We start from the raw sequence: 72,089 nt of genomic DNA on the forward strand, positions 1-72,089 counted from the left end.
GGAAGAAAAGCTTTGTGCTCTACTGATGAATAATCACCCCCTAAACCCTTACGAAGCAGAGTTCTGTTCTGACACATGTGGTCAACATGATTGGAAGTTGCCATGGCAAAGGTAGGTATACAAATAAGTGTGTGTTTCTTTTATCTGAAATTGACTTTTTCGAGCTCCTAATTTCCCTTTTTGTTGATTCAGTACAGTCTTAAATCATACATATATATGTATATATAAGTCATATAAAATATGTAAACTACATTATACTCAATAATACTTCAAATTGAAATACGTAAACCTGTAATTGTATTAATAAATAGGGTGTTATGATTACTTATATAATTTTCTGTTTACCTTTTTTACCAGAGTAGATTTCCTGACATAAATTGTTGTTGTGATTTCTTGAACAGTTTACATTCTTACCAAACTATGCAATCATTCTGCATTTCTGACGAGGTTTCTCTTTTAGCTCAGTATTGAGTTTTATGCATATTTTCTAGCTCTGTCACATATGATTAGATTTCCAAGAAAATACATAAAATATGTACTTTAGGTATGATGTATTAAAGTTTGTACTTCTCTGGATTAGTGGAACACATCATTGTGGAGACCAGAATAAACCAAAGCGGGGTAAGGAATGTTGATATTATGAACGAAGATGAAGACAACATGGAAGACAGGAAGATATTTTGTTAGAAGGGAGGAAAGTTTGAAAAGTTATAAATATTTGTTCCCAAAGCCTTCTTGAGAATAAATAGAAATTAATGGTGAAAGTAACTACTACTTCGGTAGAGTATCTATTCATTCATCAGAATTTAGCTAACCTTCCTTTATATATCCTCTACAGATAAAGAGAACAATATCCACATTTTGCCTTTAGTAAAATATGTGGGTGTTCAGCAATAAAATTGTTCCACTGTAGTATAACATGCCCTATTGATACATTGTTCTTCCTCCTGCACACATATAATATTCTCTGACACAGTGAAAATATGAATTAGAAAGTACGTCAATACTTTCTCTTGGTTTTGCAATACTTTTTTAATCATCATAATCTCTATCAATTATTATCTTTAATAAATACTTTAGTCCTTCACAACAGGCATCCTTAATATCTTTTTTTTCACTTCCTCCTATTCACCACCCTGTCTCTATTCACTTTTTGTTATCCATATTTCCTTTTCTAACTACTGTCTGTGCATGAAGTATATGGTAGTAAGGATCAGCCTGCAGGGATAGTTAACTCAGAAGGAAGGATGTCAAAAGATCAAAATTACCTCCCATAACTCATACATGCTGGAGTATAACATAGATAAGAAGTGATTATCAAGTAGAAAAGACAGTTGACTAACACATCATTCATGGGGTCAATAGAAGCACGGATCATGTTTTGTCTGTAGTTTTGGTTACATTCTTATATTAGCCTCAGCAATGACATGAAAGCAAGATTGATAAGAGTCCTGTCTTAAAAAAGAAAGAAAGAAAAAAAACCTGATTGAAACAAACGCATGGTTTATGAATAGGTGCGTAATAAATGTTTCCATGAGGGAACTATAAGGTTCTATGGAAACTCGTAAGGAAGAAAGGAATAGGAAGCAAGCTGTGATGAAGAAGAAATGACATTTAGTTTGAGATATATATTACGAGAGTTAATATGAATTTATATAAAGGACATCCAGTATTTCTTTCTGCTTTATAATTAGTTTTAGCTCTGGTGCCAAACAGAATGTCATTCTGCATTGTAGAAATATCATCCAGAGATATTTGTCTTGAAACAGTATTGCATTTTGAATATTAAATACAAAGATTTCATGGATTCTTAATGATCCTGTGGAAGGCATTTTTTACTTCTTCGTTCCTTAAACTGTAGATCAAGGGGTTAAGCATGGGAATGACTAAAGTGTAAAACACAGAGGCTATTTTCTCAGTTTCAAATGAATGAGGAGATTTGGGCTGCACACACATGAAGAATAGAGTCCCATAGAACACAACCACCACTGTCAGATGAGAACCGCATGTGGAGAAAGCTTTTTTCCTGTCCTCAGCAGAATGCACTCGAAATACGGCTATCAGAATCAGCAGGTAGGACAGGAGGACAACCAACAAGGTGGAAATCAGATTAAATGCTGAAAACATTATGATCAACAGCTGTACCTCTTGTGCATTTGAGCAGAGCATAGGTATCAAGGGAACATCATCACAGTAGAAATGACTGACGACATTAGAGCCACAGAAGGTCAATGTGAAAATCTTAATGGTGAACATCAGAGACTGAAAGGTACTGTAGAGGTACGCAATACCCACAAGCACATGGCAACGTCTTGGGGACATGATAACATTGTAGAGCAGAGGGTTACAGATGGCCACGTAGCGGTCATAGGCCATGGCCGACAAGATGAAAAATTCACTGACAATGAACAAAAGGAAGAAAGCCAGCTGGGTGGCACATTCATAATAGGAAATGGTATTTTTATGCACAACAAAATTTACCAGGCTCTTGGGACAAATGACAGTAGAATTACCAAGATCAATGACGGCCAGGTGTCTGATGAAAAAATACATGGGCGTGTGTAGGTGGGAGTCCACCTTGGTCAGGATGATCAGGCCTAGGTTTCCCATCACTGTGATCATGTAGATGAGGAGGAAGACCCCCAAAAGGGGCAGCTGCAGTTCAGGGCGCCTTGTGACTCTGATTAGAATGAATTCAGTCATCACCGTTAGGTTCTTTTGGTCCATTTAGTTCAGTTATCTTTTCTGGGGGAAAAACCCAGAGTGGTTGGTATTATCTTTCATAGACTCCCGTGTAAACAAAGAGAAGCCAAGAATTCTACCCCCGAACCACCATTGCTTTCTTACTTTATATTTGTGGGGAGAAAAACAATTCCTACGTCTTATTTTGAAGTTAAAATAATCTTTAGAACCTCCTTCATTCCAGAATACGAGGAATCTGTATAAAACACATTATTTACTGATACAGCATGGATTAAATTCTGAATCAGGTTAACATTATTTGTTATTTATATTCATTAGTAACAAACACATGATTTTGTTAATGGAGAAATATATTTTACCTTGTTTACACAATGGCATCACCATTTTACTTTAATACACTTCTGTTTTTTGTCTGAGAATATTTGTAAGATTTTGATATTCTTAAAGAGAGTGAAAGAGATAACATGAAGTTAATGAAACACCAGTTTTATGGCCCCTCATTTGCCCTGTCCTCTTCCAAGACCTTCAGTGAGTCCTTAACAATGCACTCACAGGGTGATTCATCTTTGTAAGTGTTGAGAAAGTAAAATATTATAACCATGATCAGTTAAAGGCACGTTCTCTTGCCATTCTGACATCCTCTCCATTACACTTCACCAAATGTCAATAGGCATTTCTGGGGTCAAAATGAATGGGAATTGAGTTAATGATACTTTATTTGAGGCTAAGAAGGTTTGTTTTTATGGTTCAAAACAATGACATGTATAATTTAATAATGTTTTTGTTCTGGTGTTAGAATAGCTTCTAAGAACATGCCTACCACCCAGTATGCTAAAATGTGTCTTGCATTTAATTTATGAAAGTTTGTATTTCTTCATTTAATAATGTTTGTCATCCAGATCAATTTGTTTATAATCTAATTCTGTTTCTATTTTTTTTCATTTAAATAACTATTCACATTTCTGCTTCTGTTTGGATTTATATTGCTTGTTTTAATGAAAATCTTCAAATTTGTATGCTCTTCAAGACACAGATCTGCATCCATACCTGTTAAAATTAATGGTTTATATCAATGTTCAGAGATTTAGACCATGTAATTGTGTATGGTCTATTTCCTCTAACATAAGAAACAACGTGGAGATGAGAGGCTCTATAAGGTATTTGGAATACATATGTTTGCATTTATAACATCATGTATTGCAAATTATCAGTTTGCTTCTGGAGCTCTACAATTGGCAATTCATAGGTTAAAGGACTGTGATTTCCAAAAGTCCTAGCAATAACACCAGCCCCTTCGTTTTATAAAATTTTACAAAGAAAAACAGTTAATCACAATGGACCTGTGCTGACTGAAGGTAATGAAGTTTCTTTAGCTTAATCCACTTGAATTCCCTTTTAACTTCTTCTCAAATTCATTGCCCTATCAAAGAAAAGCTAGTATTCTGTACGCATGATTTTCACTTAAACAGTACGTAGATTTCCAAATCCTCAGTGACATAAAATATACCATAGAATTATTATAATGTGGTAGAATGCCCAGGTTTAGCCTGTGAAACTATCAGGTAGAAACTTATGGAACCCTGACAAGGTCTTAGAATGTGGCATGGAGTAGCTGAAGTCCTGACATAAGTTACAGGGAAATATCTGCTAAGGATAGGTTTTTTAACCTGTGGCTGGCTGGAACTTTCAGGAGACAGGTAGTAATTCTAAGAATCTGCAAATTTTTGGTTCAATTTTCCACCCTGATCCGGAAGGTTGGGGGGCAATACTGGAGATTATGAATCATCTTCACCCCTTCTTCCTAGAAAAGGTTTTCTGCTGTTCCTGCACTTAGTTTTGGTCTCCCTCATGGGTCTCTCCTCTCCAACAGCATTTGAAAACTTTATCTCAAATTTGCTATATCACAAGGCCTGATATCATAGATATTTACTGTAGAATACTAGATTGAGCAAACAAATTCAAATTTCTAGTTCCATCCTACTGTCTTTAATTCTTCAGTGTTCTCTATGAATTATTCTAGTGTGTACTGAGTCTCTTAACATCTTCAGTGTCAGTCACTACCTCCCTCTGAAGATGTCTGGATGTTTGACCCAGCTCATTCTCCTTTTTGGGGAAGAATATCCCTGATTTGTTCTGGACATCTAAATGTGTGTATTTTAAATATCTCTGGGTAGGGATCATCATTGAAGTAGGCAGAATATAGAAGTTTATAAATGAATAAATGATTTTTTAATCCTCAGACATGATAATATTAGGTAGGAATTATTTTAGGTGCAGAGAGTTCTTCATACACTGTAGCTCTTAAAAATCACACTATTTGCCAGTCTATATCACCAATTTGTAATGCCCATTCTGAACAACCTGTAGTAAACAACTAGTTTGGAACAAAAACAAACATAATTATCATGATCAGCAACAACAAAAATGGCATGTTTTCATGGGAAATTATTATCTAAAAATCATTTAAAGTTCATCAAATGCACATGGTACATCGCTTTACTAACAATATTTGTTATTTACCAAATATTTCATTGGACAAACTTACACTAAAAGAATATTTATTTATCCAGTATTGTTTTTATTATACTTATTCTAGAAAAAAAATATTTCCTTTTGTGAAATCCCAATGAATCTTGGTGTTCTGTGTTACATCTGGCATCCTAACCTGAACTTGTTATTGTCATTTGTTGCTGTTGAGTTGGCTCTGACTTATGGTGACCCCATGTATAACAGAACAAAATGGCATCCATTCCTGTGACATCTTCATGATCGTTTGTATGTTTGACTCCATTGTTCTGCCTACTGTGTCAATCTATTCCATTGAAGTGTCCATCTACTTTACCATCCAATTAGCCCCCTACTGTACCAAATATGATGTCCTTTTCTAGCAATTCTTCTTTCCTGATGCTATATGTCCAAAGTAAGCCTAACCATAAAATATTATATTAAATTAAACTGGTGAAGAAATTTTGATGTGTTTCTATCTCCCTCTTCATTTGCCGTAATCAAATGCCACTAGCATCTCCCACAAATAAAACAGAGCTGGGACACACTCTTAATTTATAAGGTTTAATGTCTTAAAAACAACATAGAGTTCCATGTAATTTTAATTTACAAAAGAGAAAACGAATATTTTTGGTGAAGTTGCAGAGAGAATTTGTGAGTGGCCATAATGGTGTCTGCAGTCAGGAGTCTCGGTAAATGACCAAAATCCATGTGACAATCAGAATGAAAGACCATTCTTATCCACTTACCTCGAGTAAAGTATCAGCTTTTCTTTTCTCAAATGATTCTTTTGTTTTCTTCGGTAGGAGGAATTTATGATTTTCCCTGCTTTGTGATGTTCCCTGAAGAATTAGCCTGTATTTCACTAGTTAATGCCCAAATCATCTTGAGGGAATTAAAAAATTTGCCTTGACGTGTCTGCTCATTATCTAGCATATCCTGCAATATCCCCAGTAAATATATATGCTATATATATATATATATAAAAATATATATATATATATATATATATATATATATATAGGGTACTATAATGAAAGAAACAAAAGTGTTCGATATAGTCCCATGGGACCTGCATAATGTAAAGGTACTCATCTTGACATACACAGTCAAGAATTACAGATAGAACAAAAAGCAAAATTATACGTCAGCTCAATCCTAGTAGAGCTGGAACAGTTGCAGAGTCATGATGAAATAGTCAATGCCAGTATCATCATTAATTAGGGTTTTCTTCTTTAATTTTATTATCCCCCCAAAAAAGGGAGTAGCTATTGTGTTATAAATATATCATTTAACTCATACATGTATTAAACCCATCATTTAACCCATATTTTTTGGGGGGGTTATTATTCCCATATTTCAGGGGATGCTCAGCTTAGTTAAAATATGTAAGTCTTGTACTACTTTCCAGAGTACCTCACAAGGATGATTGTGATGGCCTTTGCGTATTTTTTTATTGTGTCTTGGAGAAACAGACCCTTGGAACTTCCTACTTTATCTCACTCACTGGTTTCTCTTTAGTCATAAAAATTTTAAGAGCAAAAAATGATGTAATACATAAAAAGATACAATCAGATTACAAAAAAAATATTGAGTTCTGTTCTAAGGATTTATTGAGAGTTTACATTATTCATATGAATGAACATATTTAGTTGGTCAACTGAGGTGATGCAGGTCATTCACTATTTCAACAGAAATTAATGGCTAATCAATGCTTTCTTGAATACTACTAATTTATTGTATAATTCTGGGGATAGAATCAGATAGTACAATGAAATTATGCAGTATCTCCACTGCTCTGGCCTCTTTCTTCCACTCCAATAGAGAAGCAATTAAATTCCTTTCACTCTCCCACACAGAGTGCTTTCACTTTTTTACCCTGATGTGGACTGAACTGTGTCCCCCCAAAATAGGTGTTGTAATTCCTAACCCCTACACATGTGGCTGTAATCTCATCTGGGAAAAGGGTTTTGTTATGTTAATGAGGTCATACCAGTGCAGGGTGTGTTTCAGGGAAATCACTGGAATAGGATATAATAAGACAGAATTAGGCACAGAGTAAACCATACCCTTTGCCTTGCAGCTGATTCCTATTCATAACGACCCTATAGGACAGCGTAGAACAGCCTCATAGGTTTTCCAAGACTATAAACCTTTAAAGAAGCTGATTGTCACATGTTTCTCCAAACCACCAACTGAACTTTCAGTTAGAAGCTAAGCGCTTAACTACTGCACCACCTGGCCTCCTCTGGAACAAAGCAAGCAAGCACAAATGGAGAGGAAGGTACGGGCTGCACGAAGTTTGCCAAAGACCCAAGGGACAGAAGGTGAAAGAGACTAGGACCCAGGGCCAACAGAGAGAGAAAACCTTCCCTTTGAGCTGGTTCCTGGAATTAGGACTTCTAGCCTCCTAAATTGTGAGAGGAGCCCTGGTGGAACAGTGGTTAAGAGCCTGGCTGCTAACCAAAAATTTCAGAAGTTGTAATCCACCAGCCACTCCTTGGAAACCCTGTGGGACAGTTCTACTCTGCCCTATAGGGTCGCTTGATGACAACGAGTCTGGTTTGGTTTTGGTAAACTGAGAAAGTAAGTTCATGTTCATTAAAGCCACGTGCTTGAGGTTTTTCTGGTACAGCAATACTAGATAACTGAGACATCCCTAAGCCTTTCTAGTCATGAAGCGGGAATTGGTTGCTACCCGTTTAAGATTAGGGTATAAAGATTTCTAGTCGAAATGCACTCAGGATTATATTCCCTTCAATGATGTAGCAACTAGAATAGGCTATTCCCATAAACAGCTAGAACATTGTGGAGTGTATAGGAAACAAAATGTTCAGGCCTGGGACAATAAGGAGAATTACAGTGTCGTTTCTATGAGAAAAGAACAAAGAAGGTGCGTCTAATGATATTCCTGACCACCTGAACTAAGATACTTCCTGGAACTCTGGCACTTTCTGGACTTCAGGACACCTCAAGCAAAGAGCAATGAGCATTCTGAACACGGAGAAAATTTTTGGACATTAGGGAGGTTGGAGTAGCTGAAATGTGCCAAACAGCATACTGCTGAGTAGGAAGCTACTCCGAGAAAATGCCTTCATTCATATAACAGGTCCCCTTTGAGTTTTTGACTGAATTCTGTATTGTACATGGCTACAGTAAAACTCCACAAGGCTGTGAAAAGAATGACCGTGGAGTAGCAAGCTGAACAATTTCAGGAAGTCACGTAGGACAGTCAGAGCATAGAATTCTTGTTGAATGCCTCGCTCTCAGGTAGAGATCTCAGATATAAAAGCTGCTTTAGGCTATTACCCACATAGCATGAAATGCAGCCTGAAGACAGCAAGGTGATCCTTGGTTAAGAAGTTTAATGTTCTAGGAAAACAACAAAATACACTATTCTTTCACATAAAATTCACAATATTCAACATCCAATCAAAGTACTACCAAAAAACCCGAGGCCATCAAGTCAATTCCAACTCATAGTGACCCTATATGATATTAGGAACATGTGCCCTCTATTAGTTCTTTAAAGTTGTCAGAGTAGTGTCTTAGGTTTGATTCTTAGAGAGCCTATACTTGCCTTGATTGGTCTGTCACGTGTGACATGAGGGAGTGAGACACACACAGAAAGACCAGAAAACAAATAGAATTTAGCAAGTAGAATGTATAACTCACATGTTTCAGGGAGAAGGCCAAAACAGGCCATATGTATAGATAAACTTGGTTCATATACAATATATATATTTGGTATATTCTAACTATATGATTGGTTTTATTCATAGTATATTATTTTTAGGACTATAAATTATATCTGAAACTCTTTTTAAAGTTTATGTTCACAGATAAGTTGTAAATGCAGTCTACATTGAAAATGTGATTATGTTTAGAGATATTTTGTCTAAAGTTTTTTTATTGACTTTATTTTCCTTCTAATATCTCAGAAACAACCACATTTCTTGTCAACTGTGTTGCTTTCCTGTTGAATTCCTATCAGATGTTTCACTGTTAAAATTTATTAGTAATGAGTTAACCATGGCAATATTAATTCTTGTTGTCTACAGTTTTTTTTTTTTTAAAACTCTGATTTTATGAAAGAATTTGCAAGCAATCACAGGCTAGAGTATTTCAACAAAAAACGCACTGTCTCAAAGACCCATGGAAAGGACTATGCCAAGCTTTTTGAGTGCGTAGACTTCTAATGACATAACTTTGAGACCATACCACTGGATTGAATGAGGATTTCAAAAACTCTCCTAGAGAAGCTGGCTGGTTCACAAGACTGAAAACCCAAGATTGACCTGAACAGGAGTTAGTTACGTAGGTTTCATTGGATCGAAGAAGTACTATGGAATTTACTTAGAGTATTGCTGATGTCCTTTATTCCAGATATAAGGAAACTTTCTTTATTCTTAAATAATGTATAAAGTTTAGCAATTTAGACTAAATGCTTTTGTAAACACAAATGGAGCATTTATATTTTTCTCCCTCCTTGATCCCCCTGGAATCAGAAGACTATTAAAATAATAATAATTAATAATAATAAAGAGTTTGAAAACAATGGGTATTCTTATTTTTATGACAATGTAATTATTTGCATAGGTTTAGTAAGGACCTGCCCTCCTTATTAACTGTACATAATAGGAAAACTGAGATATATACTCGAGCTTTACTAGAACATGGTAGTTGAAAATGATGCTCGTATAATCAGGTATGACTAGACACAGACATATTTAGGAAATTAAACTTGAATTTATAGAGTGGATGCAAATCCATCCCAAGAAGACTAGTCTGGTACTTGACCCACAAGATTCCTAGCCATACAGGTTAGTGAAGAAGGTCACTTTCTGGCAGTCCCAGGAAACTATGCTATTTTGAGAACTCTAGAAGAGAGGAACTCACCCATATCTGTGGGTACTACAGTTGAAATCTAGCAGCAAGCTCTTGATTTGGCTTTCTAGCCCCAAGAAGCATTTAAGAGTTTAATCTGAGATTCTTTATGAAAACTTAAAAAGCAAATTTCAAAGGCCTGTATAATAAATTATCGTTCTTGCTGCACCTATAAGTAATGACGATCAGTCTTATTTTAAGATCAATAATACCTTTGTTTTGGAATGATCTTTGATCAAAAGGAGGGTGGCTGTAGAGAGAAATTTTACGTTTAAATAAAAATTATAGAATGCCCTTGTGGGCTATCCAATTCTAGCCTGATCATTATCTTTGAGAAATCTCACACCTCTTTGTAAACTATAGGAAACTAATGGTTTTGTTTTCTACCGGTATTTTGGACTAGTTCTTGCTACATAACTTATGCTGTTCCTTATGTGTCCATACGTAATCAATTATCCAAAGAGAAAATTAGAAATATAGACCAATGATGTAGAAACAAGAGAGCAAACTATTGTTCATTTTGATACAGCGCTAAATGGAACTTTGAAAGACTCTCTAATTGAACGCACACTTGTAAGTTGCTTGACTATGGCAATAGTTCTTTTCATCATGAGGACCACACATTCTTAGTTTTGGAGATATATTTTAAGATTGCAAATGGTATTAGACTAAATAGTGTCAAAATTAAAGGATTCAGTGTTATAAAGCCAGCAAGTCATGCCTTCCCAATCCAAAGAATTATCAGAAATTAGCAAAATGGCTTTACAAAATAGACTAGCTTTAGATTATATGTTGACCTCACAAAGAGGTTTTTGTACTTCATGTTACAATGCTATGTATACAAAGTGTGGTAACAGCTGACACCCATGCACAAGAAGCTGCTAAGTCGGTGAAAATAAAACCTGAAACACCATGGTGAGAGAGACAGGGTTAACTGTGCTGGCAGAACGAAAGAGCTGTTAAAAGATTACCATCTAAAAGTTGGGTAAACAGGAACCACACCCTGCCAACATAAAATAAGGCTAAAACAATCCATGAATTACTACCTCCTTCTTAGTGTTTTTCTAGTCCCTTCCCCCTTTTTACACGCTCCACATGCTCAGAGGAGCAAAGTGTGACCACTGTTTGACCTTCCTTAGCCCACCAAAGGGGGCGATGTAGTGCCAAAGATCAGTGCACCTGCACTACATAAGTGATGCAAGAGAGGACCCCATCTTGAATATCAGCAGGCACAACCTAATTAGTATGCACTGCCATTCTGAGAAGTACCCGCCCCTTGAAAGAAAACCACTAAATATTCACTACTCTATTATCTCAACGGAACCCAGATAAGCAAACCCAGAAAAGCCCTAACCGTGCCCCCCTTTCCAAGTCAGACTTTTTGAGCAGCATGAGCCCCCTCTGACTCCTTTTACTTGTCACAAGTAAAATAAACCTGTTAAAGTTGAATCCAAAATTGTCTCCTCTGTGTATTCTTACAAGAGAAAAGGCAAGGACCCATTGAGTCCAGAGGGCCTCCGTGCCTTCAGCAGTAACAATGGGATTTACCTCCTGTCTGAATTTTTTCTGGGGTGTTCGGCTCAGAGAAATTTTTCAAAACTTGAGTATTGTCTTCTTAGTCATTCATTATAATACTAGCCTTCCTAAAATGTATAATATTAAGGATCAATTTTAGCCAATAAGACAACAAATAATAACCACCATACCCATTTTTCAGAATCAGACTTTCCACTGTATTAATGAAGGCTTCTACTAAACACTGATCAAAACTTTTAATCAAGCTCTCAGTATTTCTGACAGTATGACCAAGAGGAGGAGTTGTTAAATACAAGGAAACTGAGGCCCAGATAGATACAATTATTGAGCCTTCACAAACCCCTCTTTATAAGAAGACATATGTTAACCATAAATTCATTCAAAGTTAATCTTGTGGAAAGAATTTAACTTCACTGAAACGTAAATTAGTCTTTGTCCTTGTTTCCCGAGAAGACAATTCTAAAACTTTGGAGTTTCCTGAATAATTGAGATATCTTGGCCAGGTCACAAAGCCCACCTGGCAATCTCAGGAAGGAGAGATAGCATGATTTAAATATTAAGATTAGAGAAATGTATAGTCCTCCACATTGGGACACTGTTTTGAATGATGAGCCACTGTTTAATATGCACGTAGAAAATCCTTTTAAACCTGGAGAAGTTGGTGAGAAGAATTTATTTGAACACTAAAAATCAGCCCCACATGACTAAATTGAGATATGGAAAAAAAAAAAAAAAGATACTCCTCACATTCTACCTCTTGAATATGGATGGTTCCTCATGAGAACTTAGTTCTCCCTAAATTTTTGCAAACTTCTGTGCTGTAGGCATTACACACGAATACCCATTTGGAAACAGAAATAAGACGATAATGTTTTTAAGCAAATATTGGTATGGACACTTTCATAAAGCTGCTGAACAAATGGGTTCCCAGTGTCCTATTTTCTTTTCAATTTAATTCTAAAAAACCTTTTAAAGCTCCACCTGATATAAGTCCTTTGCCTTCAGGGCCAATGCTTAAACGGCAAATAGGGTTTATTCAACTTCCACCTTTAAATAATTATAAGTTTGTATTAGTAATAATTTATATATTTTCTCTCTGGGTAAAAGCTTTCCTGAGTCCTCAAGCTATTCCCACATTTGTGGCTAAGAAGCTTCTTAAAAATATTAACCCCACTTGAAGAGTCCCAAAGGTCCTTTGTACTAACCAAGACACCCATTTGACTGGACAAATAATCGAGGAGATATGTAAAGCTTTCCCCATTTTCCAAAGTCTTCATTGTCCTTATATAATAAAAACTCAATGCCAAACTTTCCAAATCTTTACAGTTAATGTGAACAAAAGTATTGCCTCTCGTCCTTTTGAATCTGAGAATTACTTCATTTGAAATTAGTAAATTAACTCCTCCTGAAATTATTATTGAGAGGTCTATGGCCTGCCCTTATTGGACAACTTGCTCTGAATCAAATTTAACTCAAACTGGCTTGTTCCAATATTGCAAGTATTTAATTCAGTATTCTAGCAAATATTGCTCACAACTTAAAAATGCTTTTGGTAATCAGAAATCAAAAGCACCTGAGCTACCACTATTCAGCCTAGAATTTATGTTTATTGGAAAAAACACCCGATTAAAATATTCTCTCAAACCCCAGTTAACAGGATCTTATCTAGTACTCCAGATCACAGGAAGTTAAAACTTCAGCCCAGCTCTCCAAGTTGAAGAATACTGTAGTTACCACCTGGATGTTTTCAACCAACCAAAATGCTAAAATTAAATTTCAGACATTCCAACACCAAAAGGCAGACGACACCTAATGTTGACAGCTTCCCCCAAGACTCTGGACAAGAGCTGTATCCTACTAGTGTCTGGCTCATAATTTCTCATGTCATACATTAACTATTTAGCTATATTCTTTACCCATAGAGTGCCTCTGTCAGGTATTGCTCTATTTTCAAAATATTGGAGGCATTACTGTTCATTTTAATCAATTGAGTCAAGCATTTTATACCCATTTTTTTTTAAACTAGAATCAGTACTATGTATGTTCTTAGTACATTAGTTATTTTCATTCTAATTTTTGTTTACATGGTTTATATCCGCTTAATCTTAACTGAGAGTGTTGACTTTGTAATAGCTATAACTTACTTTTTAATTGCTTTTTTTTTTAGTATTTTATTGTGTTTTCGGTGAAAGTTTACACAGCAAAGTATGTTCCCACTTAACAATTTTTACACATTATCGTTCAGTAACATTGATTACATTTTCCACATTGTGTCAACATTCTCATTATATCCATTCCAGTTGTTCTGTTTCCATTAATCTAGCTTCCCTCCCCATCCCCCCTCTCATCTTTGCTTTAGGGTAAATGTTGACCATTTGGTCTCATATAGATCACTTTTTTTTTTTTAGCTAAAAGAGCACAATATGTTATTTACCTGAAAGGTGACCTCTGGGAGTGGTTTCAGTTCAAAGTTTAAAGAGTATCTCTGGGCCATAGTCTCAGAGGTTCCTCTTGTCTCTACTGGTCCAGTTACACCTGGCCTTTTTTTTTTTTTAATAATTTTTGTTATGCTTTAAGTGCAAGTTTACAAATCAAGTCAGTCTCTCACATATAAACTTATATACACCTTACTACATACTTCCACTTACTCTCCACCAATGAGTCAGTCTGCTCCCTTCTTCCAGTCTCTCCTTTCTTAACCATTTTGCCAGTTTCTAACCCCCTCTACCCTCCCATCTCCCCTCCAGAGAGGAGATGCCAACACAGTCTCAAATGTCCACCTGATGCAAGTAGCTCAGTCCTCATCAGCATCTCTCTCCAACCCGTTGTCCAGTCCCTTCCATGTCTGATGAGTTGACTTCAGGAATGGTTCCTGTCCTGGGCCAACAGAAGGTTTGGGGACCATGACTAACAGGATTCTTCTAGTCTTAGTCAGACCATTAAGTCTGGTCTTTTTATGAGAAATTGGGGTCTACATCCCACTGCTCTCCTGCTCCCTCAGGGGTTCTCTGTTGTGCTCCCTATCAGGGCAGTCATCGGTTGTGTCCAGGCACCATCTAGTTCTTCTGGTCTCAGGATGATGTAGTCTCTAGTTCATGTAGTCCTTTCTGTCTCTTGGGCTCATAATTACCTTGTGGTCTTGGTGTTCTTCATTCTCCTTTGATCCAGGTGGGCTGAGACTCATTGATGCATCTTAGATGGCCTCTTGCTAGTGTTTAAGACCCCAGACACTGCATGTAAAAGTGGGATGCAAAATGTTTTCTTAATAGAATTCATTTTGCCAATTGACTTAGATGTCCCCTGAAGCCATAGTCCCCAAACCCCCACCCCTGCTCCACTGACCTTCAAAGCATTCAGTTTATTTAATTGCTTTAACACATTACTTTTATAGACAATCTTTCTTCACTATGAGGCTTATATCTCTTATAAGACTATTATGTCTCCCAACTGCTGTTAAAAGTCGGCATAACAATGTCTTTGTTAGAGTGGCTCAGGCAGTGGCCAGTGCTACCAACTTAATAGACTGTTGGCTATGCTATCCTTCCCCACAAACTGTACATGAGAATTCAAATCCTTTAGCATTACCCATTTTCATCTATAACCATATACCTGTTGTCGATGTCAATATCAATACCATAGAAAGATGAGCCATCTACGTCAGGTTATGGCATCTCTTTAATTCCCCGGTTTATCCTTCTGGGCCTTGTTTTTTATTTTACCCAAGTATTTATTTGTCCTGGTATAGTTTATGGTAATAATGACTGTCCTTTCACTTTTCTGCATAATAATAGGTTTATGCTGCTTTAGTAGGTTTTTGTAATTATCAGAATTCAGAGGCTCCAGTTTACTTCCATTTTAAGGAAAGATCTCAATTAGAAAGCTTGTCTATTTATAATAACTCCCATACTGAAAGAATGGCTGGAAAAAGCAAATCAGACTATTCCCTTTCCCTTTTCCCCAGTGGAAATTGGAGTAATGTGTGCCTCCTGTGGGTACATGTTCCTGTGTGGAGGATCCAACTGTCTAGAGAAAAATTCTAATGCTAAACCTTTTATTTCATCTTACTTTGTTTAGATGGATGGAGTATGAAAGGCCAGTGCACCTTGGGTACCCTTGAAGTCCCATTAACTCTCTAGGCCTATAATGAAAAGCACATTGGGTAAATAACGCTACAGCTCCAAAGCAGCTGCTGCATATGGATTTTGCTCATTTCTGTAACACAGGGGGTAATTCCCTCACTCTGCATTAGTTCAAATGAAAGGGCCATGTCATTCCCCTAATTCAGCCTAGGGCTGTGAATAATGCCCTCAGTTGTTGATGATGTACAACATGGTGAAAATGACTACAGTGGTGCATGATGAAGAACCAGACGGTATCCGGCTAATAGATTAGATAGATGCTAGATAGATAGAGAGAGAGAGAGAGATAGGTAGATAGGTAGATAGATAGGTAGATGATAGATAGATAGACAGACAGACAGACAGATAGATAGATAGGTAGATGATAGATAGATAGGTAGGCCAACAGACAGTTAGAAGCAGTGGGTTTAATGGCCCAAGAAGCAAATAGGCCACCATGCCATCATCGAGGAAACAGAGACTGTGCTGAAGATGACTTAAGTCTACACAGAGGAATGATATTAAAGAAATCAAAGGATGTTCGATTGATCAAAAGGAGGGAATGATATAGGGACCTTAAAACTACATGAGGTGCTTGGCTGGTGTAAGGAGGCTACGGTGGAGTCCAGGCCTAGAGAATCTGTGGAACTGGAAAATTGAACTGGTTAATAAATATGGAGAGTAAGGGCAGTTTTGCCCATTATCTGGTATTTAAGGAAATGTTTTCTTTTTAATCAAGCAAATAATGAATGTTGTCAGTTTTTCCCAGCCAGGGTTTATGTAACTTTTATTTTAGAAATGGAAATTTTCCAAATCTCCTGTAAATCCCCCTCTTTAGAATACTCGTAATGTCACTAAACAGTAATTAATCAGAAAGCATATATCACCAAGTGGAAATTAGACAACAAAAACTGTTTAAACCAATCACTCAAAATATCCCACTCTGGTTACTGTTCCTTTAACAATGATGTGTCCATGAAAAACAAATCAGAATTTTTCTCAACTTTATTTCCTCTGTAATAACATATTAACGACTCCAGGATTATGATTTAACAAGTCTCTTGTGCCCAGTGCAAGCTGATGATTCCCACATTCAAATTGTTTTCTTTGCCTTGGCTTAATAAAGATCTATCCTGTTTGGATTTGAGTCTTGGTGTCTTTTCCCCCTACCATAATCACAAATTTATTTGTTGTGTTAACATGTTGTTCTTCCCTCTTTACCCACATAACATGCTCTAAGTTCACTGAAAATATGAATTAGAAAACGTGTCAATACTTTCTTCTGGTTCTTAAAATGGTTTTTCACCATGACGTTCTCCATCAGTTATCACCTATAATAAATCCTTTAGTCCTTCTAATTATGCATCATAAATATCTTTCCTTCATTTTTCCTTCCTGCCATTCTCCACCTTCTCTTTCTTTATTCATTTTTTCATCCATTCTTACTTTCCAGCAACTACCTTTGCATTTAAATATGATCAATAGAATTTGTACCGAGGACATTAGGACTCTAAGGAGGGCACTAAGTATTGAAGAGTAAGGAAATCAAATTAAATGCTAACAAATCAAAATCGTCTAGTATACATACATGTTTGATTACAGAATAGATCATTAGAAATACTTGTCTCAGTCAAATTGCTTGATACATGACAAATAAAGCATTCATAGTGTCAACAGGGACACAAAAACTAAAAACCAAACCCCATTGCCTTTGAGTCCATTCTAACTCATAGTCCCCCTGTAGGACATAGTAGAACTGCCTCATAGAGCTTCCAAGGGCCACCTGGTGGATTCAAATGGCCAACCGGGCTTAAATTTCTGTTTCTCATCACAGGGAAACTTCATGTAAGGTAGGTATTGATTTTATATTACTTGAAATTTAAGACAAAGGTATTTACGAGCAGATCAACAGTTGAGCTGTTCTTGTTAGGTATCTTCCAGTGGATTCACACTGATAGTGACACCATGGTCAAAGAGAAAAAAGGTTCCTGGTCCTACTCCAGCCTCAGAGTCATTGCTATACTTGATCCCATCATTCAGCCACTGTGTCCATCCATCTCATTGAGGGTCTTTATCTCTTTCATTGATCCTGTACTTTACTGAGCATTATGTCCTTCTCCAAGGAATGTTCCCTCCTGATAACATGCCCAAAGTATGTGAGATGAAGTCTTGCCATCCTCACTTCTAAGGGGGATTCTGGTTGTACTTCTTGCAAGACAGATTTGTTTGTTCTTCAGGCAGTCTGTGGTATTTTCAGTATGCTTCACCAACACCATAATTCAAAAGCATCAATTATTTTTGGGCCTTCCTTCTTCATTTTCCAGATTTTGCACACATGTAAGGTGATTTAAAACACCATGGCTTGGGTCAGGCATACCTTAGTCCTCACAGTGACATCTTTGCTTTCTAACACTTTATAGAGGTCTGTTGCAGCAGATCTGCCCAATGCAATGCATCGTTTGATTTCTTGACTGCTGATTCCACAGGTGTTGATTATGGATCCAAATAAAATGAAATCCTTGACAGCTTCAATATTTTCTCCATTTATCATGATGTTGCTTAATGGTCCATTTGTGAGAATTTTTGTTTTAGTAATAGGGAGGGGTAATCCATACTTAAGGCTGTAGTCTTTGAATTTCATCAATAAGCGCTTCAAGTCCCTTTTACTTTCAGCAAGCAAGATTGTGTCATCTACATATCTCAGGAAGCTGATGAGTCTTTCTCCAATCCTGATGCTGCATTTTTCTTCCTATAGCCCAGTTTATCGGATTATTTGCTTGGTGTACAGAGTGAATAAGCGTGGTGAAATGATACAGCAGTGATGTACACTTTAGTGATCTTAAACTGTGCCTGTCCCCTTGTTCTATTCCAACAATTGACTCTTAGTCTAGGCACAGGTTCCTCATGAGCACAATTAAGTGTTTTGGAACTCCCATTTTTCACAGTATTATCCATAATTTGTTATTATCTGCACAGTCAAGTGTGTTTGCATAGTCAATGAAACAGAGGTACACATCTTTCTCTTATTCTCTGCTTTCAGCCAGGATCCATCTGACATGAGCACTGATATCCTTCAACCTCATCCTCCCCTGAACCCTCAAGGAACTCAAATTGTATTCCTTTTAAATCTTCTTTAAGTTTTGGAAATAAAAAGAAGTCTGAAGGGGAAAAATCAGGGCTACAGGGTAGATGGAGTCGGTTTTCCCAGTGAAATTCTCAAAGAACGTTACCCTCGAAGAATGAGCAGGTACATTGTACTGATGGAAAAGAAAAAAAAATCTTTGGAACAAGCTTTCTGTCCCTTTCTCACCAATGCAGGTTTCTGTTTTCTTAAAACTTCTTCATAATAAGCCCCTGTGATCATCCTGTGTCCTTTGAGAAAATCTGTCAAGATTACCCCTTTGAACTCCCTCTCCCCCAAAAAGAGCAGTCACCATAACCTTCTGAACAGCCTTCCCTCTTTTGGCTCATTCTTGAGGTTTTCCTGACCTTCCTTAAAACGCTTGATCTATCTGAAAACTGTTGTTTTATGTGGAACAGGATTCCCGTAAACTTGTTGTAAAATTTCAGTTATTTGGAAAGATGTCCACTTAAGTATTTGTTAAAATTTTGATATTAGCCTTGAACTCAAAATCATTTTTTTTTCCATGGCACAAAAAGTATCTTTTTTTTTTTTTTGTAAGGCTTCCTAATGAGACTAAGACAAGTGTATTACTGAGCGAACTTTTTTACAGCCGTACACTGATAACAGAGACATGTTCAAATACATTTTGTTTGGAATAAACTTTTGGCTGAATGAACTGGAACACTGATAGCAATACCTTCCTACTTACCCTCGTAGAGGAGGGTCACAATTAGTTTATTTCAATCCAGTACCAAGCAGTTCAAAACACTTTTTGTTGACATGTCAATGGTCACCATTTGTAAAGAAAATCAATTCCTTTCGGGAGACAACCCAGTCAAGAAAACACCAATCTGATTAACTCAAAGCCCAATCAGATTGCAGACAGCAGTAAAATAGATACTTGTAGTTATTTATTAAGGCATTGTTGTTAGTAGGGTATGATTCCTGTTTTTCCAACTTCTAGATGGTAATCTTTTAATAGCTCTTTTGTTCTGCCAGCACAGTTAACCCTAGCTGTCTCTCAGGGGAAGATTGATGACAAAGACCTCCCTCCAGAACTGACAGAAAAAGCCTTCCCCTGCAGATGGTGCCCTGAATTAGGACATCTGAACTACTAGAATATGAGAGAATAAATTTTTATTTGTTAAAGCCATCCATTATGCTAAAATTTATTTAACTGCTTGTTTACTAAATTCTTATTTACCAGTTTAAAATATTTTCTTAGGGCAACATCTATGCTAAAGCAAAGTAGAGAAGAAAGAAATCAAGTTAATTTTTAACAAATCAAAATTATCTAGTCCACTTCACGTGTTTTAGTACATCATAGTTAAGAGTTTATTTTCACAGTAGAATTGATTGATAACAAAAGACAAATAAATTATTCATGTGTTAATAGGTCACAATAACTCCTTAACTCTAACGTTATTTACACTGTTGTTCCAGGCTTAGAAAATGCAACAGGAAAACAATTGAGAAGATGCTTGTCCTTAAAAAAAACTGACAGAAACAATCACATGTTTTATTGATCAAGAGTGTATTCAAATTTATCATTGTGGAAGTATGAGGGCCTATGAAATCATATAAGTAAGCAATGCATAGGAAGCAAGGAGTGTTGGGGAAGAAATAACACTTAACTGGATAGCTAAAGGATGATTAATTTGTCTTAGTATAAACAATGTGATAGTATCTAACTTATAATTAGCCTCTGCCTTGGAACCAAAAGGAACATATTTATATCTATTAAAAATGTTATCAAGTGACATTACCTTTTGCATTGTTTACAAAAACAAGGTTGAATATTGAATACTGAATATAAAGTTGGCATCAATTTTTAAAAACCCTATGGAAGGCACTTTTTACCTCTTGGTTCCTCAAGCTATATATCAAAGGGTTAAGCATGGGGGTGACTAAAGTGTAAAACACAGAGGCCATTGTGTCAGTATCATATGAGTGAGCAGATTTGGGCTGGACATACATAAATAATAAAGTCCCATAAAACACAACCACCACTGTCAGATGAGAACCACATGTGGAGAAAGCTTTTATCCTGCTCTTGGCAGGATGCATTCGAAATATGGCTTTCAGAATCAGCAGGTAGGAGAGCAGGACAACCAGGAGGGAGGTTATCAAATTAAATGCTGAAAATATTATAAGCATCAATTCTATTTCTTGTGAATTTGAGCAAAGCATAGATAACAAGGGAACATTATCACAGTAGAAATGACTGATGACATTAGAGCCACAGAAGATGGATGTAAAAGTCTTAATGGTTAACATCACAGACTGAAAGGCACTGTAGAGATATGGAATGCCCACCAGCACATGGCAAAGTCTTTGGGACATGATAACATTGTAGAGCAGAGGGTTACAGATAGCCACATAGCGGTTATAGGCCATGGCTGATAGGATAAAAAGTTCACTGATAATGAACAAAATGAAGAAAGCCATCTGTGTGGCACATGCAAAATAGGAAATGGTATTTTTATCCACAACAAAATTTACTAACATCTTGGGACAAATGACAGTAGAATTACCAAGATCAATGAAGGCCAGTTGTCTGATGAAAAAATACATAGGTGTGTGTAGGCGGGAATCCGTCTTGCTCAAAATGATCATGCCCAGGTTGCCCACCACTGTGATCATGTAGATGAGGAGAAACACCCCAAAAAGCGGGTGCTGCAACTCAGGGTGCCTTGTGACTCCCATTAGAATGAATTCAGTCAGTACTGTTGGATTCTGTTGGCCCATTTGGTCCAGTTATCTTTTCTGTGAAGGAACAGAAGGTTTGGTATTAGCTTTCATGTAGTATTGTCTAAACAAGTTATAATATTTCAGAAGCAATGGAAGTTTTTCTTCATATTTTTTGTTGTTGTTATCTGTCATTAAGTTATCCTCGGCTCACAGTGACCACAAACACAATGGAACAAAACACAGCCCATTTTTCTACCATCCCCATGATCTGTTTTGGAGTGGACCCTTGTGATCCATAGGGTTTTCACTGGCTGATTGTCAGAAGTTGATCACTATGCGTTTTTTCCTAGCCTGTCTTAGTCTAGAACCTCTGCTGAAACCTGGCCAGCAGCATAGCAATGCAGAATCCGCTGGGGACAGACCCTTTGCTGGTAGTGCATGAATTATATCTGCCAGAAGCCTAACCTAGGTTTCCCATACAGAGGACTACCAGTGAATAACCACTGACCTTTTCCTTCATATTGTTATTGTTTTGTGTCATTGTTGAGTCATTTCTGACACATACAATCCTCTTGGGGTTTCCAAGGGGACAATCTTTACTGAAACAGGTTGCCACATCTTTCTCCTACAGAGTGACTGATCTTTCTGTTAGTAGCCAAGCACTTCACCACTGTAAAACCAGGGCTTTTCATCTGATTTTGAAGTTGAAGTAAACTTTAGAAACTTCTATATCCCACAAAAAAAAAAAAAAAAAAAAAACCCATTGCCATCAAGTCAATTCTGATTCATAGTGACTATATAGGTCAGAGTAGAACTGCCTCATAGACTTTCCAAGAAGCATCTAGTGGATTTGAGTTTGAACCCATATAATCACTACACCACTAGGGTTTCCACATCCAAAAATACAGGGATCCATATGTAACACATTATTCATTAATGTAACATAGATTAAATACTAAAGAAAGTCAACAGAAATTAATCTACGTTGTGACTATGAATAATGTGTTTTATGTTGATCCCTCTATTTTGTGATATAGGAGATCCCAAAGTTTATTTTAACTTCAAAAATCTGTAATATTAATATAGAAATAGTATACTTTATTCTGTCTACAAAATTACATCGAATTTTTCCTTTAGTCCACTTCATTTTTATCTGAGAATTTATGTGGGATTTTGATAGTTTTAGAGAAAGAAGCAGAGATAATGTGACAGAAACAACACATAGTGACTCTATAGGACAAAAGAGAGCTGCCTCATAGGGTTTCCAAGGCTGTAATTTTTATGGAAGCAGACTGCCTCATCTTACTCCTGTGAAACAGCTGGTGGGTTCCACCTGCCAACTTTCTGTTTAGTAGCAGAGAACTTAACCACTGTGAAACCACAGTTTGCCCACCATAATCACAATTTAGGACATAGTCTCTTCCCATTCTGACTTCTGCTCTATTGCACTTCACCTAATGTCAATTTGCAATGGAGTGTCAACAGGCATTCCTGGGGCCCAGATAATTGGGAACTGAGTTAATGATACTTCATTTGAGGCTTAGTAGGTATACTTTTTATGGTTCAAAAACAATGGAAAGTATCATTTACTAAGGCTATCTTCCTGTTACTGGAAAATTTTCTAAGAACACACCTTGCACCTGCTATGCTGAGATGTGCCTTCAATGTAATTAATAAACTCTTTTTATATTTATATATTTTATAATTTTTTGGACAAGGTCAGTTTTATAATTGAAATGTATTTATTTATTTATTCCAAATAAATATTCACATTCATGCTTCAATTTGTATTTATAATTGTGTGTCATTTTTTAATGAAAACCCACAAATTTGTATAAGTTTCAAAACATACAAGATCTGGATGTATACCTGTTATAATCCATGCTTATACCAACATTCAGGGATTTTGACTCTTTAATTGTATATACACTATTTCCTCTAATATGATACTACGGAAGTGGTAGGTTCCATAAGGCATTTAGAATATTTACTTTTATTTGGGAATTTATTACATTATATACTGCAAACTATTTCTGGAACTCTATAACAGAGAATTTATAGAGTTTAAGACTGTGATTTTCAAATATCTTAGAGATAATTTCTATACCTTTGTTTCATGAAGTTTTACAAAGAAAGTCAGTAAATCAAAGTGAAACTACCTGATTGGAACAAATGAGTCTCTTTCGAGGTATCCACTTGTTTTCCCTTTTAACCTCTTCTAGCATTCATTGTCCATCAGTGGAAACCTAGGACTCTGTAAGCATGATTTTCAATTGGGACAGTAAGTGGTGTGCCAAATATTCAGCGATATAAAATGCAGGATATAATTATTATTACACAATATAATGCCCATGCTTAGTCTGCACAACTATTAGAAACTTCCAGGGGCCCCTGACAAGGCCTAAGTCTACAGTACGAAGCAGGTGAAGTTCAGAGCTGGATTGCAGACAGATGTTTGCTAAGGATAACTTTTGATCCCGAGGCTGGATTGAATTTTCAGGAAAATAGCAGAAATCCTAGAAATATGCCAAATTTTGGGTTGATTTTGCAAGCCTGAACCAGGAGAATGGGAGGCAGGATGATACTGGAGATTGGTGAGTCACCTCTGTTCCTTCTTTTTTTTAGATAAATTCTCTGTTTTTTTTCGCCCTCGGCTCCAATCTTCTTTCCAGGTCCTTCCTGTCTCACAGAATAAGAACTATAAACCTACGTTCTTTTGAAAACTTATCTCAAATATGCTGTATCACAAAGCCTGATATCACAGGATTTTGCTGTAGAATGCTGGATTGAGGTAAGGAATTCAGATTCTACTTCCCATCCTAAGACTTTTAAGTTTTCAATGTTCTGTAAGAATTATTCTAATGTTTATTGAACCTATGAACATCTTTAGTGTCATTTACTACCCCTGTCTGAAGACATCTTGGTTTCACCTTTTTGGAAAAGACTATCTCTAATGTGTCTTAGACATCGAAATATGTACTTTTTTATCTCTGAGTAGTGATCATCACTAAAGATGAAAGAATATACAAGTGTGCAGATAAATTATTTTTAAGTCCTCAGACCTGGTAATATCAGGTAGGAATTACTTTAGGTTCAGGGAGTTCTTCATAACTCCATAACTCATAAAAAATACTGTAGTTTCCAGTCTAGAAACTAGTAGGGAAAAGAAAGAACAAACAATATCATCATCATTAACAACCAAAAAATGGTGTGTTTTTCATGGGAAATTCTTATGTAAAAATTATTCAAAATTTATCAAAGGTTGCATGGGGCATACTTATACTAACAATATTCATTTTTTAACAAATATTTCATTGGACATTCTCATACTGAAAGAATACTTATTTATTTAATACTGTCTCAGGCATAATTACAATTTAAAAAATTATTTATTTTTGCCAAATTCAATTGTGCCTGAAAGTTCTGTATTATATCTGGCAATCCTAACCTTAATTTCATATTGTTGCTTGTTGCTGTCAAATTGGCTCTGACTTATGATGACCTAATATATAATAGAACAAAATGACGTCCATTCCTTTTCCATCTTCATAATTGTCAGTATGTTAGAGTGCATTATTGGTATGAACTATTGTGTCAATCCATCCCATTGAGAGTTCCTTCCTTTTTGTTGGCCCTCTACTTGACCAAATGCGATGTCCTTTTCCAGCATTTGATCTTTCCTGATGAAGCACTCAAAGTATGTCTAACCCTAATAGATTTTAGTAAATTAAATTGGTGCTGAATTTTCAAGTATTTCCAGTTCCCCCCCTTTTTTTTTTCTTTGCTTGCAGTAATCAAATGCCAATACCAGCTCCTATAAATCAAATAGAGCTGGGGCACACTCTTAATTTATAGGATTTAATGTCCTAAAAATACCATAGAGCTCCATGGAATCCTAGTTAAGAAAAGAGAAAATGAATGTTCGTGGTGAAGCTGAAGGGGTAATTTGTGAGTGGCCATAATAGTGCCTGCATTGAGGAGTCAGGAGTGATGGTAAATGGCCGAAATCTACCTGATAATCAGAATCAAAGAGAATTTGAACCCACTTACCTTGAGTAGGAAATCAGATTTGTTTTCCTCAAATGATTCTCTTGTTTTCTTTGGTTGAATGAATTTATGATTTCCCTTCTCTTTGCCATATTCCCCAAAGAATTAGCATGCATTTCACTGATTATGCTCAAAACATCTGAAGGACTTAAAAATATCCCTTGTCGTGCCTGCTAATTATCCAAGATATCCTACATATTCCCCAGTGAAAAGAAGGAAGGGGTAATTCAATGAAAGAACAAAACATGAGTCATCTACACAGTCTCGCGGAATCCATATGATGTAAATATATTCATTCATTTATACTGTCAAGAAATATAGACACAACGGGAAAAAAAAAACGGATATCAGTTCCATCTCAGTAAAACTGCAACAGTTGCAAAGTCATGATGAAATAGTAAATACCATTATCATCATGACCTAGGATTTTTCTACAAATTTATTACCAAAAGAAATATGTGCCAGGCACTGTGCTATATACATATGTGAATTAGCTCATACATATGTTAAACCCAACATTTAACTCACAATTTAACCCATGCTATTTCCATATTTACTGGGTGGTGTAAGCGTTTAACACACTCTGCTGCGAACCGAGAAGGTTGAAAGTTCAAGTCCATCCAAAGGAGCCTCAGAAGGAATGCCTAGCGTTCTGGGTTTTAAAAGTCAGCCATTGGAAACCGTGGAGTGTGCAGTCCTGCTCTGACACACAGGGGGCTGCCACGAGTCAAAACGCTCTATAAAGCAGCTGGTAATCTCATATTCAGAAGAAGTGGACCTCAGCTGAACTGTATAATTGCCTGAAATTACATAATTAATAACCAGAGGATTTGAAATTAAAACTTCACCTCTCCTGTCCCACACCTCTAAATAAGGATATATTTACCTTCCCTTTCATAAGACAAACCCGTAAGAATTATTGTAATGCAATGTGTTACCACATAACTGCCCCAGCTTTAGGAGTTCCTCGGCTGTCATATCACCAGGGTTGGGTAATGTTCAGTAGGACCTCAGAGTGAGTCAGATTCACTTGTAAGAGAATCCATCTTGTCCGATAAAATTTTACCCATGCCTCCTTCCTTGGTGACTTCCGTATGCACAAGAACTGAGGAAACATTACGTACAATGAAACACACTGACACACTGATGAGTTTTGACAAATGTGTTTCATTTGTCCAGCTTTCCTGCCCTGTCCTGTCTTTCCTTCTTGCCCCTGGGCTGGTGTGCCCATTTAGTTTCTTATACATAGTTGAGTATTATTGTTTTTTCTTATGGGTCTGCCTAATCTTCGGCTGAAGGGCGAACCTCAGAAGCAACCTCAGTACTGAGTTTAAAAGGTGTCCAGGGGACATATTCTCAGGATTTCTCTAGTCTCTGTCAGACTTGTAACTCTGGTCCTTTTTTATGAATTTCAATTTTGTTCTACATTTTTCTCCAGCTCACATGGAGACGCTCTATTACGATCTTTGTCAGAGTGGTTGGTGGTGGTAGCTGGGCACCATCTAGCTGTGCTGGACTCAGTCTGGTGGAGGCTGTGGGAGTTGTGGTCCATTAGTCTTTTGGACAAATCTTTCCCTTGTGTCTTTGGTTTTATTCATTCTTACTTGCTCCAGATAGGGTGGGACCAGTGGAGTATCTTAAATGGCCACTCAGAAGATTTTAAGACCACAGATGCTCCTCAACCAAGTAGGATGTAGAATGTTTTCTTTATTAACTACATTGTGCCAATTGAGCTTGGTCTTCTGAGACCATGGTCCCCATCCCTCAGCCCAGTAATTCTGTCAGGCTACCGTAGGTGAATGGATTTACATTGGGGTTCTCAATTCTGTTCCATTGGTTCAAGTATTTGTCATTGTACAAGTACCAGGCTGTTTTGTTGACTACTGTAGCAATACAGTAGGTTCTGAGGTCGGGAAGTTCGTGGCCTTCTACTTTATTGTTCTTCTTCAATAATGTTTTACTTATCCGAGGCCTCTTTACATTCCATATAATTAATGATTAGTTTTTCTATCTCATTAAATAATGCTGTTGGTATTTGGATCTGGTTTAATTGTATTGACAGATTGCTTCAGGTAGAATTGACATTTTCACAATGTTGAGCCTACTGATTCATCAACATGGTGTGTTCTTCCATTTATGATGGTCTCTTTTGGTTTCTTCAAGTAGGGTTTTGTAGTTTTCTTTGTATAGGTATTTTAAGTCCCTGGTTAGATTTATTCTTAAGTTTTTTTTTTGTTGTTGTTTGTTTGTTTTTAAGGGATATTATAAATGGTATTTCTGATTTTGTTTCCATAGTTCTCTGTATTGGTGTATAGGAATCCAAATGATTTTTGTATGTCTTGTATCCTGCTACTCTGCTTAATCTTCCTATTAGTTCTAGTAATTTTAATGTGGAGCCTTCTGGGTTCTTTATGTATAAAAAACCAAAAACCAAATGCATTGCCATTGAGTTGATTCCAACCCATAGCAATCCTCTAGAATAGAGTAGAACTGCCCCATACGACTTCCAAGGAGCAGCTGGTAGGTTTGAACTGCCAACATTTTGGTTATCAGCCAAATGCTTAACCACTGTGCCACCAGGGCTGCTCTCTATGTACTGTATTATGACATCTGCCAATAGGGATAGTTTTACTTCTTCCTTACAAATTTTGATGCCCTTTATTTCTTTTTCTTGGCTTATTGCTCTAGCTAGGACTTCCAGCAGTGAAAACAAGGCCTTTTATAAAAGTGAAGTGGTGTAAAGCAAACTTTCAAAAATGGGAGATACCCATAATCCCCAACTTATGAATTATTTGAGTAACAAGGAACCACACTTAAGACCATCTTTCTTTTTTTGTATCTTATCATTAGTAATATATACTACAACCAATGTTGCAGTATGTAAAATTGCCTTTTGGTGCAGCAAATCCTCTTCTAGTATATACCCAAAAGAATTGAAAACAGATGTTCAAACAAAAAATTTTACATGAATGTTCATAGAAGCAAATTCACAATAGCAAGAAAAAGTGGAAACAACTCAATGTCCATCAGCAGATGAATGAATAAAGAAAATATGGTATATTCATTCATTCTGTCATAAAAAATGAAGTAGCAATACATGCTATGATGTGGACGAAACTGGAAAATCTAATGTTAAGTGAGAAAAGCAAAAAATCAGAAGATCATATATTGAACATTTCTATTCATATGCAATAGCCAGAATAGGAAAAACCATAGAGACAAAAATCAGATTCATGGTTGTCAGGGGCTGTGTGGAGGTAGAGAGCTTCAGGAGAGGTATCCTAATCTATAGGAGGACATCTATGGAGCGATAAAAATAATTTTGTGCTAGATAAACCTGATGGTTACACGTTATTGTGAATATAATAAAAGCCACTGAATTGAACACTTTTAAATGATAGTGTGAATTTCACCTTAATAAATAATTATTATAAACACACATTTCAGCTCTTCAATGTGTTGTTCATTAATGCTCTGTTCAACAAATTCTTCAATTTATCCATTTCTTGAGTTTTAGAATTTTAAGATTTGTACTTTTTCTGCAAAATACAGAAAAAATACATTTCACAATCAAGTCGATTTTTAGAGTTTGGCTTAATAAATATATAAGTTTATATTGAATGAACGTTTGCATTAAAAAAAATCCAGCCAATGTGGTGTTTATACTGGCCATTGCATTTTTGTTCATCATCTCTGTATATACACACAAAAAAAACAACAAAACCAAACCCAGTGCCGTCGAGTCAATTCCAACTCCTAGCAACTCTATAGGACAGAGTAGAACCACCCCATAGAGTTTCCAAGGAGCACCCGACGGATTTGAACTGCTGACCCTTTGGTTAGCAGCAGTAGTACTTAACCACTATGCCACCAGGGTTTCCTGTGTGCATACATACGTACTTACATATATATATGGGTACACACACGCAACCTCAGGCTGCTAACCAAAAGGCTGGAGTTTGGAATCCACCCAGGAATGACTTAAAGAAAAGCCTTTGGATCTACTTATGAAGAATTAGCCATTGAACCCTTATGCAGGACACTTCTGTTCTGACACACACATGGTCACCATGATTTGGAATTGACAAAGCAATGGTGTGTGTGTTTCTTCTATCTGAAATCAATTTTTTGGAGTTCCTGATATACCTTTATGTTGATTCTGTGATTCAGTGCGGTCTTAAATCATACATAAATATGTATAGGTACATATTAAATCATATAAAATATGTAAACTGCATTATACTCAATTACACTCCAAATTAAAACACCTAGAAATCTGTAATTTTATGATTACATAAATAATATTCTGTTTACCTGTTTTACCATAGTAGCTTTTCTGACATAAATTGTTGTTACTTCTTGAACAGTTTTGATTCTTTCCAAAATATGTAATCATTCTGCATTTTTGACAAGGTTTCTGCTTTAGTTCAGTTTTGGGTATTACACATATATTCTAGCTCTGTCAGATACTATTAGGTTTCCAAAAAAATGAAGAAAATATGCACTTTAGGCATAATATACTAAAGTTTGTACTTCTCTGGATTAGTGGCACACATCCTTGCGGAGACTAGAACAAAATCAAGATGGGGTAAGGACCATCAGCACTATGGTAAATGTCTTTACATTCTTGTTTTACCAGCCATCTTACTGAGCTGTTCAGAATTTTTTCTTAGAACTCTGTCTATGCCAAGGAAAAACAGAGAGTGAACACTATTTCATTTTTTTTTTGAGTAAATTATGACCCTTGACAAGGGTTTTGTAATTAACCTAATGAAGATGAAGACAACATGGAAGACAGGAAGATTTTTGTTAGTTTGAAAGGAATAAAAATTGGAAATATCATAAATATTTGTTCCCACAGTCTTTCAGTGAATAAAAAGAAATTCATGGTGAAAGTATTTACTGCTTCAACATAATATCGATGCATTCAGTAGAATTCAGCTTACCATCCCTTATACATCCTCTACAAATGAAGTGTAACAATATCCACATTTTGCCTTTAATAAAATACGTGGATGTTGAGCAATACAATTGTTCACTCTAGAGTAATATGCCCTTTTTATACATTGATCTTCCTTCTTTATACATATGATATTTTCCAATACATTGAAAATAAGACTTAGAAAACATGCCAATATGTTCTCTTGGTTTTAGAATTCTTTTTTAATCATCATAATCTCCATCAGTTATTACCTTTAATAAATACTTTAGTCCTTCACATCAGGCATCCTTAATATTTTTTCTCGTTCCTCCTTTTCTCTCCCCGTCTCTATTCATTTTTCATTATCTTTTTTTTTTTTCTTTTTCTTTTCTAACTGCTATCTGTGCATGAAGACTATGGTAGTGAGAACCAGCATGCAGGGCTAGTTTTCTCAGATGGAAGGATGTCAAATTATATAACTGATCAAAATTACCTAGCACACTTCACATATGTTGGAGCACAGCATAGATAAGAAATGATTGTCACAGTAGGAGACACACAAGGCTAATTACTGATGGAGTCAACAGGAACACAGGTAACACTTTGTCTCCTGTTTTGATTACTTATTTTAGTATTACTTTAGTCTAAAGACATGAAAGCAAGATTGAGAACATTCCCTTCTTAATGGAAACAAAAACAACATTGAAACAAATACATGGCTTACTGATGGGGTACATGATAAATCTTTTCATTAGGGAAATATGAGTTTCTATAAAGTCGCATAAGGAAGGAATGAATAGAAGCATGCAATTTTGGGGAAGAAATGACATTTAACTTGAAATATACATTATGAGAATTAATTTGAATGAATATAATGGGCACAGAGTGTTAGTCTTTGCTTTATAATCAGTCTTAGCTTTGCAGCCAAAGAATATGTTTTAGAAATAATTTCCAGTGACATTTGCCTCAAAACAATATTGCATATTGCATATTAAATACAAAGATTGCATGGATTCTTAATGACCCTGTAGAAGGCACTTTTTACTTCTTTATTCCTTAAGCTATAGATCAAGGGGTTAAGCATGGGAATAATTAAAGTGTAAAACACTGAGGCCATTTTGTCAGTATCAAAAGAATGAGCAGATTTGGGCTGCACATACATGAATAGTAGAGTCCCATAGAACACAACCACCACTGTCAGGTGAGAACCACATGTAGAGAAAGCTTTTCTCCTGCCCTCAGCAGAATGCATTCGAAATATGGCTATCAGAATCAGCAGGTAGGACAGCAGGACAACCAGGAGGGAGGATATCAAATTAAATGCTGAAAACATTATGATCAACAGCTGTACCTCTTGTGCATTTGAGCAAAGCATAGGTATCAAGGGGGCATCATCACAGTAGAAATGATTGATGACCTTAGAGCCACAGAAGGTCAATGTGAAAATCTTAATGGTGAACATAAGGGACTGAAAGATACTATAAATGTATGGAATACCCACAAGCACATGGCAACGTCTTGGGGACATGATAACATTGTAGAGCAGAGGGTTACAGATGGCCACATAGCGGTCATAGGCCATGGCCGACAGGATGAAAAGTTCACTAATAATGGACAAAATGAAGAAAGCCAGCTGTGTGGCACATTCATAATAAGAAATGGTATTTTTATCCACAACAAAATTTACCAGCATCTTGGGACAAATGACAGTAGAATTACCAAGATCAATGAAGGCCAGGTGCCTGATGAAAAAAAACATAGGCGTGTGTAGGCGGGAGTCCACCTTGGTCAGGATGATCAGGCCTAGGTTTCCCATCACTGTGGTCATGTAGATGAGGAGGAAGACCCCAAAAAGGGGCAGCTGCAGTTCAGGGCGCCCTGTGACTCCAATTAGAATGAATTCAGTCATCACCGTTAGGTTCTTTTGGTCCATTTAGTCCAGTTATTTCTTCTGAGAAAAAACAGATATGCTTGTATTATCTTTCATATCGCATCGTCTAAACAAACAGAGGGCAAGAATTCTACCACTGAACCACTGATGCTTTCTTCCTTCATATGTGTGGTGAGAAAATTAATTTTTACATCTTACTGTAATAATCTTTAGAATCTCCTTCATCCCAAAATAGGAGGGGTCCATATAAAACAGAGTATTTACTGATACAACATAAATTCTAAAGTATTTGTTATTTCTATCCATTAGTAACAAACACATAGTTTTATTAATATAGAAATATTATACTTTATTTTATCTGCACAATGTCATCAGCATTTTACTTTAGAGCCCTTCCTTTTTTTGGTCTGAGAATATTTACAAGATATTGATATTCTTGAAGAGAGTGAAAAGATAACAAGAAGTTAGTGAAACTTAAGTTTTATGGCCCCTCATCAGCTCTGGCCCCTTCCAAGACCTTCAGCAAGGCCTTAGCAACGCATTCACGTGGTGATGTATCCTGGTAAGTGTCCTGAAAGAAGAATATTTAACCATGACCAGTTAAAGGCACATTATCTTGCCATTCCAACATCCTTTCCATTGCACTTCACCAAATACCAGTTTGCCTTGGGGTACCAGTAGGCATTTCTGGGATCCAAATAAATAGGATTTGAGTTAATAATATTTGAGGCTTAGAAGGTATATTTTCATGGTTCAAAACAATGACATATATCATTTAGTAATGCTATCATTCTGGTGTTAGAATAGCTTCTAAGAACATGCCTACCACCTAGTATGCTGAAATGTGTCTTGAATTTAAGAAAGTTTATATTTATAGATTTTATAATGTTTGTCACCAAGATCATTTTGTCTATAATTTTATTTCTATTTCTTTCCCATTCTAAATAAATATTCACATTTCTGCTTCAATTTGTATTTATATTTCCTTTTTAATGGAAACCTTCAAATTTGTATAAGATTCAAGACACAGATGTTATGAATCCATTCCTGCTAAAATCAATGGTCTATATCAAAATCCAGAGATTTGTACTACTTAATTGAATGTGGTCTATTTCCTCTAACATAACAGCGTGGAGATGAGCGGCTCCATAAGGTATTTAGAATATGCACTTTTGCATTTATATCATCATATATCCTAACTATCAATTTATTTCTGGAAATCTACAACAGGTAACTTTCAGGGTACCTGAAAGTATCTGTGATTTCCAGATATCTTAATGATAACACCTGCCCTTTCATTTCATAAAATTTTACAGAGAATGTCAGTAAAGCAATGTGGAACTTCCTTGATTGGAATTAATGAAGCTCCTTTAGCTTAATCCACTTGGATTCCCTTTTACATCTTCTCACGTTCATTGCCTTTTCATGAAAACTTAGGATTCTGTAAATGTGAGTTTTGACTGGAACAGTAAGTAGGTTTCCAAATATTCACTAGCATGAAATACTGCGCAGAAGTATTACAGTGTGATAGCATGCCCAGTGAAATTACCTGTGAAATTACCAGGTAAAAAATTACTGGCCTCTGACAAGATCTTAGTTTGTGGCAGGGATCTGCTGAAGTCCTGAGGTGGACTACAGGCAGATATCTGCTAAGGATGACTTTTTATCCTGTGGCTGGCTGGAACTTTCAGGAGAAAGGTAGTAATTCTAGGAGTCTGATAATTTCTGGTTCAATTTTGCCAGCCTGATCCAGAAGATTGAGGGCAATACTGGAGATTGTGAGTTGCCTTCACCCCTTCTTCCTAGAAAAGGTTGTGTGCTGTTTCTGCAGTAAGTTTCACTCTCTCTTCTGGGTCTTTCTTCTTCCACAGTATAACGACTATAAGCCTAACCCCTTTTGAAAACTTTATTTCAAATTTGCTCTGTTGTAAGTTCTGATATCATAGATATTTACTGTAGAATACTTGATTGAGCAAAGAAATTTGAATTTCTAGTTCCTTCCTACCATCTTTAGTTCTTCAATGTTCTGTAAGAATTATTCTAGTGTGTATTGAGTCTATCAACATCTTCAGCATCAGCCACTGTCAAGATTCTGGATCCTTTGACCCACTCATTCTCCTTTTTGGAAAAAAAGTATCTCCGATTTGCTCTGAACATCTAAATGTGTACATTTTAAATATCTCTGAGTATGGGTCATCCTTAATGCAAGCAGAATATAGAAGTTTGCAAATAAATAAATAATTTCTTAATCCTGACACATGATAATGTCAGGTAGGTATTATTTTAGGTGCAGGGAGTTCTTTATATCACCATAACTCTTAAAAATCATACTATTTCCTAGTCTACTTCATCAGTTTATAACACCCATTCAGAAAAATCAGTAGTAAGCAACTAGTAGAGAAAATAAACAACAAACATCATCATCGTGATCAACAGCAACAACAAAAATGCATGTTTTCATGGGAAATTCTTACACAAAAAGGGTTCAACATTAATGAAATGTTCCATGGTACATACTTATACTAACAAGATTCATTGCTTAACAAATATTTCATTGGACAAACTTGCAATAAAATAATATTTATTAAATATTACAGCAACAGGTACAAGAGCCTTGGTCACATTTATACCAGAAAAAATGTTTACTTTTGAGAAATTCAAAATGTATCAGTGTGTTCTGTATTATATCTTGCATTCTAATCTTAATTTGTTGTTGTTCTTCATTGCTCTTGAGTTGGTTCGGATTACAGTGACTGCATGTATAACAGAACAAAATTATGTCGATTCTTGTGTCATCTTCATGGTTATTGGTATGTCTGAGTCCACTGTTGGGCCTACTGTGTCAATCCATCCCATTGAAGTGTCCATCTACCTACCATCCTATTGGGCCCCTAATTTAATAAATATGATGCCATTTTCTAGCAATTTTCCTTTCCTGATGTGTCCAAAGTAGGAGTAACATTAATAAATTATATTAAATTGGTGATGAAATTTTGAGGCATTTCTATCTCCCTCATCACTTTCAGTAATCAAATGTCACTATCAGTTACCCCAAATCAAATAGAGCTCTGGGTACACACGAAAGTTTTAGGATTTAGTGTCCTTAAAACATCATAGAGCTCCATGGAATCCTAGTTAACAAAAGAGAAAATGAATGTTTGCAGTGAAGTTGAAGGGATCAACAGCGAGTGACCATAATAGTGTCTGCAGTTAAGAATCATGGAAAATGACCAATAACCAGGTGACAGTCAGAACCAAAGACAATTCTTATCCACTCACCTGGAGTACAGAATCAGCTTTTCTTTTCTTGAATGATTCTCTTGTTTTCTTTGGTAGGAGGAATTTATGATTTTCCTTCTCTTTGCCATGTTCCCTGAGGAATTAGCCTGTATTTCACTAGTTATACCCAAATCATCTGAGGGAGCTTAAAAAAAAAAAAAATTGCCTTGATTTCTCTGTTAATTATCTAAGACGTACTACATATTCCCCAGAGAAAAAATAAGGGGTAATTCGATGAAAGAAACAAAACACAAGTGATCTTTATAGTCCCATGGAATGTACATGATGTAAACATATTCACAATCTTACACAGTCAAGAATTATAGATACAAGAACCTAGATGTAAATCCGTCCATGAGTAACTGAAATTTGACAAAGGGCCAAAGTCCATTAAACAGGGAAAAAATGGTCTCTTTAATAAATGGTGCTGGCATAACTGGATGTACATCTGTAAAAGAAAACATACCTCCTACCATACACCAAAGCTAACTCAAAATGGGTCAAAAACCTTAATAAATAACCTAAAAAGACAAAGATCATAGAAGAAAAAATAGGGACTATGCTGGGGAACTTACATACGGCATAAATAGTATCAAACCCTAAGTAACAATGCACAAACACTGGAAAAGAACTAGATAACTTGGCGCTCCTAACAATTAAACACCTATGCTCATCAAAAGACTTGACCAAAAGAGTAAAAAGAGAACTACAAACTGGGGAAAAAAAAATGGCTATGACATGTCGGAAAAGGGTCTAATCTCTAAAATCTAGAAGATACTGCAACACCTCAAGAAAAAAAACACAAATTATCCAATTAAAAAATGCGCAAAGGTCATGAAAAGTCACTTCACCAAAAGACATTCAGGTGACAGACACATGAAGAATTAAATGCATGAGATCACTAACCATTAAAAACCATTAGAGAAATGCAAATCAAATCTCCATTGAGATACCATCTCACCCCAACAGTATTAGCACTAAATCAAAAAACACAAAATAACAAATGTTGGAGAGGTTGTGGGGTTATAGGAACTCTTATGCTCTGCTGGTGGGAATGTAAAATGGTACGAACATTTTGGAAGATCGTATGATGCTTCTTTAGAAAGCTTGAAACAGAAATACCACACAATCCAGCAATCCCACTCCTGGGAATATACCCTAGATAAACAAGAGCCATCCCATGAATAGACATATGCACATCCATGTTCATTGCAGCAACATTCACAATATAGCAAAAGGATGGAAACAACTAAGTGCCCATCAACAGATGAATGGATAAACACGTTATTGTACATATGCGCAATGGAATACAATGCAACCATAAAGAGCACTGTTGAATTCTGGAAACATCTCACAACACAATCTGGTGGGCACTATACTGAGTGCAATAAGTCAGTCATGAAAGGACAAATATTGTATGAGACCATTATTATAAGTACTCAAAAAAAGATTTACACATGGAAAAAAAAAACTTTCCTTGATGTTTATGAGGGTGTGGAGGGAAGGAGGAGGGAAAATCACTAATTAGACAGTAAACAAGTGTAAACTTAGGTGAAGGTAAGGACAACACATGTCCTTGTTATTGTCAGGTGCCTTCCAGTTGGTTCTGATTCATAATACCCTTATGCATAACAGAATGAAACACTGCCCGGTACTGTGCCATCCTTACAATTGTTCTTATGCAGCCACTGTGTCAATCTACCTCGCTGAGGGTCTTCCCCTTTTCCACTGACCCTGTACTTTACCAAGCATGATGTCCTTCTCCAGGGACCGATCCGTCCTGAAAACATGTCCAAAATATGTAAGACACAGTCTCGTCACCCTTGCTTCTAAGGAGCATTCTGGTTGTACTTCTTCCAAGGCAGATTTGTTCATTCTTTTGGCAGTCCATGGTACATTCAATATTCTTCACCAACACCACAATTCGAAGGCATCAATTCTTCTTCAGTCTTCCTTATTCATTGTCCAGCTTTCACATGCATATGATGTGATTGAAAATACCATAGCTTGGGTCAGGCGCACCTCAGTCTTCAAGGTGACATCTTTGCTTTTTAACACTTTAAAGAGGTCTTTTGCAGATTTTCCCAACGCAATGCGTCTCTTGATTTCTTGACTGCTGCTTCCATGGCTGTTGATAGTGGATCCAAGTAAAATGAAATCTTTGACAACTTCAATCTCTTCTCTGTTTATCACGATGTTGCTTATTGGTCCAGTTGTGAGGATTTTTGTTTTCTTTCTGTTGAGGTGTAGTCCCTATTGAAGGTTGTGGTCTTTGACCTTCATCAGTAAGTACGTCAAGTCCTCTTCACTTTCAGCAAGCAAGGTTGTGTCATCTGCATAAAGCAGGTTGTTAATGAGCCTTTCACCAATCCTTACTCCCCGCTCTTCTTTGTATAGTCCACCATCTCAGATTATTTTCTCAGCATACAGATTGAATAGGTATGGAGAAAGGATACAATCCCAACACACACCTTTCCTGACTTTAAACCAATCAGTATCCTCTTGTTCTATCTGAACAACTGCCTCTTTATCTGTATAAGGTTTCCTCATGAGCACAATTAAGTGTTCTCTGGTGTTGACTGTAATTTGTTATTATCCACACAGTCGAATGCCTTTGCATAATCAATAAAATGCAGGTAAACATCCTTCTGGTATTCCCTGCTTTCAGTCAAAATCCATCTGACATCATCGATGATATCCCTGGTTCCACTCCCTCTTCTGAATCCAGCCTGAGTTTCTGGCAGTTCCCTGTCGATATATTGCTGCAGCTGTTTTTGAATGACCTTCAGCAAAATTTTGCTTGCATGTGATATTAATGATATTGTTCGATAGTTTCCACATTCGGTTGGATCACCTCCCTTGGGAATAGACATAAATATGGATCTCTTCCAGTCAGTTGGCCAGGAAGCTGTCTTCCATATTTCTTGGCATAGACGAGTGAGCACTTCCAGGGCTCTGTTGAAACATCTCAGTTGGTATTCTGTCAATTCCTGGAGCCTTGTTTTTTTTTTTTTTCAGTGCAGCTTGGACTTCTTCCTTCAGTACCATTGGTTCCTGATTGTATGCTACCTCTTGAAATGGTTGAATGTTTACAAATTTTTTTTGGTGTAATGACTGTGTGTATTCCTTCCATCTTCTTTTGATACCTCCTGCATTTTTTAATATTTTCCCCATACAATCTTTCACTATTGCAACTCGAGGCTTCAATTTTGTCTTCAGTTCTTTCAGTTTGAGAAATACCGAGAATGTTCTTCCCTTTTGATTTTCTATCTCCAGCTCTTTGCACATGTCATTATAATACTTTACTTTGTCTTCTCTAGCTGCCCTTTGAAATCTTCTGATCAGTTCTTTTGCTTCATCATTTCTTCCTTTTGCTTTAGCTGCTCAACATTTGAAAGCAAGTTTCAGAGTCTCTTCTGACATCCACCTTGGTCTTTTCTTTCTTTCCTGTCTTTTCAATGACCTCTTGCTTTCTTTATGTATGATGTCCTTGATGTCATTCCACAACTTGTCTGGTCTTCAGTCATTGGTGTTCAACTTGTCAAATCTATTCTTCAGATGGTCTCTAAATTCAAATGGGCTATACCCAATGTCGTATTTGGCTCTTGTGGATTGCTCTGATTTTCTTCAGTTTCAGCTTGAACTTGCATATGAGCAATTGATGGTCTGTTCCACAGTCGGCCCCTGGCCTTTTTCTGACTGCTGATATTGAGCTTTTCCATCATGTTTTTCCACAGCTGTAGTCAATTTGATTCCTGTGTGTTCCACCTAGTGAGGTACGTGTGTATAGTCTCCGTTTATGTTGGTGAAAAAAGGTATTTGCAATGAAGCCTTTGGTCTTGAAAAATTCTATCATTCGATCTCCAGCATTGTTTCTATCACCAAGGCCATATTTTCAGACTACTGATCCTTCTTCATTTCCAACTTTCACATTCCAGTCACCAGTAATTATCAATGCATCCTTCTTGCATGTTTGATCAATTTCAGACTGCAGCAGCTGATAAAAATCTTCAGTTTCTTCATCTTTGGTCTTAGTGGTTGGTGTGTAAATTTGAATAATAATTGTATTAACTGGTCTTCCTTGTAGGTGTGTGGATATTATCCTATACTGACAGCATTGTACTTCAGGATTGACCTTGAAATGTTCTTTTTGATGATGAATGCAACACCATCCCTCTTCAAGTTGTCATTCCCGGCAAAGTAGACTATATGATCGTCTGATTCAAAATGGCCAATACCAGTCCATTTCAGCCCACTAATGCCTAAAAAAACTGCCTAGGATATCAATATTTATGCATTCCATTTCGTTTTTGATGATTTCCAATTTTCCTAGATTCATACTTCGTACATTCCAGGTTCCAATTATTAATGGATGTTTGCAGCTGTTTCTTCTCATTTTGAGTCATGCCACATCAGCAAAGGAAGGTTCTGAAAGCTTTACTCCATCCACGTCATTATGGTCAAGTCCATTTTGAGTAGGCAGCTCTTCCTCAGTCATCTTTTGAGTGCCTTCCAACCTGGGGGGGCTTATCTTCTGGTACTAGATTAGACAATGTCCTACTGCTTTTTATAAGGTTTTCACTGGCTAATTCTTTTCAGAATTAGACTGTCAGGTCCTTCTTCTTAGTTTGTCTTATTCTGGAAGCTCAGCTGAAACCTGTCCTCCATGGGTGACCCTGCTGGTATCTGAATACTGGTGGCATAGCTTCCAGCATCAGAGCAACACACAAGCCCCCACAATACAACAAATTGACAGACACGTGGAGTGGGGGACAACGCGTAGTATAGGGGAAATCAGCACAACTGGGCAAAAGCATAGCTGTTTCCTAGACACATCCAAACACTTTGAGGGACTGAGTATCTGGGACTGTGGGCTGAGGATCATAGTCTCGGGGGACATTTAAGTCAGTTGGCATAACATGGTTCATAAAGAAAATGTACTACATCCCACTTTGGTGAGCAGTATCTGGAGTCTTAAAAACTTGTGAGCTGCCATCTAAGGCACATCTTTTGATACCATTCCATCTGGATCAAAGGAGTATGAAGAAAATGAAAGACACAAGACAAATATTAATCCAAAGGACTAAAGGACAGCATGAACCAGAGGCTCCATGAGTCTGAGACCAGAGGAACTAGATGGTGCCTAGCTACCACCAACTATCACTCTGAAAAGGATCATGACAGACAGTCCCAGACAGAGAAGGAGAAAAATGTAGAAGAGAATTCAAATTCACCAAAAAAGACCGGGCTTACTGGTCTGACAGAAACTGGAGGAATTCCTGCAACTGTGGCCACCAGACACTCTGCTAATCCAGAAGTGAAACCATTCTCAAAGTCCACTTTTCGGAAAACAATTAGAGAGGCATATAAAACAAACAAACAAAACACACCTGAAGAATGTGCTTCTTAGTTCAATCAAATATACAAGACCATACGGGCAATTCCTGTTCCAAAAGCAAGATGAGAAAGCAGGAAAGGACAGCAACTGGAAAAATGGGCACTGGGAACCCAGGGTGCAAACGGGGAACAAGCTGTCAGATTGTGAGGATGGCGGCCAATGTCACAAAACATTATGTGTATACATTTTTGTATGAGAAATTAACTTGAGTTGTAAACTTACTCCTAAATTACAATAAAAAAAATAAAGAATTTTAGATACAATGGAAAAAATAAAGTACTTATCAGCTCAATCCCAGTAGAACTGGAGCAAAGTCGTGATGAAATAGTAAATGCTTTTGTCAACATTACATAGGGTTTTTTCTTTGACTTTATTATCTAAAAAAAATAGAAAGTAGGCATTGAGTTATAAATATATCATTTAACTCATACATGTGTTAAACTCACTATTTAACCCGTACATTTAACCCATATTATTCCCATATTCAGGGAACACCAAACTTAGTTAAAATATGTAATTTTCCTGGAGCTGTACAATTAATAACTAGAGGATTTGAAACTAAAACTTCAACACTCCTGGTCTATATCTGTAAATGAGTGATATACACACACATATATACTTTTCTTTCCATATGACAAACTGGCAATAATTGTTGTAAGGCAAAGCATTACCACAGTGATTGCCTCAATTGTAGGATTTCCTGAGCTACCACCCCTGTTGGATAATGTTTAGTACGACCTCACAGAAATTCTATTTCTGAGATCTCTATTCTGCTCCCTCAGTTGATTCCAGTGTTTTATGCCAATACTATACTGCCTTAGTTATTGGAGTTTGAAATTACTTAGTAGGACTATTCCCAGTTTTTTCTTCTTTTGCCACATTGTTTTGGATAGTGTAGTTGTCTTGCCTAGAAGTGTTCATCGATTTCCAAATACATGTTAGAATCATATTGTGAATACGATACTCCCCCACCTTCGCCCCTACATGAATCAACTTGATTTTTGTTCCTGGTTTCTAAGCTGGACTGCAGCTAAGATCAATAAGTGGGGGCTGACTAGATCAAGAGGTACTACCTAGAGGCTTGATGCCGACTAAGCCTCGGGATGCACGACATAATATATCATGGCCATGTAGTGAGGCCAATAAAGGCCTTGGAATCAGAGGCTCAGTGGAGCTTCCTAGGTGGTGGGAGATAACATACACTCTCTGAAGGGTAAGCATGTTTCCTGAAGACATGAAAGCTCTGTGCTGAGACCCCTCCCAGGCTTCGCTATGTGTTTTAGCATCCTTTTTTTCTGCTAGATCAAATATAGCCCAATCCCTGGAGTTTGTGAGACATTTCCACAGATTATTGGACCTAAGAAACAGAGAAGGGGCTGGGACCTGCTGACTTAGCCCTGGGTCAATGAGGATGAATTAACCATGGAAGGAAAGCTTACATTTCCACAAGATGCAATTGGCATGTGGAGTAGAATTTATCACACACCACACATTTGATGTAAGAGGTGAATCATCTTAGCCCTCTGGACAGGTTTGAAACAATTGTCTGGTGGGACTCACTTGAAAGGTTTTGACATTACTATATCTTTAGATAAATACACGGAAAATTCACGATTTAAAACCACTGAGTCTTCCAGTCTGAATATAACGTATCCCTCTCCATTTGTTTTAGTTTTCCTTAATTTAGCTCAGCTATGTTTTGTATTTTTTTTTAGTATACAGGCATTACATGTATTTTGCTCAGCTCATTCTTATGTATTTTATAGTTTTCATACCATTGGAAATAGAATTTTAAAAATTTACTTTCCAGTTGTTGGATGTTAATTATTCAATTATCTAGGTAAAGTGCATAAGTACCGAAAATGGTAAGAAAACTATTTTTATTCATTAATAATATGATACCATACTGGTGCTGTCAAGTCAATTCTGATTCATATTGACCCTATAGGACAAAGTGGAAATGCCCCATAGGATCTCCAAGGGGCAGCTGGTGGAATTGAATTGTTGACCTTTTGTTTGCCAGCCGAAATCTTAACCACTGTGCCAGCAGGGTTCCAACGACATGATAGTCTAAACAAAAATGTCTAAAGAAAATATAAAAACTATTAGTTCTAAAAAATGAATTTAATAAGATCCCAGTATGTAAAATTAGCATATAAAATACAATTTTATATTTTGTATACTAATTTCACACATCGAGTCATTTTAGGTATGAAAAAAAATTTTTTTTTTTTATTATGATCAGGCACATTTAAGGAATTAAGCTTGAATTTATAGAGACGATGCTTACAAATCCCTCCCAGGAACCTTACAATATTTTGAGAACTCTAGAAGACAGAACTCACCCATATCTCTGTGTACTACAGGTGACACCTAGTGGCAAATTCTTGACTTGGCTTCCTATTCACGAGAAGCTTTTGCAAATTCAATCTGAGATTCCGTATAAAAACTTAAAAAACACATTTAAAAAGCCTATATAATAAGTTACACAGGTATATAAGGACTGCCAAATGAATGAGCTAATCTGTCTTGGAAGAAATATAGCTGGAATGCTCCTTAGAAGCAAGGATGGTGAGACTTCGTCTCATATACTTTGGACATGTTATCAGGAGGAACCAGTCCCTGGAGAAGGACATCGTACTTGGTAGAGGGTCAGCAAAAAAAGGGAAGACCATCATCATGGAGTTGGACTGACACAGTGGCTGCAAAATGGGCGGAAGCACGACAAGAATTGTGAGGATGTCACAGGATGGGGCAGTGTTTCGTTCTGTTGTACATAGGGTTACTAGGAGTGGGAACAGACTCGAAGTGGGAACAACAACAAAATGACAATATAATAAATTATCATTCTTGCTGCACCAATAAATAATGATGACTAGTCTTATTTAAGATCAACAGTAACTTTGCTTTGGAATTGTTTTTGATTAAAGGGGGGTGGCTGTAGAGAAATTTTATGTTTAAAAAAAATTATAAAATACCCTTGTGCGCTATCAAATTCTAGCCTGATCATTGTCTTTGAGATATTTTACATCTCTTCGTAAACTATGAAGGAAGGTCCAGGAACCTTATGATATTTTGAGAACTCTAAAAGAGAGGAACTCACTCATATTTGTGGGTTCTACAGTGAAATCTAGTGGCAAGTTCTTGACTTGGTTTTCAATTACAAAAAAAAAAAAAAAAAAACCCTAGATATTGTAGTTTGGGTTCTCTAGACAGATAAAGCCAGTGAGATGTGTATATGTGTATATATCTCTCAAAAGGATGGTGATTGTAGAGCTAAAATTTATGTTTAAATAAATTTTAAACATAAATAAATAAAATTTCTGTTTAAATCAGACTAGAAGCTGATACACACACACACACAGATTTACTTCAAGAGATAGGCTCATGCATTTGTGGGTCTGGCAGGTCCAAAATCCCCAGGTCAGGCAACAAACCAAAGACTTCTTCCAGACAGTAGGCCAGAGAATTCTGCAAGCTTACGTCCCAAGATACTTTTGTTTCTTTATTTACCTCTTTATTATCCGTTGTACTTTCCCAGCTACTATCTATACATTTAGAGTATGGCCATGACAATCAGCATATCCCTCACTAGATATCAAAAAAAAAAAAAAGATATCAAAGGAGGAAGGAAATCAAGTTAAATGCTAGCAGATCAAAATCATCTCATCTACATATGTGTTTGATTACAGAATAGATAGCAAGAAATGTTTATCACAGTCAAATTGGTAGATAACAGGACAAATTATTCATGGTGTTAACAGGGGCACAGATAACTCTTTTTTAGCCTCAGAAAGCACAATGAAAATGTGATTCAAAAGATCCTTTTTATTAAAAAAAAAAAAAAGAAATACACTTAATATACCAAGAGATATATTATGTGTGGCGTAGCAGTTAAGTGCTACGGCTGCTAACCTAAGGGTCGGCAGTTCGAATCTGCCAGGCGCTCCTTGGAAACTCTATGGGGCAGTTCCACTCTGTCCTATAGGGTCACTATGAGTCTGAATCGACTCGACGGCACTGGGTTTTTTTTTTTTTTGTGTGTGTGTACCAAGGGAGAGTTTAATAAGGGTTCCAGAGTATGAGCCCTATTGAATCACTTAAGAAAGCATTTAAACAGAAAAAAGGGATATTGGGGCTAACAAGACATTTAATTTGAGATAAAAATGTAATGATTAATATAAATTTGAATGATTATAAGGAAAATAATCTATTTGTCTGTGCTTTATAATTACTTTTTTCTACGGAACCAAAGAGAATGTGGAGTCCTGTGGTGCAATGGTTAAGAGCTCGCCTGCTAACCAGAAAGGTTGGAAGTTCGAATCCACCAGCCACTCCTTGAAAACCCTAGGGGCAGTTCTGCTCTGTCCTATAGCATCGACATGACGGCACATAACAACGACAACAAAAAAGAGAATGTAATTATATGTACAAGAAATATGATCAAATAACATTAGCCTATTTCATAGTTTATTAGAAAATAATGTACATTTTGTACTAAATACAAATTTTACATGGATTCTTAAAGACCCCTTGGAAAGCCTTTTCCACCTCTTTGTTCCTTAAGCTCTATGTATATGAAGGGGTAAACATGGGAAAGAGCCCTGGTGGTGCAGTGGTTAAGAGCTACGGTGAGCTAAGGCTGCTAACAAAAAGGTCAGCAGTTTGAAACCCTATGGGGCACTTCTACTCTTTCCTCTGGGTTGACTCTACAGCAATGGGTTTTTAAACATGGGACTAATTAAAGTGTGAAACACAGAGGCAATTTTGTCACTGTTAAAAGAATGAGCAGATACAGGCTGTACCTATGTCAATAATAGGGTCCCATAGAACATAACCACTACTGTCATATGAGAACCACATGTTGAGGAAGACTTTTTACCCCATTCAGCAGAATACATTCAAAATATGGCCATCAGAATCAGCATGTAGGACACCAGGGTTACCAGAAGGGAGGACATCAAATTAAATGCTGAAGATATTAAGAGCAACCATTCTACTTCTGGTGCATTTGAGCAGAGTAACAGTGTAAATGGAGTATCATCACAGAAGAAACCGTATATTGCATTAGAGCCACAGAAGGTCGATGTAAAAATTGTACTGATGTTTATTAGAGACTGCACAGTACAGAAGAGGTATGAAATATCCATGAACACATGACCAAGTGTCTGGGATGTAACTTTATAGAAAAGAAGGTTACAGATGGCCACATAGCAGTCAGGCCATGGCTGCCATGATGAAGAGTTCTGTGATCATGAACAAAATAGTGGAAAACCATCTGTGTGGCACATGCATAATTGGAAATATTAGTTGGATTCACAACCATATTTCCTAGACTGTGGGGGTAAATAACAGTAGAACTACCAAAATCAATCAAGGCCAGTTTTCTGACAAAAAAATACATAGATGAGTAATACTTTTTGGTCCTGTGGCTGACTATAATGTTAAGGAGAGTGGCAGTAATCTAGGAATCTTCTCATTTTGGTGTGATTTTACAAGTCTCGACCAGGAGATTGAGTGAAGGACATTACTGATGATTGATGAGCCACTTCCAACCCTTCTTCCTAGACAAATAGTGGTGACAAAGAATATTGAATATACCATGGACTGCCAAAAGAACAAACAAATCTGTCTTGGAAGAAGTACAACCAGAATGCTCCTTAGAAGCAAGGATAGTGAGACTGCGTCTTACATACTTTGGGCATGTTGTCAGGAGGGATCAGTCCCTGGGGAAGGACGTCATGCTTGGTAAAGTACAGGGTCAGTGGGAAAGGGGAAAACCCTCAGTGAGGTAGATTGACAAAGTGGCTGCAACAATGGGCCCAAGCATAACAATGATTGTAAGGATGGTGCAGGACCGGGCAGTGTTTCATTCTGTTGTGCATAGGGTCTCTATGAGTTGGAACCAACTTGACGGCGCCTAACAACAACAACAACAGAGACTTCTCAAAACCTACAGAGTGACAAATTTGCTTCCCTGCAGGTCACTGTAACTAAACAGCCTAAGCAGATAAGAGAATTACAGTCTCAAACCCAGTCTAATACTGTTTCTCCGTCTCCTGCCTCTGATTCTTCAGAAGCTGGTTCTCTCTTTCTTTCTTTGCCCTCTATGCCTCTTGAAAACCTAGTAATCCTTTGTCAGACCTTCAGAACATCCCTATTTCTCCAGGGATTTTTCAGATCCTCCCTATGCAATTCCCAAAATGACTTTCAAAAATCATTCCCCTCTGCCTGGAGTAGGCACTTGAGAAAATCTTAAGAGTGGGTAAGGGAGATTATATATATATACACATATACATATATATATACACACACACACACATATATACACACACACATATATATATATAAAACCTTTGTTCCTTAGACTCATAATGATTTACACAGTATCGTTAAAAATTTTTTTCAGATATTCAAAAAAATCCTGATATGTTTGCTAGGGAATTTAAGGTCTTAATTGATTCATAGCAGCCTGAATTCAATTAGTACACATGCTAGACAGCCCTGGAGACATTCAAAAGTGATTAGAGCATGCTGACTGGAAAATACTCAGGCTAGTCTTGCTGTAGACCCCAACAGAATGACCAAGGAAATGCTTAAAGATCTCCCAGAAAAAAGGAAAGAAAAAGACTTACATGAAGCTCTTAATAAAGTCTTTTCTCCTGTAGTGAATTAGGCAAAAATCAATTCTTGCATGCAAACTAAAAATGGAAGTGTTTTATGCTGGCATTATCTGAACTTTCAGCTTAAGAAAAAGTCATCAGCTTGGTTGGAAAAATCACTCGTGTTTTCAAGATAACAGGTTTGGCTCAGTGAACTAGCTCAAACCACAGAAACCAAACAAACTGCTAAGACAAGTAAATTAATGACCTTAAAGGTACAGCAGTTACAAAACCTACCCAAGTCATTTCAAAACAGAAGCCTAAATATAAGGATGAGCTAGGACCTATTGAAAATATGTAAACACCGCAGTAAAATTACCAGGAAGAAAGAACAACGTCCAAATAGAAAAGTCAAATAAACAGTAAAGCTACTATTATATTTACCTGAAAGCAATTAACAAATAAACTCTACAATGGAAAACACTGTATATAGGAAAGGATATGAATAATCTAGCTTATAAAGCAGCTCTTCTATGTGTCTGTCAGGTTATCATACTGTGGGGGTTTCTGTGTTGCCGTGATGGTGGAAGCTATGCCACCGGTACTCAAATACCAGCAGGCTCACCAATGGAGGACAGGTTTCACCTGAGCTTCCAGACTAAGACAGACTAGGAAGAAGGACCTGGCAGTCTACTTCTGAAAAGACTTAGCTAGTGAAAACCTTAGGAAGAGCAATGGAACACTGTTTGATATAGTGCCAGAAGATGAGCCCCTCAGGTTGGAAGGCACTCAAAATACTGTTGGGGAACAGCTGCTTCCTCGAAGCAGAGTCAGCCTTAATGACGTGGATGGAGTCAAGCTTTTGGGACCTTCATTTGCTGATGTGACACCACTCAAAATGAGAAGAAAGAGCTGCAAACATCCGTTAATAATCGGAACCTGGAATATACAAAGTCTGAATCTAGGAAAATTGGAGGTTGACAAAAATGAAATGGAAAACATAAACTTTTGATATCCTAGGCACTGTTGTTGTTGTTATGTGCTCCCGAGTCGGTTCCACCTCATAGCGACCCTATGCACAACAGAACAAATATTGCCAAGTCCTGAGCCATCCTCACAACCGTTGCTATGCTTAAGCCCATTGTTGCAGCCACTGTGTCAATCCATCTCATTGAGAGGCTTCCTCTTTTTCCCTGACCTTCTACTTTACCGAGCATGGTGTCCGTCTCTAAGGAGTGATACCTCCTGACATGTGCAAAGTATGGGAGATGAAGTCTCACTATCTTTGCTTCTAAGGAGCATTCTGGTTGTACTTCTTTCAAGACAGCTTTGTTCATTCTTTTGGAAATCCATGGTACATTCAGAGCTTTTCTGCAACACCACAATTCAAAGGCATCAATTCTTTTTTTGGTCTTCCTTATTCATTGTCCAGCTTTTGGATGTATATAAGGAGATTGAAAATACCATGGCTTGGGTCAGGTGCACCTTAGTCTTCAAGGTGACATCTTTGCTTTTTAACACTTTAAAGAGTTTTATTGCAGCAGATTTGCCCAATGCTGCATTTTATCATTGCATCCTGATTACATGTCAAAGCCGTGAGATTAAACCCCCAAAAAACAAATTGGTCACCATTTAGAAAATGGAATCCATGCTGAAGATGACTTAAGTCTATACAGAATGCTGTTAAGGTAATCAAAGTTTGTTCAAATGATCAAAAGGAGGGAATGATATAGAGACCCAAAGCTATATGCTTCACTGGAGTAAGGAGGCTAAAATGGAGTCCAGGCCTGGAATACATTTTGTGTAGAAAGTTTGTGGAATCAGAAAACTGAACTGATTAATAATTACAGAGAGCTAGTGCAATTTTGTCTGTTATCTAGTATGTAAGGAAGTGATTTCTTTGTAACCAAGTCAAGAATGAATGTCGTCAGTTCCCCCCCCCCCCCAGGGAGGCTTTATGTAACCTCTACATTTCCAGAAAAGAATGTTTGGAATATCTTCTTTAACGCCCCCCTCCTTTTATAAGCCCCCTACAGCCACTAATTAGCAATTAGTCAGCAAAGCACATATCACCAATTGGTAACTAAGCAACCAAAAAAACCAAATCTAGTGCCTAAAGAAGTCAACAAAAATTCTTTAAACCTGTCACTGTAAAGATCTTGCTTCTGTTATCATGCCTTTAACAATGACGTAGTGAGGAAAAACAAATCAGAATTTTTCTTAGCTTTACTTCATTCTGTAATTGCATATTAAACACTCCAGGGCTGTGAATTAAAGGACCCATTAGTTCTTTGTGCCCAGTGCAAGCTGATGATTCCCTCTTTGGAATTATATTCTTTATCTTGGCTTAACAAAGATTCATTTTGATTGGATTTGTGTCTGGGATCTTTTTCCCCTAACACAATCGTGAATTTATTTGTCCTGTTGACATGTTCTTCCTTCTTTACCAATATAACATTCTCCAAATTCATTAAAAATGTGAACTAGAAAATGTATCAATATTTTCTTCTGGTTCTTAAAATAGTTTTTCACCATGATTTTCTCCATTAATTATTACCTATAATAAATCTTTTAGTCTTTCCAATTATGCATCATAAATTTCTTTTCTTTTTTTTTCCTGCATGCTATTCTCCACCTTCTCTTTCTTTATTCAATTTATTTTTATCCATTCTTACTTTCCTAGCTACTATGTATGCATTTAAATATGATCAATAGAATCAGTATATAAGACCCAAGGTATCTAAGTATAGAATTATCAAAAGAACAAGGAAATCAAATGAAATGCTAAGGGATGAAAATCATCTAGTATACATATATGTTAGATTAAAGAATAGATAATCAGAAATACTTGTCTCTGTCAAATTGCCTGATAAGAAGACAAATGAATCATTCATGATGCTTACAGGAAACTCTTTGTCTCCAATTTTCCTTACCCTGTTGATTTAAGTTCAAAAAACTCAAAGAAAATAAGATTCAGAAGTTTGCCATCCATAATAAACAGTGACAGGAATAAACAAGTAATTTACTGATGTACAGTGCAATAAGTGTTCCATATGGAGAAGTATGAGCTCCTATGCAATCACATAAGGACACATTGAAACATAAACAAGTAATCTTGGGAAGCACATGACTTTTAATTTAAGATAGAAAATATAAAGGTTAATATAAATTCGAATGAATATAAGGGAAATGAGCCATCTGTCTGTACTTTGTAATTCGTCTCTGCTCTAAAACAAAGAAAATGTAATTATACACACTAGAAATATGACCAAATGATATCTGCCTATTTCATAGTTCATATAATATTTAATATTAATTACAAAGTTTACATGGATTTTTAAAGATCCTGTAGAAGGCATTTTTTACCTCTTTGTTCCTTAAGCTGTATATGAAGGGATTAAGCATAGGGATGACTAAAGTGTAAAACACAGAAGTAATTTTGTCAGTGCTAAAAGGATGAACAGATTCAGGCTGCACATACATAAATAGTAGAGACCCGTAGAACACAACCACCACTGTCAGATGAGAACCACACGTGGAGAAAGCTTTTATCCTGCCCTGAGCAGAATGCATTCGATATATGGTTATCAGAATCAACATATAGGACACCAGGACTACCAGGAGGGAAGACATCAGATTAAATGATGCAAACATTATGATCATCAATTCTATTTGCTGTGCATTTGAGCAGAGCAAAGGTATTAAGGGAACATTATCACAGAAGAAATCACTGACGACATTAGAACCACAGAAAGTTGATGTAAAAATCTTACTGGTGAGCAACAGAGACTGAAATGTACAGAAGAGGTATGGAATGGCTGTGAGCTTATGGCAAAGTTTCTGGGACATGATAACATTGTAGAGCAGAGGGTTACAGATGGCCACATGGCGGTCATAGCCCATGGCCGCCAGGATGTAGAGTTCAGTGATAATGAATAAAATGTAGAAAGCCATCTGTATGGCACATTCATAATAGGAAATGGTATTTTGATTCAAAACAAAATTTACTAGCATTTTGGGGTAAATAACAGTAGAATTACCAAGATCAATGAAAGCAGGTGTCTGATAAAAAAAAATACATAGGTGTGTGTAGGTGGGAGTCCACCTTGGTCAAGATGGTCATGCCTAGGTTGCCCACAACTGTGATCATGTAGACGATGAGGAAGACACCAAAAAGGGGGGGATGTAGTTCATGCCTCTTTGTTACTCCCGTGAGAATGAATTCAGTCTGCACTGTTAGATTCTCTGGGCCCATTTAGTTCGGTTCTCTCTCCTGAAAAGAAACAAAGGGATTGGTGTTAGCTTTCATGTAGTATTATCTAAACAAATGATAATATTTGTAGAAACAGTGAAGACTTATTATTCATACTAGAAGATGGTAAGTCCCATATTAGATTTTAAGCTAAAATAAACTATAGAAGGTATTACTTCCAATATTGGAGGATCCATATGAAATCCCTTACGCAATTGTATAATGTAAGTTCAGCAATGTTTGGAACATATGTATATTTATAATAAAACTATATAGTTGTTAATATAACCAGACTTTATTTAATCTTTACAATGACATCACTGGTTTCCTTAGTACATTTCCAATTTTATTTAAAAAATCTTGAGGAAAATTAATGTTTTTAAAGAGACAGGCAGAGCTAACGTGAAGCCAGTGAAGAATAAGTTTCAGGGTTTCTCATTTGCACTGGTCTTGTCAAAGGTCCTGAGAGGAGCCTTAGCAAGCCAGTGACATAGTGATATATCTTTGTAAACATTAGAAAATTAGGATATTTTAACCATGGTCAATTAAGTCCACTCCATATCTTTTCATTCTGTCTTCAGTTCTACTGCACCTCACATAATTAAGGCTGCATTAGAGTGTTTGCAGGCATTTCTGGACTTTGACTAAGGGAAAATTGAAATTATAAGAATTTATTTGATATTTAGTCAGTGCATTTGTAGGGTAAAGTCAAAAGCATGTATCATTAAATAATGCTATTTGTCCTGGTATTGGAGTGGCTTACAAGAACACTTTTACCACTCCATATCTTTGCATGTGTGGATATTATTAATAAATATTTTTATTTAGGCATTTTGTATTATTTGTGGCTTTTATCAGTTTTTCATAACTGAAACATCTTTTTCTTTTCTAATTATTCACATGTATGATTCTGTGTGTATTCAAAATTTTATTTCATTTCCTTTTTTAAAGAAAAACTCAGAATCATAGAGAGATAGTATTCAATATTTGGACCCATTCCCACTAAATTCTATGATTTATATCAATATTCAAAGATTTTGAGTATTTAAGTCTGTGTGCTTTATTTCCTTTAATATAACATTGCAATGATGATACAGAATATATTTCATTTAAAAATATGTATGCATTTATTGAACCATATATTGGAATTGTCAATTTATTTCTAGAACTGTATAATGGAGAAATTAAAAAGTATATTACTGTGATTTTCAAATACTTCAGTGATAAGTCAAGCTCCCTACATTTCACATAGTTTAACAAGGAAAATCAGTAAATTAAGGTTCCTGTATATTAATACAAATAACTAGAGCCTTCTACATTTGTTTGCCAGCCATGCCCTCCCCCAGCAAAGCTGACTTTTCTTTTTTTTTACAACAGGAAAAAAAAAATGGCATAGTGGCACTTATGAAAATACTACAACTCGTAGAGACACCATGTACAACAGAACGAAATCTACCCATTCCGACACTATCCACAAAATCATTGCTATGCTTGAGCCCACCATTGCAGCCACTGGGTCAGTCTATCTCCTTGAGGGTCTTCCTCTCTTTCTCTGACCTTCTACTTTACCAAGCATAATGTCCTTCTCCAGGGACTGCTCATTCATGATAACACATCCAAAGTTCCAGAGGCATAGTCTCACCACCATCATTTCTAAGGAGCATTCTGGCTATATTTCTTCCAAGACAGATTAGTTAGTTCTTCTTGCAGTCCTTGGTATATTTAACATTGTTCGCCCACACCATAATTCAAAGGCATCGATTCTTCTCTGGTCTTCTATATTCATTGTCCAGCTTTCACATTTATATGAGGAAATTAAAAATACCACGATGTGGGTCAAGTGCACTTTAGTCCTCAAAGTGACATCTTTGTTTTTAACACTTTAAAGAGGTCTTTTGCAGCTGATTTGCCCCTTGCAGTATGTCATTTGATTTCTTGACTGCTGCTTCCATGAATGTTCATTGTGTATCCAAGTAAAATGAAATCCTTGACAACTTCAAACTTTTCTTCATCTATCATGGTGTTGGTCAAGTCATGAAGTTTTTGTCTTCTTTATGTTGAGTTGTGTCTTAGTTATCCCGTGCCACTATAACAGAAATACCACAAATGGATGGTTTTAAGAAAGCTGTTTATTTTCTCACAGTAAAGTAGGCTAGAAGTCCAAATTCAGGGTGTCAGCTTCACGGGAAGGCTTTCTCTCTCTGTAGAACTTGTCATCAATGTTCTCCCAGACTAGGCACTTTTTTGTGCAGGAATCCCAGGTCCAAAGAACGTGTACTGCTCCTGGCACTGATTTTTGGTGGTATGAGGTCCCCCTGTCTCTCTGCTTGCTTCTATCTTTTATATCTCAAGAGATTGCCTCAAGACACAATCCAATCCTATAGGTTGAGTCCTGCTTCACTAACACAACTGCTGCCCATCCTTCCTTATTAACATTATACAGACAGGATTTGCAACATATAGGAAAATCACACAATATGGGGAATCATGGCCCAGCCCAACTGATACACACATTTTTCGTGGGACATAATTCAATCCATGACAAGGTGTAATCCAATCAAGAGTATAGTCTTTGATCTTCATCAGTAAGTGTTTAAAGTTCTCTTCACTTTTTGCAAGAAAATGTCATCTGCACATCGCAGGTTGTTGATGAGTCTTCTTCCTATCCTGCTGCCACATTCTTCTTCATACAGTCCAGCTTGTCGGATTATTTGTTCAGTGTACCATTTGAATAAATATGGTGAAAGGGTACAACCCTGATGCATACCTCTTTCCTGAATTTCAACCACACAGTATCCCCTTTTTGTGTTGGAATGACTGCCTCTTCATGTATGTACAGGTTCAGTATGAGCACAATTTAGTACTCTGTAATTCCCATTCTTCTCAATGTTATCCATAATTTGTTATGATGTACACGCTCGAATGCCTTGCATAGTCAATAACAGTCAGGTCAACATCTTTCTGGTATTCTCTGTCTTAGTCATCTAGTGCTGCTATAACAGAAATATCACAAGTGGATGGCTTTACGAAGAGAAGTTTATTCTCTCACAGTCCAGTAGGTTACAAGTCCTAATTCAGGGTGTCAGCTCCAGGGAAAGGCTTTCTTCTTTCTGTCAACTCTGGAGGAAGGTTCTGGTCATCAGTCTTCCCTTGGTCTGGGAGCACCTCAGTACAGGAACCTCAGGTCCAAATGATGGGCTCTGCTCCCAGCAATGCTGTCTTGGTAGTATGATGTCTCCATGTCTCTCTGCTCACTTCTCTCTCTTTTATATATCAAAAGAGATTGGCTTAAGACACTATCTAATCTTGTAGACCTCATCAGTATAACTGCCACTAATCCACCTTGTACATCATAGTGAGAGGGTTTACAACACATAAGGAAATCATATCAGAAGATAAAATGGTAGACAATCATAGGAGGGAATTGTTACCTAGTCAAGAGGACAGATATTTTGGGGGGACACAGTTCAATCTATGACACTCTGTTTTCAGCCAAGATCCATTTGACATCAGCAATGATGTCCCTCGTCCCCAACCTCTTCCGAATCTGGCTTGAATTTCTGGCTGTGTCCAGTCAATGTACTGCAGAAACCACTTTTGAATTATCTTCAGCAAAATTTTACTTACATGTGATAGAAAAGATGTTGTTTTATAATTTCTGTATTCTGTTAGATCACCTTTCTTTGGAATGGGCACAAATATGGATCTTTTCCAGTCAGTTGGCCAGGTTGCTGTCTCCCAGATTTCTTGGCATAGATAAGTGAGCACCTCCAGCACTGCATCTATTTGTTGAAACATCTCAGATGATTTTCCATCAATTCCTGGATCCTTGTTTTTTGCCAATGCCTTCGGTGTAACTTCAACCTCTTCTTTCAATACCATCTGTTCTTGGTCATGTGCTACCTCTGGAAATGGTTGAACTTCGACCACTTATTTTTGATACAGTGACTCTATGTATTCCTTCCATCTTCTCTTAATGTTTCCTGCACCATTCAATATTTTGTCCGTAGAATCCTTCAATATTACAACTGAAATCTTCAACTGAACTAATGCGCTATAATTATCAACTTAATAGGGATGCACTGCTTCATTGTTTATTTTCTGATTACTGTGGGACTATCAAACTCAATCCATTAGTTCTTGTCTGTGCTTTACAACTCTATTATACAATTATGATCAAAAGTAACATTTTTGGAGTATTTTTATACACACAAGCAGGTGATTAAAGAAAATGAAAACTATATGATTTACCTGTAATATGGGAGGATGGATGAATGAGTCCACAATTCACTTGTGGAAATGTCATGAGACATGCATGGTATATGCATGAGCATGCTATACTAGAATTGTTTTACTTACTAAAAAAAATTTTTTTTTTTTTAGGTACTTACTACCATGCATTATATGTGTGTGGGCACATTAATTGTGAAAAAATACAGTACTATACTGCAACCATAATATTTAAATTGCAACAGCAGTTGGAGTTCAAAACATTAGTGACGTAAAATACAGAATGGAAATATTAGAATTAACGGACTCTACAGGTTTTTTTCACCACAGGTTTAGCCTGTGCAATTATCAGATAAGACCTTCTAAGGGCACCCAGAAGGTTCATATTTACCATTTGGATCAGCTGCAGTCCAAATGCACTTTGCAGCAGGAGTCTATTAAGGATAATTTTTGGTCCTGTGGCTGCTAAAATGGTCAGGAGAGTGGTGTCAGTCTACGGATTGCTCGCTCTTGGTGTTGATTTTGCAAACCTGATGCAGGAGATAGGGTGTAGGACCATACTAAAGATTGAGGAGCCACCTCCATCTCCCTTCTTACTAAAATTAATTGCTGTTTCTCAACTAAGTCCAAATCTTCCTTCCAAGTCCCTAATCAACCATTATTTAATAATGATAAGCCTAATCTCTTTTGAAATTGTTACCTGAAATTTGCTTATTACAGGACATGTAACAAGATTTTGTCGTAGTATGAGATACACTGATTTGAGTAAAGTGATTCAGAACTCAGTACCTATCCTACCACTTTGAGGTCTTCAATAAACTCTCAAGAATTATTCTAGATTTATTGAGTTTATCTCCTATTTACTGTCAGTTACCACTCTTTCTGAAGATTTCTGAATTATTTTACTCCCTCTCCCCATTCTTCTTGTGTGGAGAAGAATATCCAATCATCTATTTTTAACATCTCAATGAATATATTCAAAATACCTCCATTTGCTGGTAAGCAGTTGAGCAGACAGCATACAAAAGCATGCAGACCTGGTGATATCAGGTAGGATTTATTTTGGGTTCAAGGACTTATCCATTGTTCTGTAACTTTGACAAAACATACAATGTGTTTGTCAGTGTACTCAATCAGTTTGCTATGCCCTTTTTGAAAAATCAAGTTCATTTGTAAGCAACCCGCTATGGAAAACAAACAAAAAACTTCAACCACCACCACAACAATGAAAGCAACAACAAAACCCCTTGTATTTGATTTGGAAATGCTACTCTTAAAATGATGCCCAGTTTATCAAATATTTCATGTTTCCTGCTCATACTAAATATACTCAAATCTAAGCAAACATTTCTATGAAAAGAACGATTGCCATTAATCAGATATTGTACAGAATGTATTTATACTAAACACTCATTTTTTTAAATCTGAGATTTAGGTATAACTTGGTGTCCTGTATTTTCTCCGGAAGTTCTAACACTAATAGATTCTCTTAGATGATAATTGAAGTTTTCAAATATAAAAAACCTCTCTTCCTTTGCAGTACACGCTTGGCAATAGCAGTGCATACAAATAATATATAATCGAGGTACATGTTTGATTAATAGGATTGAATGCCCTGAAGACAACATAAGGGCCCAGGAAACCCTGGTTAACAAAATATATAATTACTGTTTGTGGTAAACTTGAAAGGGCTTAGCTGTGAGTAATCATACGACTGTTTACAGTCAGAAGCCAAGAGTCATGGCCAATTACCAGGATCCAGGTGATAATTAAAATGAAAGGCAATTGTCACTTGCTCACCTTTATTGAGGCAGCAAATATCTTCTCCTAACTTATTTCTCCTCTTCGGTAGGAAGAATTTGATTTTTCTCCCTCTTTGTGATATTCCCTGAGGAAGAAGTATGTAATTCATTGATAATTTACCACACATCTGGAAGACTTAAAAAAAAAAAAAAGCCTTGGCACGCCTGCTAATTATCTAGGACACTTCACATATTCCCCCGTGAGAAAAGTTAAGGTGCAATTCAAGGAAAGTAGCAAAGCAACATAAGTGATCTGAATAGTCCCACAGAGACTTACGTGATGTAAAGATACTTATAAACACAGTCAACGAGTAAAATTGCAATGGCAGAAAACAACTAGATGTAAGTTCAATCTCAATAAAACTGAAACATTTGCAAAGCCATGATGGAAGCAATGACATTATTGTCATTAAATAAGATTTATTTTAACTTTATTGTTCAAAGAAAATGTCTAGTATATACTGTGATAAATACATTATTTAACCCATTCATGTAAGGTAGATATTAAACAAAACAAAACGTATTCCCGTGGAGTCAGCTCTGACTCATGGTGACCCCATGTGTCACAGAGTAGAACTGCTCCATAGGATTTTCTTGGCTATAGTATTCACTCGAGCAGGTTTTGCAAGGTTTTTCTTATGCAGTGCAGCTGACTGGGTTTGAACCACCAACTTTAGGTTAGTTGTCAAGCACAATGAGCACAACCCAAGACTATGAGATAGAAATTACTGTACCCATATTCAGAGTACACTAAGCTCAGTTAAACTATGTAATTTGAAGTCACACAATTCATACTAGAGGATTTGGAATTCAAGTCAGATCTCTCCAGGTCAACATCACTGAGTGAGGGATAAATAATGTTATATAAGCCCCATTCTCCTGTCCTTGGACGTGGTAGCCTGCACTGTCAGCTTTGGGCAGCAGTCCCATCTCTTGGCCTACCTGAATGGCAGCCCCACACTTCAGAAATGATGTGGTAGAGACCTGATTCTTTGTAGCCCAGGAGGCAGTGTTTCACTCTTTTGAAATCTAGGAGGGGGTGATTCTACCCTTGCAAGTAAATGTAGCCCCCTTCGAGAGTTTTGCTGATCGGCAAACTTCACAGAAATGTGCCTTCTTTTTCTTGAAGGACAACAGATGTTTGCAACCAAGTTGCTCCATTGACCTGCTCCCTTTCTGTAGAATTCCAGGAGGCCGGCAACTTTCATTCCTTCTGTCTTGGCTCTGTCCCTTTCAGTCAAAGCTGAAGGGGTTTATGGTAGGATTGTTGATTAGAACCATCTGTCACAGGCCTAATCTCTTTAACAAAAGATTGTGTAACTGCTTCCTAGATGAAAGATTTCCAGGACAAGTTTCCTTAGTCTGTTCAACAGAATTTTCCAAATCTTTAATTTCCGGTTTCATTTGCACAGTTCCTTTTAAGTCTATCTCTTTCTTCCTGAATTTAAACTGTAAGCGGCAAGCAGAAACCATGTTGCCCCTTTAAGACATCAAGGAAACGGACTTGGAAAAATGTCTAATCTGCTTTAAAGTCTATCCAGTAAAAATTTCATTTCAGATGTTATATTCAGTTATACAATCTCAATTTGCTTCTTTATTATAATTTATATATTTTTTCTTTTTTATGCTTAAGCTTACCTTTAAATCTTTGCTAATGTTTATAATTAAAGTTCTTGTCTGCTAATTTCATCAAGTCGGTAATTCCGGGATACACTAGTGATGACTGATTTTTCTCAGAGTTATGGTTAATATCTTCCTGCTTTTTAACTTACCAAGAAATACTTCTTTGGATGCTGTACATTGTGGACATTGCACTATAAGTCTATGGACATTTTGACCTTTCTTTAGCCAGCATTGTGTTTTGGCCACCAGCTTAAATACTTGCAAATCCGCTTAATCCTTTTGAGGTTTAATTTTGAGCCTTGTTAGAGTGGAGTTTAGTGGAGCCTTTTTGTAAGGGCCAGTTTAGTTCTTTTACTTCTGCTGTCTCTACGGAGAGCCTTGTGTTCAATGATTTTACTCACCGTGGCATGGCAGATTTTTAACATATCCTAAGTTGTTGTGAACTCTACTAGGCTTCCATTGTACATGCTCCTGGCTCTTTCACTTTCCTGGTAGTTGTTCATGCCCTGACCTTAGAAATTCTCAGCTAGTGTGTGTCGTTTAGGGTTCATACAAAGTCTGTAATTGGCCAAAGATATATTTTTTTTTACCTTCACTGCCTACGTTTCTTAGTCCGTTATCTAGCTTCATATATTCCAAACATCTTCACCTTTCCAGACTCTGGATTTGTGTCCTTATCTCAACAAAATTAAAAACTCTCCTTGTGCCCACCTCCCTCACCAACCGTGACGTGTGGGAACAGCAAATGCCTCCCTTCTCTCACAGATCATGGTTCTGTGGCTGCCAGCTGTCAAAAATCTATTAAGATTATTGCATATATTTTCTCCAAACTTCCACTTGCTTTCAACAGTGGAATCATAAAAGCCCTGGTTAAAACTCAAGATTCTGTTACAGAGATTGAAAAATACCCTCAGGAAATCATACAACTGATTTTCCCTTATCAGTTTAATTTTAGCATTCTTCTCTTTTTTCTCTATGGTGAATATATATTCGTTTTCCTGTAATTTAAACAATCGGTTTTGAAATGTTTCTTATTTCTAGAGCAGCATCTGTAGAGATTCTTATAAACATGCTTTTTTTTTTTTTTTTTTTGGTTGGGAGGCTTATATTTTCTTCAATCTTTTAAAAAATGGATGCCCAACACTTTTGACAATTATTTTTCTCTAATGTCTAAAATAATGCCAAGAGCATATCATCCTTCAGTAAAATTAGTTCAAGAAAAAAAAAAAAAAAGATAAGAGAAAGTAAAGAAAGAAAATAATAGTTTCCTCAGCTTTTTCTTCTATGCTTTTGTTTCTTTGACTGTAATACTTTATCCCAGGCAGCAAATGTCTGTTCATTTGTCTTTCTTATTTATTTATTTATTTTGTGGAATGTCCCAGTTTAGCTGTTTTTTGCCTGAGAGAGCCTCCAGTTGGGGGAAAAAAAAGTCAAAGAACTTGTGCCATTGCTTAAGAAACCCACAGATAAGTTCAAACAGATAAACACAGTTCCTATGAACAGGGTCCTTCCTGTTCCATCTGGAACCAGGTGCTCACACTTGTAAGGTAGGCTGATGTCTTCGAGACCACCTACCACTGCACCAAAGAGGAGGAAGTAATAAGCAAAGTAAAAACACCACAAAGCTCTCCTACTCTGTTTAAGCTGTATTTTTCTTGATTCAGCTTCATCTGGCTTTGATAAACTTTGGATTACTTTTTAGAGTTCTGACAAGTTTTATTGGGACTGTTTTTTTTTTTTTTTCTTTTTTTTTAGTGTTTCTATGGAGGAATATGCCTTTATAGCTTGGGACTTCACCATTTCCACTGGTGTCCCTTTATTCATAGTAATTCTAAGAACAAAAAAATGAGATTATAGATAAAGGGAATTAATAAAGTGAGTTTAAAGAACACTCTGACTTTGAGGCTTTATTGAGCATTTTCATTCTTCAAATTAACATATTTAATTGGCCAACCTACTTGACACAGGTCATTCTTTATTTCAATAAAAATGAATGGCTAATCAAATAATTTCTTGAATTGTGTAAATTCATTGGATATTTATTAGACTAGAGAGAGAGTCATTGTGTTGCCTCTCCACAGCTCTGGCTTCTTTCTTCCACTCTGAGAATTAATTAAATTCCTTTCTTTTCCCCACACAGAGTGCTTTCACTTTTTTAGCCTAAGCCTTACTAGTCATCAACCACGATATTGAAGGACTTATACCATGCACCAAATGTCTGCTATCTTTTTAAAAGTTTAAGATTTCTGTCTGGAATTAGAAAAAAGGTATACATATTTCTAATAAAAAATTTTCAGGTTTGTGTTCCCTTCTATTATGTCACTAGGAATCTCTGGGTGATGTAGATGGTTAAGTGCTAGGTTACTAACAAATAGGTTGGCAGAGACATCTCAGTAGAAAGATGTTGTGATCTTTTTCTGAAAAATCAGCCACTGAAAATTGTAAGGAGCACAGTTCTACTCTGACACACATGGGGTTGCTATGAGTCAGAATTTACTCAGTGGTAACTGGGGTTGGCTTTGGTTTTTTAGGATCAGACTTATTTCCACAAATGACTAGAAAATTGCAAAAAAAAAAAAAATGTAGCAGACAAAAGTATTCAGACATTTTACAAGTAGAACAGGAACTTGATTCCTAAGAGACAGAGAACAACGGAGGTAAGCCCCAAGACATTCCTGGTAACCTAGACTGAGCCACTTACTGGAATTCAGGCACTTCTGGACTTCATGGCACTCCAAGCAAAGAAGAATGAGCTCTTTAAACCCAGGGCACACACACTGGACTTTGGGGAGACTATAGTAGCTGAAATTTGTCAGAGTATTGTACTAACTAAAGTCAAATTCCCTTGAGCTCATATTTTTCTTTTTGATTAATTTTTTTAGTTTGTTAATACAGTCTCAAATGCCATAGACCATATTTGTCTAAATTTTATTTTGGATTCCTCTAATTATTTATGTGCTAACTCTATGTATTATATGTATACCACATGTAGAGTAGTATTCCTATACTCATTAATAATGCAAATTAAAACTACCCCTAAATCTGTAATTTTATTAATAAGGTGATAAGATTACAGGTAAATAGATTTCTGTTTACCTCTGTATTCCTACAGTAGTTTCCCAAGCTTGTCATTCTGATTGCTCAAACTGTTTTAATTTGTATTTGTATTATCTTTCTATATTTATGATGTATTATCCATACATCTATCTATATTAAAGATGTATTATCTTTCTATATTTACGATGATGTCTCTGTTTTAGTTCATTATTGGGTATTGTGTGTATTTTCTAGCTGTGTTAAATATTGTTTGATTCCCAAGGAAATGAAGGAAAATGCACTTTGGATGTATCGAACTTTGTACTTCTCTAGATTAGTGGCAAAAGTTCCTGTGGAGACTAGGCCAAAATCAACAAATAGGGTAAGAAAGACTGCCAGTATTATGGTAAAATTTATCTACGTGCTTATTTTACTAGTCATCATATTTATTGGTTCACAAGTTTTTCTCAGAATTCATTCTATGCCAAGGCTAAATAGGAAGTAAAAAACTTTTGTGTGTGTGTGTGTGTAAGGAACAGAACTTGTTTGAGAATTTTCTCTTGTAATTACTTTCTTAATTTATGTGTCTAAGATTAAAAAAGCACTAACTATAGGAAACCAAAGCAAATTCATTGCCGTCCAGTCGATCCTGACTTGTAACGACCCTATTGGGCAAATTTGCACAAAGGACCTCTTTAAAGTGTCAAAAAGCAAAAATGTCACCTTGAAGACTAAGATGCACCTGACCCAAGGCATGGTATTTTCAATCTCATCATATGCATGTGAAAGCTGGACAATAAATAACGAAGACTGAAGAAGAATTGATGCCTTTGAATTGTGGTGTTGGTGAAGTATATTGAATATATCATGGACTGGCAAAAGAATGAACAAATCTGCCTTGGAAGAAGTACAACCAGAATGCTCCTTAGTAGCAAGGATGGTGAGACTGTGTCTTACATACTTTGGACATGTTGTCAGGAGGGATCAGTCCCCGGAGAAGGACATCATGCTTGATAAAGTACAGGGTCAGTGGAAAAGAGAAGACCCTCAACAAGAGAGATTGACACAGTGGCTGCAACAATGGGGTCAAGCATAACAACCATTGTAAGGATGGCGCAGGACCAGCAGTGTTTCCTTCTGTGGTACACGGGGTCGCTATGAGTCGGAACCAACTCGATGGCACCTAACAACAACAACAACACAACTATAGGAAGATATTTGTTTGTTTGAAAGGAACAAAAACTTCAAATAAAACAAATATTTGTCCCCAAAGATTTGTAGTAACTACGCCTGAAAATTTATAGTGACTACGATGCAACAATGGACTCAAACTTATCAACAATCATGAAGGTGTGCAAGATTGGGAGATGTATTGTTTGGTTGTATAGAAGATCGCCATGAGGTGGAGGCATCTCAATAGCATCTAACAGAAACAACAAGATAAAATAATGGCAGAAGTGTATATTACTTCATAAGAATGTGTATAAATTCAGAATGTTACCATTTTTAACATAATGCTTTTTGTATGGCATATAGTGTTCAGTAAAAAAAAAAAAAAAAATCATCCCAGACTTATTTGTCCTGTTTATATGATGCTTTTCATATTTACTAATATAAAATTACCTGAATTCATTGGAAGTATGAACTAGAAAATGTGTAAAAGTTCTTCTGGTTCTGACAATAGTTTTTCACCATAATGTTCTTTATAAGTTATCATTTATAAAAAATCTTGGGAAGAAAAAGACATTTAATTTAAAATCTCCAATGTGAGAGTGCAGTTATATCTGCTAAAATATTATCAAGTGACATTTGCATGTTTTCATAGGTTTTTAGAAAATATTGCATATTGAGTGTGAAGTACAAATTTTGCGTTGTTTTTTAAAGAGGATTGGAAAGCATTTTTAACCTCTTTGTTCCTTAAGCTGTATATGAAGGGGTTAAACATAAGAATGGACAAAGTGTAAAGCACAGAACCTATTTTTTCGTTATGATAAGAATGAGCAGATTCAGGCTGCAGGTACATAATAGTATAGACCTGTAGAACAAGACCATCACTTTCAGATGAGAACCACATGTGGAGAAAGCTTTTTTCCTCCCCTCAGCAGAATGCATTTGAAATATGACTATCAGAATCAGCATAAGTCAGCAAACACTAAGAGGGTCGAAATCACATTAAACTCTGAAAACATTATGATCGATAATTCAATTTCTCATGCATTCAAGCAGAGAAAAGGTATCAAGGGAACATCATCACAATAGAAATGAACAAAGACGTAAGTATCACAGAAGGTCAATGTAAGTATCTTACTGGTGAGAATCAGAGACTAAACGGTACTGAAGAGGTGTGGAATACCAACAAGCACGTGACAAAATCTCTGGGACAAGACAGTATCGTAGAGCACTGGGTTACAGATGGTCACATAGTGGTCATAGGCCATGGTTGCCAGGACATAAAATACACAAATAATGTACAAGAGAAAGAAAGCCATTTGTCTGGCACATGCATAATAGGAAATGGCATTTTGATTCAAAATTAAATTAACTAACATCTTGGGATAAACAACAGTAGAGTTATCAAGATCAATCAAGGCCAAGTTTCTGATAAAAAAAAAAATACATAGATGTCTGTAGGTAGGAGACCACCTAGATCAAGATGATCACTCCTAGGTTGCCCAACAGTGTGATCATGTAGAAGATGAGAAAGCTGCCAAAAACAGGAAACTGTATTTCAATTTGCTCTGTGACTGTCAGTATAATGAATGTAGTTGCATTGTTAGATTCTGCTGTCCCATTTAGTCCAGAAATCTCTTCCAGGAAGAAACAAAGGTATTGATATTAGTTTTCATAAGGCATTATCTAAACAAATTATATTGCTTGTAGACAGAATGGAGACTCTTTCTTCATACTAGAGTATAGAAAAAATAATCCCCCTGTGTGATTTTAAACTAAAGTAGATTATAGAAGATCCTACTTCCCAAAATTGGAGGATACACATGAAACTTATTATACACTGGTATGACATAGATTTAGCAACGTTTGGAGCACATACATTTATAATAAAACCATATAATCGTAATATAGTAATAACATCACTGTTGTTGTTAAGTGCATTCAAATTGGTAACAACTCACAGAGACCCTAAGTACAACAAAACGAAACACTCCCCATCCTGGGCTATCCTCACAATAGTTGCAGTGCTTGAGCCCGTTGTTGCAGCCACTGTGTCAGTCCAACTCAGTGAAGGTCTCTCTCTCTTCTGCTGACCAAGCATGATGTCCTTCTCCAAGGATAAGTCCCTCCTGATAACATGTTCAAAGAATATGAGATGAAATCTCACCATACTCATGTTTAAGGAGACTTCTGGCTGTGCATCTTCAAGACAGTTTGGTTCTTTATTGTGGCAGTCCATGTTAAATTCAATATCCTTCCCCAATACCATAATTCAAAGGTATCAATTATTCTCTTTTCCTCTGTATTCATTGTCTAAGTTACTCTTGCATATGAGATGATTAAATGTACCATGCCTTGGGTAAGGCCCACCTTAGTCCTCAAAGTGACACCTTCACTTTTTAACAATTTGACATGGTGTTTTGCAGCAGATATGTTGAATGCAATAAGTGGTTTGATTTCTTGATTCCTGTTTCCATGGTTGCTGATTATGTAGCCAAGTAAAATGAAATTCTTAACAACATCAATATTTTCTCCATTTTTATGATGTTGCTCATTGGTCCAGTTGTAAGGATTTTTGTCTTTTTTATGTTGAGGTATAACCCATACTGAAGGCTATAGTCTTTTCTTCCTCAGTAAGTGCTTTATGTCCTCTTCACTTTCAGCAAGCATGGTTGTATCATCTGCATATAGTAGGTTTTTAATGAGTCTTCCCCAATCCAACAATAACAACGCTTAATAAGTTATAGAGCTCATTAGAGACTACTATTAAAGGTATATTTAGCTACCCCATCTTTCTAAACTTTTCCTTTCAGAGGAAATAATTTTGTCAAACTTTGTAGGTTAGTTTATTGTTCTGTTTGTTTATATTCATGACTATGACTTATCTTCAACTATTTTGCCTGGAACTGTTGTTGTTGTTAAGTACCATCGAGTTGGGTCTTACTCATAGTGACTCTATGTACAACAGAACGAAACAGTTCCCAGTGTTGGACCAACCTCACAATTAGTGCTAAGCATGATGTCCTCTGGGCACTGGTCCCATCTGGAAACATGTCCAAAATGTGTGCTACCCATAAAGCTTTCACTAGCCCATTTGTGCAGAAGTAGGTAGCTAGGTTCTTTTTCCAGTCTGTCTTAGTCTGGAAGCTCTGATGAAACCTGTCCACCACAGGTGACCTTGCTGGTATTTGAAATACCAGTGGCATAGCTTCTAGTATCGCAGTAACATGCAAGCCACTGCAGTATGACAAATTGACAGTTGGTGGTGCCTGAAACTACAACCAATTCTGTTAAGGTATTTAGTAACTACATATCATATAATGAGAAACTAAAACTGTTTTTGTTAAATGTTAGAAAACGTAGAAAGGGATGTGAAGGCTATAAAGCTGATGGTAAGTTTTCTCCCAAGTTCCTATTGTATATTAAAAAAAAAAAAAAAATTTTATTAGGCAAGAAAAAGATTAAAGGAATCAAATTGGAAAGTGAAAATAAAATGATCTCTTTTGTAGATGGTGTGGTCTAATAAATAGAAAAATCTTAAAGAATCTAGAAAAAAGTGTTGAGCTTACAAAAAGTATTCAGGAAAGTTGTAGTATGTAATATCAACACTCATAAATCAGTTGCATTTCTACACACTAGTGCTGTACAATATGAAAACACAATCAAGAGCACAATATATTAAAAATATTATCAATGAAGATAAAATAAATGTTGATAAATTTAACAAAAAATTTGCAAGACTTATACACTGAAAACTACAAAGCGTTGATGATACTCTCCAAATGTAAAATTTCTCTATATTTAATGCAGTCCCTAGCAAAATGTCAGTATTTTTTTTTTAAAGAAAAAAGATGATCCTAAAATCGATACATGATGGAAATAGGCTCAGATAACTCTAACAATCTAGAAAAAGGAGAGCAAATTTGGAGAATTTGCAATTTCAAAACATGCTACAAAACTATAGAAACCAAACCAAAATAAAAAATAAAGTTTTTTTAACACACAAAAAAGTGAAAAGGCATTGGAAAATATATTTGCAAATCATACATCTAATTAGGATTCATAATAGGGTTACTGAAAACCCTGGTGGTATAGTGGTTAAGTGCTTGGCTGCTAACCAAAAGGTCAGCAGTTCAAATCCACCAGGCTGTACTTGGAAACTCTGTGGGGCAGTTCTACTCTGTCTTATACAGTCACTATGAGTCAGAATCAATTCGATGGCAATTTTTTTTTAACCCAGATTATGTAAAAAACTCCCTTAACCACAAAAAGACATCTAACCCAATTAAAAAATTAGGAAGCTCCTCAAATAAATATTTTTCCAAAGAAAGTATACATTATGGTCAATAAGAACATGAAAAGATGTTCATTAGACATTATAAAAAACAAAAACAAAAAAACAACCCAGTGCCATCGAGTCGATTCTGACTCAGCAACCCTATAGAACAGAGTAGAACTGCCCCATAGAGTTTCCAAGGAGTGCCTGGTGGATTTGAACTGCTGACCCATTGGTTAGCAGCTATAGCACTTAAGCACTATGCCACCAGGGTTTCCTTTAGACTTCATAAACCCAGAACCCAGTGCCGTCGAGTCGATTCTGACTCATAGCGACCCTATAGGACAGAGTAGAACTGCCCCATGGAGTTTCCAAGGAGTGCCTGGTGGATTCGAACTGCTGACCCTTTGGTTAGCAGCCATAGAACTTAACCACTATGCCACTATTACAGAAACTCAAATAAAAATCACAATGAGATACCGTTTCACACCAATGAGAAAGAATGTAATAATTAAAAAAAAATTAAAAATAAAGTGTTTAAGAGAGTTGGGAGAAACTGGAAGCCTCATACACTGTTGTTGAGATTATAACATTTGCAGCCACTGTGGAAAACCATTTGATGATTCCACAATAAGATAACTACAGAATTACCTCTTAACTCAGCAAATCCTCTTTTAGGTATATGCCTAAAAGAATTGAGAACAGGTATTCAAACAAATACTTGTGCACAAATGTTCACAGCAGCAGTAGTCACAATAGCAAAACAAGTAAAAACAACCCAAATGACCATCAACAGGTAAATAGATTAAAAAAAAAAAAAGGGCATATCCATGCAACAAAACGGAATCCTGGTGGTACAGTGGTTAAGAACACGACTACTAACCAAAAGGTCTGCAATGAAATATTATTCGGTCATAAAAAAATGAAGCACTGATACTTGCTACGATGTGTATCAACCTGGGAGACTCATGCCATGTGAGAGAAGCCAGCAACAATAGGTCACATATTCAATGTTTTCACTTATATTAACCAAACAGAATAGGAAAACTCATAGGAAGCAGATTAGTGGTTGCTAGGGGCTGAGTGGGGTTAGAGAGGTTGAGAAGACATTTCTTAATCCATATAGAGTCGTGTCTAGGGGTGGTGGAAATATTTTGGAGCTAGATAAAGTGATGGCTGCACAGCATTCTGAATAGACTGAAAGCCACTGAAAGCCCCTGAATACATACTTTTAAATGATTAATTTTATGTTTTTTTCAGTTTTGCCTCAATATGTCGTTGTTGTTGTTGTTAGGTGCCGTTGAGCCAGTTCTGACTCATTGCAACCCTATGCACAACAGAACGAAACAGTGCCCGGTCCTGAGCCATCCTTACAATCATTGTTATGCTTGAGCTCACTGTTGCAGCCACTGTTATCAGTCCACCTCATTGAGGGTCTTCCTCTCTTCCCCTGACCTTCTACTTTGATAAGCATGATGTCCTTCTCCAGGGACTGATCCCTCCTGACAACATGTCCAAAGTATGTAAGATCCAGTTTCACCATCCTTGCTTCTAAGGAGCATTCTGGTTGGACTTCTTCCAAGACAGATTTATTTGTTCTTTTGGCAGTTCATGATACGTTCAATGAACTCAATGGCACTAGGTTTTTGGGTTGGTTCATTCAATATTCTTCGCCAACACCACAATTCAAAGGCATCAATTTTTCTTCGGCCTTCCTTATTCATTGTCCAGCTTTCACATGCATATGATGCAACTGAAAATACCACGGCTTGGGTCAGGCGCACCTTAGTCTTCAGGGTGATATCTTTGCTCTTCAACACTTTAAAGAGGTCCTTTGCAGCAGATTTACCCAATGCAATGCGTCTCTTGATTTCTTGACTGCTGCTTCCTGGGTGCTGATTGTGGACCCAAATAAAATGAAATCCTGGATAACTTCAATCTTTTCTCCATTTATCATGATGTTGCTCATTGGTCCAGTTGTTGAGGTGCAATCCATACTGAAGGCTGTGGTCTTTGATCTTCATTAGAAAGTGCTTCAAGTCCTCTTCACTTTCAGGGAGCAAAGTTGTGTCATCTGCATAATGCAGATTGTTAACGAGCCTTGCTCCAATCTTGTTGACCCATTCTTCTTCATATAGTCCATCTTCTCGTATTATTTGCTCAGCATACAGATTGAATATGTATGGTGAAAGAATACAACCCTGACTCATACCTTTCCTGACTTTAAACCAATCAGTATCCCCTTGTTCTGTCTGAATATCTGCCTCTTATTCTATGTAGAGGCTCCTCACAAGCACAATTAAGTGTTCTGGATTCCCATTCTTTACAATGTTATCCATAATTTCTTATGATCCACATAGTCCAATGCCTTTGCATAGTCCCTAAAACACAGGTAAACATCCTTCTGGTATTCTCTGCTTTCAGCCAGGATCCATCTGACATCAGCAATGATATCCCTGGTTCCACATCCTCTTCTGAAACCAGCCTGAATTTCTGGTGGTTCCCTGTCGATATAGTGCTGCAGCCGTTTTTGAATGATCTTCAGCAAAATTTTGCTTGTGTGATATTAATGATATTGTCCTATAATTTCCACATTTGGTTGGATCACCTTTCTTGGGAATAGACATAAATATGGATCTCTTCCAGTCAGTTGGCCAGGAAGCTGTCGTCTATATTTCTTGGCATAGAAGAGTGAGCACCTCCAGCGCTGCATCTGTTTGTTGAAACATCTCAGTTGATATTCCATCAATTCCTGGAGCCTTGTTTTTTGCCAATGCCTTCAGTGCAGCTTGGACTTTTTCCTTCAGTACCATCGGTTCCTGATCATATGCTACCTCCTGAAATGGTTGAACATCGACTAATTCTTTTTGGTGTAATGACTCTGTGTATTCCTTCCATCTTTTGATTCTTCTTGCGTCGTTTAATATTTTCCTCATGGAATCCTTCACTATTGCAACTTGAGGCTTGAATTTCTCTTCGGTTCTTTCAGCTTGAGAAATGCTGAGGGTGTTCTTCCCTTTTGGTTTTCCATCTCCAGCTCTTTGCACATGTCAATATAATACTTTACTTTGTCTTCTCGAGCCACCCTCTGTAATCTTCTGATCAGTTCTTTTTCTTCATCCTTTTGCTTTAGCTGCTGGACATTTCAGAGCAAGTTTTAGAGTCTACTCTGACATCCACCTTGGTCTTTTTTTTCCTTCCTTTCTTTTCAATGACCTCTTGCTTTCTTCATGTATGATCTCCTTGATGTCATTCCACAACTCATCTGGTCTTCAGTCACTAGAGTTCAATGTATCCAATCTATTCTTCAGATGGTCTCTAAATTCAGGTGGGATATACTCAAGGTCATATTTTGGATCTCGTGGACTTCCTCTGATTTTCTTCAGTTTCAGCTTGAACGTTCTTATGCGCAACTGATGGTCTGTTCCACCGTCGGCCCCTGGCCTTGTTCCGACTGATGATATTGAGCTTTTCCATCGTCTCTTTCCACGGATGTAGTCAATTTGATTTCTGTGTGTTCCATCTGATGAGGTCCATGCATATAGTCGCCGTTCATGTTGGTGAAAGAAGGTATTTGTAATAAAGAAGTCGTTGGTCTTGCAAAATTCTATCATTCACTCGCCAGCTTTGTTTCTATTACCAAGGTCATATTTTCCAATTACCGATCCTTCTTCTTGTTTCCAACTTTCGCGTTCCAGTGGCCGGTAATTATCAATGCATCTTGATTGCACGTTCAATCAAATTCAGGCTGCAGCAGCCGATAAAAATCTTCTGTTTCTTCATATTTGGCCCTAATGATGGTGCATAAATTTGAATAATAGTCGTATTAACTGGTTTTCCTTGTAGCCATATGGATATTATCCTATCACTGACAGCGTTGTACTTCAGGATAGATCTTGAAATGTTCTTTTTGATGATGAATGCAACACCATTCCTCTTCAAGTTGTCATTCCCAGCATAGTAGGCTATATAATTGCTCAATTCAAAATGACCAATAC

General features: G+C 36.7%; 4 protein-coding genes across 4 annotated transcripts; all 4 read right to left on the reverse strand.

Moving 5' to 3' along the window:
* Positions 1–1,748: 1,748 nt before the first annotated feature.
* On the reverse strand, positions 1,749–6,153 carry LOC135231865 (olfactory receptor 8K5-like). The gene has a single exon (XM_064289064.1). The coding sequence runs from the start codon at positions 2,725–2,727 to the stop codon at positions 1,801–1,803; it is 927 nt and encodes a 308-aa protein (XP_064145134.1). The 5' UTR covers positions 2,728–6,153; the 3' UTR covers positions 1,749–1,800.
* A 14,166-nt stretch (positions 6,154–20,319) lies between these two features.
* On the reverse strand, positions 20,320–22,285 carry LOC100656947 (olfactory receptor 8K5-like). The gene has a single exon (XM_064288080.1). It carries the CDS (start codon positions 21,619–21,621, stop codon positions 20,698–20,700), a length of 924 nt encoding a protein of 307 aa, XP_064144150.1. The 5' UTR covers positions 21,622–22,285; the 3' UTR covers positions 20,320–20,697.
* A 9,238-nt stretch (positions 22,286–31,523) lies between these two features.
* Positions 31,524–32,631, reverse strand: LOC100654388 (olfactory receptor 8K5-like). Its single transcript, XM_064289347.1, has one exon. The coding sequence runs from the start codon at positions 32,463–32,465 to the stop codon at positions 31,524–31,526; it is 942 nt and encodes a 313-aa protein (XP_064145417.1). The 5' UTR covers positions 32,466–32,631.
* Positions 32,632–32,904: 273 nt separating this feature from the next.
* On the reverse strand, positions 32,905–51,656 carry LOC100654956 (olfactory receptor 8K5-like). Its single transcript, XM_064289348.1, has 2 exons — positions 51,069–51,656; positions 32,905–32,994 (listed from the first exon to the last, which is right to left on the reverse strand). Exons 1-2 carry the CDS (start codon positions 51,654–51,656, stop codon positions 32,905–32,907), a joined length of 678 nt encoding a protein of 225 aa, XP_064145418.1.
* Between the last annotated feature and the right edge of the window lie 20,433 nt (positions 51,657–72,089).

The sequence above is a fragment of the Loxodonta africana genome, chromosome 7, assembly GCF_030014295.1.
Source record: "Loxodonta africana isolate mLoxAfr1 chromosome 7, mLoxAfr1.hap2, whole genome shotgun sequence".
Lineage (NCBI taxonomy): Eukaryota > Metazoa > Chordata > Mammalia > Proboscidea > Elephantidae > Loxodonta > Loxodonta africana.

What these genes read in the sequence shown, in the direction of transcription:
- LOC135231865 (XM_064289064.1), bottom strand. Translation starts at nt 2,727, where the DNA reads ATGGACCAAAAGAACCTAACGGTGATGACTGAATTCATTCTAATCAGA.
- LOC100656947 (XM_064288080.1), bottom strand. Translation starts at nt 21,621, where the DNA reads ATGGGCCAACAGAATCCAACAGTACTGACTGAATTCATTCTAATGGGA.
- LOC100654388 (XM_064289347.1), bottom strand. Translation starts at nt 32,465, where the DNA reads ATGGACCAAAAGAACCTAACGGTGATGACTGAATTCATTCTAATTGGA.
- LOC100654956 (XM_064289348.1), bottom strand. Translation starts at nt 51,656, where the DNA reads ATGGCTTTCTACATTTTATTCATTATCACTGAACTCTACATCCTGGCG. An exon ending in ACAGCTTAAGGAACAAAGAG is followed by an intron (nt 32,995 to 51,068) that starts GTAAAAAATGCC and finishes TTCTTCTTTCAG; the next exon opens with GACACTTACCAGGATACATC.